Source organism: Chiloscyllium plagiosum, unplaced genomic scaffold, assembly GCF_037043375.1.
Source record: "Chiloscyllium plagiosum isolate Xiang-an unplaced genomic scaffold, Cpla_swu_hap1 HiC_scaffold_47, whole genome shotgun sequence".
Lineage (NCBI taxonomy): Eukaryota > Metazoa > Chordata > Chondrichthyes > Orectolobiformes > Hemiscylliidae > Chiloscyllium > Chiloscyllium plagiosum.
This window is the reverse complement of record NW_028270185.1, coordinates 27,724,941-27,797,029: the sequence shown is the minus strand read 5'-3', so window position 1 is coordinate 27,797,029 and position 72,089 is coordinate 27,724,941. Positions and strand designations below refer to the sequence as shown.

The 72,089-nt window shown below is 42.1% G+C and overlaps 1 long non-coding RNA gene across 1 annotated transcript; it reads right to left on the bottom strand.

The window, feature by feature from the left end:
• Positions 1 to 19,138: 19,138 nt before the first annotated feature.
• LOC148136027 (uncharacterized) lies at positions 19,139 to 51,290 on the bottom strand. The gene is made up of 3 exons (XR_015754698.1): positions 51,241 to 51,290; positions 35,083 to 35,162; positions 19,139 to 19,598 (listed from the first exon to the last, which is right to left on the bottom strand). It is a non-coding gene; the product is annotated as an uncharacterized LOC148136027 (long non-coding RNA).
• Positions 51,291 to 72,089: the final 20,799 nt, after the last annotated feature.

Below are 72,089 nucleotides of genomic sequence, written 5' to 3'. Positions count from 1 at the left end.
ATTACCAGGATGCTGCCTGGAAAAAGGGTATGAGATATAAGTTGAGGCTTGGAAAAACTCCTGTTGTTTTCTCTGAAGTATCAGAGGCTGCGGGGAGACTTGATAGAGGTCTATTGGAGACAGTGAGGAACGTGGATGCTGGAGTCAGCTGAAAGTGTGTGGCACTTGAAAAGGCATAGCAGGTCAGGCAACATGCAACAAGTGATGATGTTTTGAGCGGGATCAAACTTCATGACTGGGGAGGAGGAAGGGGGTTGAGAGATAAATAGGAGAAAGGGGGTTGGGGTTAGGGAAAGGTGGGCAAAGGTAGGAAGCGATAGTGACATGTCGGTGGGAAGGATGGAGTGGATAGGTAGGTAGATCAGGTCAAGAGGGCAGATCCAAGTCACAGGGTTGGATCTGGGATGGGGTGGGGTGTAGGTAGATTTGGAAACAGGTGAATTCAATGTTTATGCCACGTGGTTGTAGGCTCCTGAGGTGGAAGAGAAGGTGTTCCTCCTCCACCTTTACATGTGGCCTTGTGTAGGCAGTGGAGGAGGCCCAGAATGGTGGGGTTGGTTAGTGCTTACAGACCAGAGATGTTCACTGAACCATTCCGCAAGTTTGCGCTTGGCCTTTCTGATGTAGAGACCACATCAAGAGCACCAGATGCAATAAACGAGATTGGAGGATATACAAGTAAATCTCTGCCAGATTTGAAATGATCCTCTGGGGCCTTGGATGAAGGTGAGGTGGGAGGTGAGGTCACAGGTTTTGCACCTCTTTCGGTAGCAGGGGAAGGTGCCAACAGTGGAGAGGGAGTTAGTGGGAGCATGGACCTAACAAGGGAATCACAGAGGGAACGGTTCCTATGGAATGCAAATAGAGGTAACGAGAGAAAGATATTTTTGGTGGCAGGATCTGACAGCAGATGGCAAAAGTGGCGGAGGATGATGCATGAGATTTGGAGATTGGTGCAGTAGACTGAAGCAGCTGAATACAAGGAATAACTGGCATTAAAGGAAACTAAAATATACACCAACCAGAAAAATTTGAAGCTGGCAAATATATCACAGTGTAAAATCACACATTTCTTTCTACTCTCTATCTTTGGATCATTCTCTGTTTTTCTCTGACCCCCTCAATCCTTTGTGCACCTTAATGTCCTTGAAAATATATCTGACAGTCAAGACATTGATAAAGAGAATAAAAGTGAATGGGAACATTGGTTCATTGTGCTTCCAGGCATTAAATTAAAGTAGTAAGGAGTGTTCTTCAAAAGAAAAAAGTACAAATTGTTGCTCGAACACTCATTGCAGTTTTTTCACTGCAATACTTAGTTTTCATCTGATGAGAATAAATGGTGACAAATTTATCAAAAGAAGAAAACAACAGTGAACCAGACAGAACAATTAATTGTTGTGATTCTGTTCGCTGAGCTGGAAATTTTTGTGCAACAGAACCACAACAACGAGCACCCGAGCTACAAATCTTCACCCAACTTTGAAGAACAGTTAATGGTCAAGTGACTGAGAATGTAGATTACACTACAAGCAGGAGTGATGCCCGGAAAACATAATTGATGATAATAATAACATGCAAATCTGTGAAATATAACATAAAAAACAATGAACAATAGATCAGATGGTGACATGGGCAAAACATGGTGAGTGTTGCATGTAGAAAGACCACACTTATCCTGAACCAGGAATATAATCACCACTAGACTAACTGTAAGAGAGAAAAACAAAGAGACTGGAAGTTACTGGCCAAACATTCTCCATGACGTTTAAAGAATCTGAATCACAGAAGCACACTCTCTCTCTAAATGAATTGTTTGCATTTTTAAAAGACATTGGAAAGAACAAGAGCAGCACATTCCTTGTAGAAACATGGTCATGTACTTTTTTTTTGAGGTTGGCAAGTTTCACCTGCTTTATAGGTTACTTAAACTGGCTTAAGTTTCCCATAAGACCACAATATCTAGGCAAAGACATCCCGGATCAATAAAATAATGGAAGCCAGGATGAGTTGGAATGAAAGGTTTGTTTCTGTGCTGTACATCTTTGACTCTATGACCTAATTTGGACATTGATTGTGAAGTTTCTATATTTGATTTTGGAACAACTCAGATTACCTCCAGAATAATATATTCACACTAGATGAACTACAGTACAGGGCACTGAATCACTCCACAGTGTTCACAAATTGACACACTCCACAATATGGATGAGCAAGTGATCAAGCATCGAGTCCCTCCATCGTGTACAGGACTGAACATCCTGACAATCTGAACCATGAATGTATTCGGAAATGAATCCAATCATCATGTCCCAAGTTGGATACCCACCGTAATCAGAAGAACTTCAACATTCTCCCGACCTGTCCAAGACTATATTCCCCAGCGAAATAGAATCTGAATCCATGCACCATTAGTCATTGCAACTGTTCAGTTTAGAAATCAGACACTTTATCTGGGATTAAGCAAAGCTTCTATCCTTGGCCCTCTCCTTGTGAATGGAAAAGATCCTTCTCCTAGATTTGGAACATACACTGGGGCTGGAAGTTGCCATAGTTTCCCCAGCATTCTCCATAGAGATCATTACAGCTTGGAATCAAAGACGAATAAACACATAGCTAAGTTGATAGTCAAAGACAAAATGACTTTCCCAAAGGAAGGCACAATGGAGTATCTTCATACAGACCATAATTGTTCAGGGAACATCAAAGGATAACAGCAACAATGAACAAGGTGGGAAACATCCTGTTGGACAAAATTGTTTGATCCTCTATGGGACAGCTGCTGCCAAAGCACTCCAGACCTCAGTGTTTGTCCTATTAAACCCCACACCACAGTACGATGCACTGTTTTACAAATGGCACAATTGCATGCCTTTTTCATAAAACAATATATGTCCTCATTGGAACCCTGTGCTTAAAACTCCTCCCAGCAATCTGTCCTCACAAATATCATGCTCCCACACATTCACTGACTGACAAAAACACACAAGATGATCAAACCATTCTGTGCTGAGCCTCACATTGTTCCATAACCACTTGCTCAACCCATCCATTGCATCTGGGCTCCCATTTGGAGCAAGCTGCTTATGCAAGATCCACCAAGAAAATACCTTCACATCAAGAAATGAGAAACATCAAATGTTACTAAGAGGTGGGTTGTTACAAAACCTATCTGAACAATAGCCGGCTTTGAACTATGACAAAGAGAGACTGATCTTGCTAAACTGCTTGCTAAACCAGTCAGGGCCAGTGCTCAGCCAAATGTCATCAATGTGGCCTCTGCAAACAAGTTATAGAGAAACAGACAATGCTGCACGTTGCTGAGGAGCCTCTTACTTGACAAACTATTCATTTTTAACCTAGAAAGTGAGGACACCATCGTCTAGCAATGGGATTTGCCTTGCTAAATGGAATAAAATAATTACCAGCCATCAGCAGATATAAATATGATTGAATACAGAAATTTATATCAGTTAAGTTGTTACAAAACTTACCAGGGACACCAACAGTTTCGAGGCTGCATCCATCTTGGACTCTGAGGTATCCTCACACTAGATAGGGCAGAGCTGTTCTGAGGGGCCAGGTATGATTTCTTTTGATGACATTTGGCTGAGCACTGGCCCTGACTGGTCCAGCAGCAGTTTAGCAAGATCAGTCTTTCTCTCTCATAGTTCAAAGCCGGCTGTTGGTCAGATAGGCTTTGTAACGACCCACCTCTTAGTGACCTTTGGTGTTTCACATTCTGTTTGTGAGGTCACAGCTTTCAAGCGTTCCACATGTTTGTTCTGGACTGTCTCACTGACCCAAACTTTGTGAGTGGCAGGACCTGACCTCAAGTTAAACTTGCCTCTTAACCATACAGGGCCATTCCCTTGGTGCAAGCACCAAACTTCATCCCGTTGATTAAATTGTCTCTCTCGCTTAGAGGAAGCATTGCTGTTCCTGCACTCATTTCACCCTGCCCTCAAGGTCTGGAAATATCTGGGTTAACCTGTTGCAGAGTCTTCTCCCCATCAGCAACTCTGTTGAAGCTCTCCCTGTTGTTGTGTGAGAAGTGGACCTATAATCAAACAGGAACAAGGATAGAACATAGAACAATACAGCACAGAACAGGCTCTTCGGCCCTCGATGTTGCGCCGACCTGTGAAATATTCTCAGCTCGTTCCCTACACCATCCCAAAATCATGCATGTGCTTATCTAAGGATTGTTTAAATCTCCCTAATGTGGCTGAGTTGACTACCTTAGCAGGTAGGGCATTCCATGCCCTTACTACTATCTGCGTAAAGAACTTGCCTCTGACATCAGTCTTAAATCTATCACCCCTCAATTTGTAGTCATGCCCTCTTATACAAGCTGACATCGTCGTCCTAGGAAAAAGTATTTCACTGCCTACCCTATCCAATCCTCTGATCATCTTGTATGTCTCTATCAAATCCCCCCTTAGTCATCTTCTTTCCAATGAGAAAAGACCCAAATCTCTCGGCCTTTCCTCATAAGACCTTCCCTCCAGACCAGACAACATCCTGGTAAATCTCCTCTGCACCTTTTCCAATGCTTTGACATCCTTTCTGTAATGGGGCGACCAGAACTGTGCACAATATTCCAAGTGGGGCTGCACCAGCGTTTTGTATAGTTGGTATCAAGAGATGCTGCAGGCCACTTCTTTAAACCTGTCTTCAGCATTTGGACCACTCTTTCTGCTTGACCAGCCATTCTCAATAGAGGCCCTGTTACATTTGAAGGGGGCCACAGTCTGAAAATCCTGAGAAGGGGAGCCCCAAAGGTTTATGGGGAGCCTGGTAACTGAACCGATGAAATACCTAAACAACAACCTTCATTAGAGTCAGTAGTTTCCCTCCTATTTATAATATCGTTCCATCAGACCGTTTGAATTTGGCGCACCTGGTAAATTAATTTCCTTCAGCTCCTCTCATGCAGCCTCACTTCAGAGTCAGTCACAAAGCAACATATTCAATCAAGGGTTCTCTTAGTAACTTTAAAGCATGTGTGTTTGGATATATCATATGCTAAGGTAGGTTGTGAAAAGTGCTTATTACTGTATATCAAGTCACTGAAAATTTTTTAAAACCCAAGATTTAGGTGACAGCAATTTTTGTCGGTAATGTATCTGTGTTTTGTGTGCTCATTCCCAAGTCAAAAACATTTAGGCAGCCTTCCCAAACCATTTCTCAGTCATGTTGTCAATTTAGCTAGAAGAAAAAGCAAAATCATTTTTTATTTTCATTTTTGGCAGATTTTAGTGAATGCGTATGACAAGGAAAATTGAAAAGGGAAAATTATATTATTATGCATGTATGCTATGTCATTTGCTAAATCTAAGTTGAAATATTAAATTTCCACAATAATTTAGTTAATTTGGCAACTAATCATATGTAATGAGTTTTCCCAAGTCACAACATCTCTCGTCTGCTTCACTGAGGTAAGATGTTACGCAATGTTACATCATGACTACTGCTATTCTTTATTACACCTACACCTTAAAAGGATGTCGGGTGTATGCTTATTTCATATATATAATATAAGAAGAAGAAACAAAGCAAACAGAAGAAATTAGTTCCGGGGCAGGAGAGGTGTGCTGGAACCAGAGAAGAGCTCCTTGGGGGTGGGGGGGGCTGTGGCCAAACACAGTTGAGAATCACTGGACTAGACCATTGGACATTAGATGCATAGAGCTGTCGTTATATGCCGAATGCCTTTCAACTATAGGAAATATTCAAATTCCCTGCTGGTAAATGACATTCCATTGTCCGTGACCACTTCCAGGAGACTGTATATCACAAAAGATGCTGACAGCTTCTCAATTGCCATCCCTGAGTTTGCCAAACAGACTTAATGCATTATCCAACCACTTGAATGGGCATTCACACTGACCAAGAACATTATGCTGGTCCTTTCATCAGAACAATCAACTTGTAGGCAAAAGTGAGGACTGCAGATGCTGGAGATTAGAGTCGAGAGTGTGGTGTTGGAAAAGCACAGCTGGCCAGGCAACATCCAAGGAGCAGGAAAATTGATGTTTTGGGCAAAATAATAAGAAAAAGAAACAAAGCAAAAAGACGAAATTAGTTCCAGGAAGGCCATAGAACCTGAGAAGAGCTCCTAGGAGGGCAGTGGCCAAAAACTGGTTGAGAATCACTGGGCGAGACCATTGGACGATGGCTTTTGCCTGAAACGTTGATTTTCCTGCTCCTCGATGCTGCATTTCCAGCACCACACTAACCAACATCTAACTGAATCCAGGGATTTCGCAGTGGGAGCGCTGCTGGTAGCAGTTGTTATCCTTCTTGGCACTCTGGGCATATCCAACCCTGGCCACCAGCCATAGCTTCTTGCTAGTATCTTCATCTTGGAAACCTCTGGATGACCTTAGTCAAGTTTGGTAGCAACCTTTACTCAGGATAATCACCCTTGCTCCCCGTAATAGTATGCCGTTCTCTACGGTGATCTGGTTTCACTAGGCCTTGCTGGGTATGATGGCCCTTCTGTCTCCCCCATTACTACCAGCTGCTTTAGTTTTGCTAGGATAGCATCTTTTTGTGTCCCTGGTTGGATATTGTCAGCAGTGACCAGAAGGGTGTCCAGGAAGTTTAAAACCAAAATGGACAGTTTCAGGAGAGGCACCGCTAGAACATAGAACATTACAGCACAGTAGAGGCTCTTCAGCCCTTAATGTTGAGCCGACCTGTGAAACCAATCTGAAGCCCATCCAACCTACGCTATTCCATTTTTATCCATTATGTCTATCCAATGAACATTTAAATGACCTTAGAGTCGACTACTGTTGCAGGCAGGTCGTACCACACCCCTTTTACTCTCGGAGCAAAGAAGCTACCTCTGACATCTGTTCAATGTACATGGACACCGAGATCGCTCTGTTCATCTGCACTACCAAGAATTTTACCATTAGCCCAGTATTCTTTATTCCTGTTGCTCCTTCCAAAGTGAATCATCTCACACTTTTCTGCATTAAACTCCATTTGCCACCTCTCAGCCTAGCTCTGCAGCTTATTTACGTCCCTCTGTAACCCACAACATCCTTTGGCACTATCCACAAGCTTAGCATCATCCGCAAATTTACTAACCTATCCTTCTACACCCTCATTCAGGTCATTTGTAAAAATGACAAACAGCATAGAATCATAGCCTTGCGGTACACCACTAGTAACTAAACTCCAGAATGAACATTTTGCATCAACCACCACCCTCTGTCTTCTTTCAGCTAGCTAATTTCTGGTCCAAACCACTAAATCACCCTCAATCCCATGCCTCTGTATTTTGTGCAATAGTCTACCATATCAAACACCTTACTGAGATCCATATATACCACATCAACCACTTTACCCTCATCCACCTGTTTGGTCACCTTCTCAAAGAACTCATTTAGGTTTGTCAGCTATGACCTACCCTTCACAAAACCATGTTGACGATCCCTAATCAATTTAGTTCTTTCTCAATGGTTATAAATCCTATCTCTTATAACCTTTTCCAACACAATATCTACAAAGGAAGTAAGGCTCACTGGTCTATAATTACTTGGGTTGTCACTACTCTCCTTTTTGAGCAAGGGAACAGCATTTGCTATCCTCCAGTCTTGTGGCACTATTCCTGTCGACAATGATGACATAAAGATCAAAGCCAAAGGCTCTATAATCTCCTCCCTGGTTTCCCAGAGAATCCTAGGATAAGTCCTATCCACCCCAGGGATCTTTCCTATTTTCACACTTTAGAGAATTGCTAACAACCCCTCCTTGTGCACCTCAATCCCATCTAGTCTAATAGCCCGTATGTCAGTATTCTCCTCGACAACATCGTCTTTTTCCAGTGAGAGTACTGATGAATAATATTCATTTAGTGCTTCCCCTGTCTCCTCTGACTCCACGCATAACTTCCCACGACTATCCTTGATTGGCCCTAATTTTACTCTAGTGAAGTATCTGCTTGTGGGAGGTGGCTCAAGGCATCTGTATTAGTCGATTAGGCATCTGTATAGCTGACAAACCTTAATGAGTTCTTTGAGAAGGTTCCTAGACAGTGAGAAAAAATGAGGACTGCAGATGCTGGAGAGTCAGAGTCAAAAAGGTGGCGCTGGCAAAGCATAGCAGGTCAGGTAGCGTCCGAGGAGAAGGAGAGCCAATGTTTCATGCATATGACCTTCATCAGGAATGGAAAATGTTCTAACTTGTACTTGTACGTGCTGGGAATAAGGGCCCAATCCTGAATTCTACAAGAAGCAGTGGGCAGCACCACCTTGTCTTCCTTCAGTCACCTTAGCAGGGGTTTGTGATCTGTTACTAAGATAAATTCCCAAGCATAAAGGTACTGGTGACTGCCAAACCTTGTTTCTCTATCTGAGCACATTTGTGTTCAGCATCATCCAAGGTCTGGGAAGCACACACATATGGGGTGTTTCTCTTCATTTGGCCACTGTTGAGCCAATATTATCCTGCTAATCCACAGAGAGGCATCGCATGTCAGCACCACTTCTCGCTTGGATTGTGTGGGCCAACACCCTAGATGATGATAGCTGCCTTTTCACTTCCCTAATAAGGGCTACTTCTTTGCTATGTGACTATTTCTAACGTTGATCTTTTCTTGTTGCAGGTGTAAAGGCACAAGAAGGAGGCTAGGTTCATATGAATTTCCTTTAATAATTCATTAACCCAAGGAAAGACGTAAGCTGCAGTCCACATGTGGGAGCTGGGCTCCTTTGATCACCTTCACTTTCTCTACCAACAGGTGTAACCCAGTTTGTCAACTCTTTAACCCATCCAAGATATCTGTTCACCTGGGAAAAACATTAAGCATGATGTCCAAGTTCTCAAAGTGCTCCTTATTGTTCTTTGCTGTTATTAGTATGTCATCCAGATAAATGGTAACCAGGGGTAGTCCTTGTAAAATGCTCTGCTGCCAAAAGGCACAGGCTGATGATACCCCAAAATGGCAGTCTTGTATATAGATATAAATGCTTATGGGTATTAATTATAGCATTCTTCTGGCACTCCTCATCCAGTTACAATTACACGTCAGTGTGGCTCAAGCCGAGCTTTATGAAGAACAGCCCACTCCCCCCAGCTCCGCTCCCTCCAACCTTGTGTACAAGTCCCCTATGAAAGGGATTGGGCATTTATCCAGCTGTGGAAAGGAGTTTACCATTTGCCTAATATCCCCACAAAGACAAACTGTATTGTCAGGTTTCACAATTGGTATGACTGGTAGTGCCCATTCTACAAACTAGTTTGATGATTCCTTGGCTGTCCAACCTCTTTATTTTTACCTTTGCCCGCAATGCAAATGGCGCCCAGCAGACTGTAGAAAATCTCGGAATTGCTTCCTGGTCAGTATGGGGTCATGTGACTTTGGCCCCTTTGAAAATCTCAAGTCCTTCCTGAAATACTCCTTCGTAGTTTACAAGGACTTCATTGTGGCAGCCATGTTCTGATTGAAAATTGTTGAGCCAATCAAGGTGAATCTTTCTCAACCAATTCCATCCCAATAGGTTTGGGCCAGAGTCTTTTACTACCATTAGCGGTAACTGCACCAACTGCTTCTCACAGGAGACAGGAACTGAAGTCATTGCCTTAATCTGCAACATTTCCACAGTGTCTTCTCAGGCTGGCTGAGATCTATGTAAACTTAAGGGTTGTACTCCTGAGTGGACAAAAACAGATTCTGCACCGACAGATACAGCTGCACCATTATCAACCTCCATTGGAACTCGGTGACATTTAACCAAACATTAATTTTAGTTGATTCTGATTTGGATGTCACTAAGCAATTTGAATTGTTCCAAAGCACATATAGAGGGACTTTACAGGATGTGCACTCTCCTGGGTGCAGGCCTGAGATTTCTTAATCTAATCAGGCCTTGGAGCTCTCCATTGCTATCTCAAATCTGCATTCTGACAGCAACTACAATGGCTTGTCAGCCCATTTCCTGGAGAACTTTTGAGCCACGTGGCCGAGACTCAGCTTTGTTGTGAGGTTCTACTGTGGGCTGACCTGGGGACCTCTGCTCAGCATATACCCTTCGTTACACTCGGTGGTTGCCTACACTCGAGTTTTGTTCCCTTAGCTCTGTTGGAGAGGTAAGGGAGTCTATTTCCATCGGAATGCCCTGTAGCTCCCAAGGTCCACTTGGTGCATTTTCTAATGACAACACCATTTGCAGTGTCTGTTTGAAGTCCAGTTGTGCTTCAACTAATAGGCACTTCTGTACGGTTACATCATTAATCCCACATACCAAGCAGTCTCTCAGCATCTCATTCAATGATAACCCAAAATCACATGCCTCTGCCAGTCATCTCAACCTCGTCAAAAATCCCAATACGGATTTCCCCTGTTGTCTGACAATCGAATAAAACTGAAAGTGTCTCAGAATTAGAGGAGGTCTGGGTTGTTATGTTCCTTACTCAGCTCCGTAAACTATTAGAAGGTTTTAGTGTCTGGTGAGAAAGTTAAGCCTCTTAGAACGGAGAATGCTGCATTCTGCAAGCATTCAGAAGGATTACTCATTGCTTTTTATCTGCCCCAATGTCATTTACCTAGAAAAATATTGCATTCTTTCCACATACTAGGTCTAGGCTCAGTCTTTGACAGCAAGACCAAATGACTGAAGCCTCCTAAATAAAGACATGATGCCAGAAATGCTTACGCCAACTCCAAGATGATTGGAGCAAGTGAATGTCCTTCAGGCATGTCATGTTTTCTGTGAAGATTAGAGTGGTGCTGGAAAAGCACAACTGGTCAGGCAGCATCCGAGGAGCAGGACAATCGACGTTTCGGGCAAACCTGCTCCTTGGATGCTGCCTGACCTGCTGCGCTTTTCCAGTACCACTCTAAACTTGACTCTAATCTCCAGCATCTGCAGCACCCACTTCCACCTATGTCATGTTTTCCGTGTCATTGGCACTGAAATAACTGCACGGAGATCAGTGTCCCGTCACCAAGTTACCCTTCATTTACTGTGCCCAGCACACTGACTGTGGCCAGCCAGCTCAGAATTAGTCACATGACTGAGGAGATTCTTATTACCTGGTTATATTTATATTTTAATTCAAAGTCCACATGAAGTTGCAACAGATAACAAGCACTGTACATCAAAGCTCAGCAGAGAAATGGTTAACATTGCACACCCCAAATCTCATTGTAAACAATAACATAAAACATTGTAACAATGCTGCCCCTTTAACAAGGTTATGTTGCCCTTGGTTTTTTTCAAGAGGAGTTATAAAGTCAGTGGTGCTGCAATGATTAACAGACACTGCCTAAGTCAACAATCAGAGGAGACCTTTGTTTTTTTTTTAAAAACACAGTTGTACAGGGGAGCGGCCATTTCTCAAATTCAGGCTTTTTCTAGTTTAATTTAGTTTAGCAGGCAGTCAAAAACTGCCAGCAGACAAAGAAGCAGCTACAGTGAAAAGAGTTCCATACTTCAACAAAAGTCTTGCCTAAAATGAAATCTCTCCTGCCTGTAAGAACCTGTATTTGAATTTACCAAGGGGTGTGTTTATGGGATGTTGCGGGAATTGGAACAGCTTTGTTAAGTTGCGTTTGAGTTGGTTGTGTTTTCAAATAGTTAAGTTATTCTAAATTCTGTTTTACTTTGTTTGTGTTTCAACTGTAATGTGTAAATAAATTCTATTTTCCTTGAAGCCATGTGGTTTGACCAGCTGCATCACTTCTAGAACATCCACTAAACATCTGCCTTTATAAAATAAAAGTTAGGATCAGGGTTACCTTTGTAAAATATTTTGCAATGGTCCAGGCTGGTCCATAACAGATTGGAGACTCTTGGTGGGATTGATTCTACTTGGGTTACAGTTATTGGTCTTTAAGGAGGTGAATGGTGGGTGTTAATGTCTTTTGTTCCAGCTATTGAATTTAGTTAGTTTAAGCAGTGCTTGGTATAGTAAGGGCTATTTCAGTCACTAAGAGTTTTCTGGGGGTGGAAGGAGTGAGTTTGTGGCTTGACAAGAGGTGAACAAGGCAAAGCTGCTGGAAATGGTAGACAAGCTGGCGTTAGGGTCACCTTCATCCCTGAGAAAAGGAGACAATTGCAGCAATACACAATTACAGTTTAATTTGCTGGAAATGCCATCAGAATCTTTAGAAATGGCTAAAATTTAAATTGAAAATAAATCCGCCTGATTTAGAAGCAAAAGATAGAGAGAAAAAGCAATCAAATGGCTTGAATTACGATTTAAGGCAGAGCAAAAAGGTAAGGACGAATTGTTTTAGCAGAACAAAAAGAAATGGAAAGAGAAGGATGCATGCCTTGAAGAAGTGTTCCTCCGCTCTCTACAAGAATCTCAGTGAGTCTCGTTCTCTCACTGCAACCCCCAGGTCACCTCCTCTGCCCTGAAGCTCTTCTCCACTGTAGGCACCCTGCCTCTATTCCCGATGAAGTGTTTTTGGCTGAAACGTCGATTTTCCTGCTCCTCAGATGCTGCCTGACCTGCTGTGCTTTTCCCGCACCACTCTAATCGAGACTCTGGTTTCCAGCATCTGCAGTCCTTGTTTTTACCTAGTAATACAAAATAGTAAAAAAAAACATACAACTGACAGAACTGGCTATTGGTCGGCATATACCAGCCAGCTATTGGTCGGCCTACACACTTTCCAGCTATCGGATGGCTTACTCACCAACTAACAGTCTGCCTACACACGCGCTGATTATTGGTCCACCTTACACACCTTGTAGTTATCGTTCAGATTGCACACAGGCCAGCTATTTGTTGGCCTGCACTCCTCACGGCCACGGGTCAACCTCCAGACCTTGCAACTATCCGTCAGCCTACACTCCTTATGGCTGGGTCGCCCTACACACGGGCCAGCTATCAGTCAGCATACATATCTTCCAGCTATTGGTTAGCCTACACACTTTCTGGCTATCAATTGGCTTACACATCTTCTGGCTATTGGTCCACTTACACACCTTCGAGTTGTCAGTCAGCTTAATTACAGGCCGGTTATCGGTCGGCCTAAACACAGTCTGATTCGGTTGGCCTTCACAACACACAAGGACCCAGCCCATACACACAGGCCTGGTGCACCCACAAAGGCACAATACACACACTAAAACATAGTGCAAACATAAAGGCACAGCCCACCCATGAAGATATGCCCCACTCACAAAGGTCCAGTCTACTCATGAAGGTCCTGTCCACACACAGAGGCCCTGTCCACTCACTGAGGCCTGGTCCATACAAGAAGGGACAGTACACACATGAAGGCATGGTGCACACTCTAAGTCCTGGTCCACGCATAAAAACCCAGTATACACACGAAGGCTCAGTCTGGGGCTCATACACAAAAGTTAAGCCCACAACCCATCCACTTAAATAAAGGCATAAAAGCTGGGTGCCATCACCAAGTTTTCCTTCAATTCTCTCGTTCACACAGTGGGCGGCATGGTGGCACAGTGGTTAGCACTGCTACCTCACAGCGCCAGAGACCCAGGTTCAATTCCCGCCTCAGGCGACTGACTGTGTGGAGTTTGCACATTCTCCCCGTATCTGTATGGGTTTCCTCTGGGTGCTGCGGTTTCCTCCCATAGTCCAAAGATGTACAGGCCAGGTGAATTGGCCATGCTAAATTGCCTGTAGTGTTAGGTGAAGGGGTAAATGTAGGGTTTATGGGCAAGTTGCGCTTTGGCGGGTCGGTGTGGATCTGTTGGGCTGAAGGGCCTGTTTCCACACTATAAGTAATCTAATCTACACTGACTGTGGGCTAGTCAGCTCAGAGTCAGTTGTCTGAGTGAGATTATGTTGGTTGGTAATGTTAGTCTGCCAGGGATGTTCCAATTGGCCCAGGTTAACCCAATTAGGACAAGAGTTGAAAATGTATTGCTAGAAAAGTGCAGCAGGTCAGGCAGCATCCAAGGAGCAGGAGAATCGACGTTTCGGGCATGAGCCCTTCTTCAGGAATGACCTACTGCACTTTTCCAGCAAAACGTTTTCAGCTCTGATCTCCAGCATCTGCAGTCCTCACTTTCTCCTCCAATTAAGACAAGCCCAGTTTGACCTCATAGCCAACAAGGTAAATCTGATTCCAATCACAACAGGTTCTTTCTTTGTTTTGACTTTGTTGAGAAAATATTACCTTACTGAAGTTCCAGCTGTTCTTCTAGTCAGTACTGCCTTCAGATTCTGTATTAGAGTGCTCAATCACAGATTGAATTTCCCAAATGAGTTGTATAACTGAATTAACAAAGACAAAACAACAATCCCAAGCGAATTGCACATGGGAGTACCATCACATAGACCATTATCGTTTGGTGACCCTGGAAAGAGAATAGCAACAACAGGCAAGATGGGAAATATCCAGTTAAACAAAGTTGTTTGATCCTCTGTGGGAGAATAGCTGCCACAACATTCCAGACCTGTGTTTGTCTGAGTGGATTCTGCACCACCGTACTGTGCATCTCTTTACAAATGGCACAATTCACTCATCTTTTGACAATCAATAATTGTGATAAGAATGTGCAATAGAACAACTCTCAAGGAGCTCGACAACACGAGGTATTAAATGACTGAATACCCTCAGCAAAATGAAGGTTATCACTGAAAAAAAAACAGAAGATATTTAGATTTTGATGGGATTGATAGTGAGTGAAATAATACAAATACTGATGTTTGAAGACAAGTTACAATTCACATTTGAGATGTAATAGGATCAGATTAATCCAGTCTTTGGGGTATTCAAACACAGTCTAAAATCTCATTGGTATCACATCATTAATCTGGTATAATCTGTTCAAAATGATTTTTAAAAATTGATGATGTAATCACATTTTCCCAGGGGATATATCACACAACAAAATAAAGTTCCTGGAACTGTGTCAGCTCCAGCTCTAAGAGAATTCTCCAAATCTGACAGTTTGCCAACAGCAGGAAGGGAGTTTGTATGACAAACAATTAAATGCATCTTCTCAGGGAAAAGGTTGAAAAAATATACAACACCATCCTTGCCATTATTGGTATTCCTGGTAATCTTGGAAAATTTTAACTTGTATAAATTTCTGCTTTGAATCATACTTATATCTACCTATGACTGATAATCATTTTCTTTCCATTTAGCAATGCAAATACTGATGCCAGACAATACTGTGCTCACTCACTGAGTTTAAAGCAAAGAGATTGTCAATTTGGAGACTCATCAGTCATGTGCAACATTGTCTGTTTCTTTATACTGGGTTCTGTTTCTCTGGAATGCATTTGCACTGAGGCTACATTAATGAAGTTTGGCTGAGCACCAGCCCTGGCATTTCCTAGAAAGTGTTCGGCAAGACTGCACTCTGTGGTAGTTCAAAACCTGTTATTGGTTGGATGGGTTTTGTAACAATGCACCTATTAGTGGCATTCAGTGTTTCCTATTCCTTGAAGTGAAGATATTTTGTTGGTGGATCTTGTTCAGGCAGCGTGCATCAAATCGGAGTCCAGATACAATGTGGGCAATGGGTGGGTTCAGCAGATCGTTATGGAGTGATAAGTGAGCATCAGTACAAAATGTTGTTTTCATCAGTGAGTGAATGTGTGGAGGCATGATATTTGTGAAGACAGATCATTGGGAGGAGTGTTGAGCTCAGGGTTCTAATTTTGATACATGTTGTTGAATTATTTGGTTGTTAAAAAGACGAGTGAATTGTGCCATTTGTAAAGAGATGCACAGCACTATGGTGCAGAATCCAATCAGACAAACATAGATCTGGAATGTTGTGGCAGCTACTCTCCCACAGAGGATCAAACAACTTTGTCTAACTGGATATTTCCCACCTTGCCTGTTGTTGCTATTCTCTTAGGAGAAAGTGAGGACTGCAAATGCTGGAGATCAGAGCTGAAAACGTGTTGCTGGAAAAGTGCAGCAGGTCAGGCAGCATCCAAGGAGCAGGATTCTCCCGCTCCTTGGTTGCTGTTCTCTTTCCAGGGTCACCAAACGATAATGGTCTATGTGAAGGTACTCCCATGTGTATTCACTTAGGATTGTTGTTTTGTCTTTGGCCATCAGTTTAGATAACTATTTATTTTTTTAGATTAGATTAGATTACTTACAGTGTGGAAACAGGCCCTTCGGCTCAACAAGTCCACACCGACTCACAACCCACCCTCCTATATTTACCCCTTCACCTAACACCACGGGCAATTTAGCATGGCCAATTCACCTGATGTGCACATCTTTGAACTGTGGGAGGAAACCTGAGCACCCGGAGGAAACCCACGCAGACACGGGGAGAATGTGCAAACTCCACACAGTCACCTGAGGTGGGAATTGAACCCAGGTCTCTGGCGCTGTGAGGCAGCAGTGCTAACCACTGTGCCACCATGCCGCCCACCAATTGTGCAAACATATCCATTTTTGACTTCATGATAGAAGGATGGTCATTGATGAAACAGCTGATGATAACTGGGCAATACCATGAGGTACTTTTGCAGTGATGTCCTGGAGCCTGGATAACTGACATCTATCTTCCTTTATGCTCAATATGACTTAAACCCTGACTCCCTTTGACTCCACTTTGCTAGGACTCCTTGATGCCACACTAGGTCAAATGCTGTTGTGAGTCAAGGACTGTTACTCTCACTTTACCTCTGGAGTTCAGCTCTCTTTCTAATGTTTGAACCAGCCAGCAGATGCTGCTTGATAGCATAGTCGATGACATCTTCCATCACTTTACTAATGATCAACAGTAGACTGATGGTGTGGTGACTGGCTAAACTAAGTTTTTTTGTTTTTTGGTACTAGACACTCCTGGGCAAGTTTCCACCATGTCAGGTAGACCCCACCGTAGCAGCTGTACTGGAACAGCTCAACTCAGAATGCAGCAAGTTCTGAATTCTTCACACTTCATCAAAAGCCCAGCCTTACACAGCATAATTGTCAAAGTACTTTTACCTCATTTGTCTTCCACCATCATCTCAATGAACAACATTAATTTTAAGATTGTTCTTTAGCAGTTTTTATTTATATATTTATATCTCAAAAATGATCCAATTAAAACTGAAATCTCAATGTTTCAATTTTAGTACAATCAGCCACGTAATCTCAAACCATACTAGGAAAATTACAATTATCCTGGAGCTTGATGCTTAAGTTTGCAGGTTGCACTCATTACTCTGTTGTTGGTCTTCCCTCAACATAGTGCCATCGGGGAGAAGCTGTCTGTTCATCATACTTTCTGTTGATCCACTTATTTAACTCACATTTATGACATATTGGAGGTTTCCACAAGATTAATGTACATAACAATCTACATAAGAAAAAGGTCAAACTCTTGACCAATGCAAGAGCCCAAATACAACGCACATGGTGACCATTTAGTAAAAGAGCTTCTTTTGATATTGTTCATCCTTGAGCAGCAAGAAGCCTCTGGCCTCCACTCAGATCTCTACTGCAGACGAAGTGACAGCAATTTTATGGGTATCAGATGTAGACGATATTAAGATCGTGAGGACCAAATATTAATCATGGCAAGCCATTTAGCTGTCCAAGAACTTTCCTTAAGAGATAAGGAAAGAAAACTGAGAAGGGGTTAGAGGTGAGGAGATGTGGCAATTGGGGTGGGGGAAGAGAAAAGAGAATTGAGAAAGATGGAGAAGACCAATACAAAAAGCAAGAGCTACAGACTAACTATGCAAGCAAGAAATCAAAAATAAATCAAACAAGTTTCAATTGCCAGATCAACGAATTCAAAAATTGAAGGTTCAAATCAAATTTCACAGTTTGAGAATATTAATTCAGTCTTTAAAAAATTAAATAGCAAAAAAAATGCTGGTAAATGGTGAAGGTTCGCAAAGTTAAAGATTGTCGTAAAAATCCAAGATATTAACCAAATGCCCTTTTGGGAAGGAAAGCTTCATTTGGCCTGTATGTCACAGTGAGTCCCAGGCCAATGAGATTAATATTAAATCCCCTTTAAAAAGTGGCTGACTGAATTTCTCAAGTTTAACCTACACTACTGGCTTTATTCTGAACTGCATTAATCATCTAGACAACTGAGCTAATCAATCCTCACATTAATGCAGTACACATCTCATAAAAAGTAAAGTGTTAGCCAATTATAAAAATATTGAATAAATCAAGTCATTTAACTTTTAAAGTTACTCAGTGAAACTAAAATACATTAATATTTCACAATTATATACATTCTCCATTCTTTTTGCTTTCAATTCATCCCCTTTTATTCCTTCTTCCCCACCTTCAGTCCTTACAATTCCTCTCTGCCCCCCTTTACCATCTCCCACTTCTCAACATCACCTCCCATATCCTTCTCCCTCCCCAAATCTCCTCTTCCATTCTTCTCACACCTCCTTCCCATTACTGTAAATAACTTTCAACACTCTCTTTGTAAACTCACCACTGCACCTCCACCCCCCATTCTCCATCTCTCTCTTCCCTTCCACCTTTTCCATTTCTAAGTGGGAATGGAAATAGTTTTGCAGTGTGTGAGGCACAGGAGGTAGGAGTGATATTTGTTTGGGGAGTAGATATGGAGGAGGTACTGGAGGAAGTATGGATGTTGGTGTGGTATTGGGAGGTTTGTGGGGGTATTGGAGTTATTTTTAGGGGATATTGGAGTTATTTTGGGCATACTGGGGTGATGTTTAGGGGATGTTGGAGTTATTTTGGGGGGTATTGGGTGATTTTTGAGTATGGAGTCACTTTGGAGGACACTAGGATAATTTGGAGGGCATACTGGGGTGATTTGGAGATATTGATGATATTTTGGGAGAGTATTGGGATGATTTGGAGGCTGAGATGATTTTTGGGGATATTGGCTTGATTTTGCCAGAGTGTTGGGGTAATTTGGGGGATATTGGAGGGATCTGAAGTGTTGAGGCAATTTGGAGGGAATATTGGGGCAATTTAGGGTATATTCCAGGGAGTATTGAGCGATTTGGTGAAATATTGGGGTGAGTACTGGCATGAGTCTGGAGAGGATCGGTGTAACTTTGGGCGAGCATTGGGTAAATTGGGGACATTGGAGTGATTTGGGGGAGTATTGGAGCAGTATTGGGATAATGTTTGGGGGATACTGGAGTGATTTGGGGAAAGTTTGGGGTGTGTTGGTGAGATTTTGGGGAGATAGTGAAATGATTTTGAGTGAATATGTGGGGGGGTGGGGTGGTGAAGATCCTCACCTCCTGATTTTCTTTCGACGCCTCCGGCCCGCGCCGCCTCACACTTTGGCGCCTAATGCCGCCACCCACTCCCTCCGCGCTTCCAATATCGTTCCCGCTGCCGACACCCAAACCTCTCCAATCGCATCTGCGTTGAATCTCGAAGTAGCCGGCAGTATATTTCGGGGAGGGGTGGAGAAGTAGGACTGAGGGTGAGACACTTGGGGCGATGGTTGAGTGACGAATTAAAGATGTCGACAAATGGCGGAAGGTTATCGCTTCCTCCTTGTGGGGTGGAAGTATCACGCGGCCAAGCCTCTCCATTATCACATCAAAAGGGGGGAGGGGGATGGAAACGACGTCTTCACATATTGCAGCACGTAATGTGAAGGAGTTAATTCTTTATGAGGTGCCAACGTTGGATCTAACAGTTTCTTCCTCGATTGCAGATGTATTCGAAGCTGTGGGATATAAATGAATTAATGTTATTTCTGCAAGTATAAATTCTGATACAGAACAGAAATGAGAAAATACATATTCAGCAAAAAGAAAGGATATGTTAGCATGAGACATGAATACAGAACAATGGTGGATGTGTGGGCAAACAGGAAGACATCTGTTTTCCCCTACTCGGAGACACAGGAACAAGCCCTAATCAAAGAGTTCAAAGTGGCCTCTGGATGGAAATAGATGCTGATAGAAGAAAAGATATGCCTAATCAATAATCTACAATAGACTGACGTCAAACACCCTTATGGGAGTCAGAGATAAGAGTTTGTCACGGACAAGACAGGATAAATAGAAGTTGTGGGATAAGTCTTAAGGAAATCTGTGACGTAAGTGAAGCAGGGAACAGACAATGGAATAAGGAAAACATATGGGAAAAAAACAGTATAAATTGCAAGGGTTTTTTGGGATATAGTGTGCATTTTGTCATTGCCTTACCTCGTAATTAGACAAAGCACCCAACTATAGCTATACAAATAAACGGCTGATTCAGATATTCGTCTCGGACTGAAATTATTAAAGTGAGTGAGCTTTTGTTTCTCACAATTGGGGGTTCATCCGGGATTTTCTTCCATCACCAGGGGAAGTGGCTGGCCTTGGACACTGGGAAGACCCGTCCCGTTCCCCATTGAGGAGCGGTCTCGTGTCCCCATTTGGTCTGCTCCCTTGGGTGACTGATGTGAATCCTATAAGAGAGACATCTGAATCAGACAGTGATAGGAGCTCGATAGAAGATACGTTGATAAAAGGGGCCAGGCAACTCTGTGCACAGACCAAGGTAAGAAAATTGACTTTTAAGTATTGCCTTGGTAGCTGGGATTGAGTTTTAGTAGTTAATAAGGGACTAACGAAGGAACTCACTATGGCTTGCGCTGTGGGTAAGGAAAAAGCCTCCGGGGAAACAAAGTAAGGAAACGGCAATGGAAATGGAGGTGGGGTCCCTTACAACATTCCTCTGGAAAGTCCTTTGGGCAGGATGTTGTGGAAATTGGCAAAATAATACTTGTACAAGGGAGAAAGATGATTAAATATTGTTGCTTTGTATGGACTAAGGACTCCATTCTTCATCCCGCTGTCTTCTGGCCAAAGTACAGATCGGACGAAGACTGGATTTGTGAATATCTGAGTTTATGTGTCAATGAGCGAGACAGAGAGAGAGAGAGAGAGAGAGAGAACGTACAGATCTGTACAGCTGGTAGGAAGTTTAACCCTTTGTGATTTGGTTTGAGTGAATATTTGTTTGTTGGTGATTGAATGTTTGTGTTTTATTCCCTGGAGCTTGAGATCCAGGACTGTTTTGAATCTGATTTTTGTTATGGAAACTTAACATGATTTCTTTTAAGGTTAAGGATTCTATTGAGATTATGAAGAAAAAAAAAGGAATGATAACTCCTGTTATTTTTACAGATCATGACTGCCTTACTATCAGTTTCAAACTAATCTCTTTTATCTTTACATAATTATGGAGGACAGTTGAAGTTTCAGTTCATAATTAGATTGTAGTAAAAGCAAAATTCTATGGTTAATATCTGTGACCTTGGATTCAGCCATTGTTCATGCATTAGAAGTTTTTTTAAAAAAAAACTTGAGTAGACAAATTCTTTTAAGGCAAGCTCTGATTATTTTACGACATATAGTATTGTAATTGAGCAATGATTGGTCAGGTCTATTTAAGAAAACTAATTTTGGATCTAAATTAAAGGACTAAAACTGGGTAATTACAGTGAATTGCAAAATTGGGAACAGTATGCATTGTGCATTTTGACTATTAAATACTGAAGAAATGAACGTAAATATATATAAATATATTTATAAGTTAGGAACAGGCTTTGAAGGTTAGTCAAGCATGAATTGATGAATTGGTGTTTGAAGTTATGGGGAGCTAGAAATATTGCAATATTTCTTTAAAAAAAAAAGAAAAAGGGGAAAAACGTAATGACTTATCCCCTTTGGGAGGTACCTATAGGGGACAAAGAGATTGGGTTTGTAAGTGCCCCCCTCACCAGTGGGGAGGTCAGAACATTTAAAAAGGAAATGAAGGTCCTGGTTGAGGATCCGGTGGGGTTGTCTGAACAAATTGATCAATTTTTGGGGCCCATTCTGTATACCTGGGCTGAATTAATATCTATTTTGAATATACTATTTACTGGGGAGGAAAGGGGACTTATATGAGGAACTGCCATTAAAATATGGGACAGGGAACACCCGATTGGAGATGGGGATGCTGGACAGGGAGAGGTGAAGTTTCCCCTCAGAGACCCCCAGTGGGAAAACCAAAACCCGGAGCATAGAGAAGAAATGAGGGAATTGAAAGACCTGATTCTAAAAGGAATAACAGAGGCAGTTCCAAGTCGCAGAATTTGATTGAAGCCTTTGAAATTAGACAGGAGAAAGATGAGACTCCCTCAGCTTTCTTGCAAAGATTAAGGGACTCAATGCGGAAATATTCTGGAATGAACCCTGAGGACCCAGTGGCACAGGGTCTTTTGAAAGTACATTTTGTGACAAAAGCATGGCCAGACATACAGAGAAAGATACAGAAGATAGAAGGATGGAGCGGAAAACCATTAGATGAATTGTTGAGAGAGGCACAGAAAGTGTTTGTAAGAAGGGAGGATGAGAGACAAAAACAGAAGGTGAAAATGATGGTAGCTACGGTTGATGGGGTAATTAAGGGGAGAATGGAACCAATAGTGGGCAACCGGAGTGGCAGGAGGCAGCATGTAGAACAGAGAGGAAGAGGAAGAGGGAGAGGACAAGGGGGATCATTTGATAGAGGGTTTGAGCGACAGGGGCAGAGATGGAAGTCGCTGCAGGCAGGATGCTATTATTGTGGAAAGATAGGGCATTTTAAGCGGGAGTGTCCTGATCTACAAAGGGAAGAAAAGGCAATTCCGCTTATGAATTATGATGAAGAATAGGGGTGTCAGGGGTTCCTGCCCTCGGGGGCCCACCAGGAACCCTTAATAAACTTGAAGGTGGGACCGTGTAGGGAGGAGGTAGTCTTCCTAGTAGATACGGGGGCAGCACGGTCATTGCTGAAATTTAAAACAAAGAAAGTAGAAATGTTAACACAGTCAATTATTGTTTCAGGGGTAAAAGGGGAGGGATTTACTGTTCCAGTATTTAAACCTATGATGATAGAAGATCCTAAGGATAGGATCACAGGGGAATTGCTATATATCCCTGATATAGGAAGTAACTTACTGGGGAGAGATTTAATTATCCTTTTAGGACTGGAGATTGGAGTTCAGGAAAAAGAATTAGTTGTACAACTGGCGATGTTGACAGAGGATGCTGAGAGAAAGATCGACCCTATTGTATGGGCTAGAGAAGGGAATTGTGGAAAACTACAGATCCCTCCCCTTACAATAAATTTAAAACGAAAAGGAGACGTTATCTGTGAACGACAATATCCTATACAGAAGGTAAACGAGGACTGCAGCCAGTAATTGAGGGACTAATTAGAGATGGACTATTGGAACCATGTATGTCTCCTTATAATACCCCAATTCTACCAGTGCGGAATTCTGATGGAACTTATCGATTGGTGCAGGATTTGAGAACACTAAATCGGATAGTACAGGTCAGGCACCCAGTGGTGCCAAACCCCTACACGTTATTAAGTAAGATCCCTCATGATCACAAATGGTTTAGTGTGATAGATTTAAAGGATGCCTTTTGGGCTTGTCCCTTGGTGGAGGAAAGATTTGGGACTATCCCCCTATGAAATCTTATTTGAATGACCTTATCTGGGAACGCAGGGAGAATTGCCAATTCCCGAAACTAAAGATTTGTTTTTAAAGAAGTATATACTGGGCTTGTCCTCCTCTTTATCTTTCCTCAGAAAACAGGGTCTATTGGCACACACTCCGCCCCTTGAATTTGCTGTTCATCCCATCTGACCAGGAGATTGGGTCTTAATAAAATCATGGACAGAGACTAAGCTGCAGCCAGACTGGGAAGGGCCGTATCAGACTCTTTTGACTACCGAAATGGCAATAAGGACGGCGGAGAAAGGCTGGACTCATTATACTCGGATCAAAGGGCCTGTGGACCCTCCAGTTGAGGAAGAAGTCTGGACAGCCGAATCAACGCAAGACCCGCTGAAACTCAGACGAAAGAGACTTTGAGTAATTGACTATACAGTGGTGGCGCGAGCGCAGGATTATTTCTGTAAGATTGTATATTAAGCCTTTTTGTGTTTTAGCATAGTGATTAGAATACTGGGAATGCTTAGAGTTATGATGCTAGCCCTCTTGGTATTGGGATTTTGTCACATATCATTTTCATATGTATTATTAATGGTTCCTGAGTCTGATAATCCACAAGTAATAGACACTGATGTATGTAGCTTAGTAAATTGTGGGAATGTAGCTAATCAGAGACAATACCGCAACTCAGAGATACATCTTAAGTCCTATGGGGATGGCCTCGGGGATGGTACCTGGTGTAATGGTCTTGTCACAATACACCGGGCCCCCTTTCAACCAGCACCGATTGTCCCGATAAAGAGTGTAACCCCATATATTTAACGATAAGGAAAACCACATGGCACGAAGCAGTTTTGGGAGGTGGCACTTATGAGTACAATTAAATGAAACATTTGGGATTGAAATGAAAGCAAATGGGAAGGAGTTTGTGGGCTGTTGTTTTCGAATTAGCGTAGGACAGGGAAAACGGGTAGAATTACTGGGTAATGAGATACAACCTTTCACCCCTCCCGATGATCCTAAAGTAGTAAAAATTATAGAGGTAAAGGATTTGAAACAGACTATCGAGTTAGAGACTGGGTACGGGGATGCAAATGCCTGGGTTGAATGGGTAAAGTATACTGTAAAAAGTCTGAACAAAAGCAATTGCTATGGATGTGCTTCCGGTAGGCCAGTGGCCCAGGTGGTTCCCTTTCCGCTCGGGTGGAAGCGAGACAGGAAGGGCATGAAATGTATGATAGCCCTGTACCAGGATGAGACTGTATGGAATGATAGGAATTGTACCTCCCTATCTCTATGTTCCCTCCCTTGGAGGAGAAAGATGCAAAAGTTCTCCCCACATTTTCCGCCGCAGTTGGAAATCGCACGTTATGTGTGCACAGGTCGGTCGAGACATTTGGGGGAGCTGAAGTTATGTACAGAAATTAAGAATGTTACCGAAACAGAGAAGGGAGGGAACTACTCAGCATTAAAGGTTCCTTAGCGGATCTGTGGTGGTACTGTGGAGGAAAAATATTGAGACCCACCCTACCTCCGGATTGGAAAGGGATATGTGCAATTGTACAATTGGCAATTCCATTTACTTTGGCATTTGAGAAGGAAAAGATAGTAGGGAAAAAGGGAAGGGGTAAGAGATTACTGTTAGATACTTCTTTTGAAGACAGGATTTATCTCGATTCGGTAGGAGTCCCTAGGGGAGTACCTGAATTCAACGCTCGTAACCAGATTGCAGCAGGCTTTTAGTCAGCTCTCTTTTGGTGGGTAACAATTAATAAAAATGTAGATTGGATAAATTACATTTTCTATAATCAACAGCGATTTATAAATTATACAAGAGAGGTGGTTAAAGGAATATCAGAATAGCTTGATGGGACGAGTAGGAATGCATGGGAAAATAGAATAGCCCTTGATATGATTTTAGCAGAGAAAGGGGGTGTATGTGTGATGTTAGGAGGAAGCTGTGTACCTTTATTCCTAATAACACTGCACCTGATGGTTCAATTACTCGGGCCTTACGGGGATTGACTACCTTAGCAGAGGAACTGGCTGAGAATTCAGGAGTAGACGCATCTCTCACAGGGTGGCTTGGATCCTAGTTTGGAAAATGGAAGGGGGTGGTGGTTTCTATCCTTACTTCCCTGATGGTAGTAGTCGGGGTATTGGTGGCCATTGGCTGTTGTATCATACCCTGTATACGAGGGCTCACCCAGAGGCTGATTGAAACAGCCTTGATGAAACGAATGCCCCTGAGGGGAATCAGACAGAGGAACTTTATCAACTAAATAATAAGGAGATGAGTGAGACTAAGATGGATGAAATCTCTGAAATGATGCTTGCGAATTTTGGGAACAATGTTTAAAAAAAGACAAGAATGCAGAAGAAAACAGATAGTAATGAAAAGAAAAAAGGGGAAATTGTGAGATATAAATGAATTAATGTTATTTCTGCAAATATAAATTCTGATACAGAACAAGAATGAGAAAATACATATTGAGCAAAAAGAAAGGATATGTTAGCATGAGACGTGAATACAGAACAATGGTGGATGTGTGGGCAAACAGGAAGACATCTGTTTTCCCTTACTCGGAGACACAGGAACAAGCCCTAATCAAAGAGGTCAAAGTGGCCTCTGGATGGAAATAGATGCTGATAGAAGAAAAGATATGCCTAATCAATAATCTACAATAGACTGACGTCAAACACCCTTATGGGAGTCAGAGATAAGAGTTTGTCACGGACAAGACAGGATAAACAGAAGTTGTGGGATAAGTCTTAAGGAAATCTGTGACGTAAGCGAAGCAGGGAACAGACAATGGAATAAGGAAAACATATGGGAAAAAACAGTATAAATTGCAAGGGTTTTTTGGGATATAGTGTGCATTTTGTCATTGCCTTACCCCGTAATTAGACAACACACCCACCTATAGGTGTACAAATAAACGGCTGATTCAGATATTCGTCTCAGACTGAAATTATTAAAGTGAGTGAGCTTTTGTTTCTCACAAAGCGCATGCTGGATTGAACAGCGGGATAATTGAAAAGAGACGTACTTGATTCTCCCCTACTCCTGAGTCCGTGAATGGTCTGAGCCTCCCTGTTATGTTGGCACTGAGTGTTTGGAGATAAATTTCCTGGATATATTTTCAGACCAATTCACTGTGAAGCTGTAGTGTTACACCGTGCACTCCGTCAACTTTGTGAAATCTATGTTGTTGTTATTGTACCTTCTCCAGAAGGCTCAAAAAGGTAGAGAAAATGAGGTCTGCAGATGCTGGAGATCAGAGATGGAAATGTGTTGCTGGAGAAGCACAGCAGGTCAGGCAGCATCTAGGGAACAGGAGAATCGACGTTTCGGGCATTAGCCCGAAGAAGGGCTAATACCCGAAACGTCGATTCTCCTGTTCCCTAGATGCTGCCCCACCTGCTGTGCTTCTCCAGCAACACATTTCCATCTCAAAAAGGTAGAGCTTGGTTAATAAAACAGGATTTTTTTGCTGACGAAAGACAAGTTGGTTTGCATGATTTAGGTTATTTGATACTGTTGTACTGCTCTGAGGCTCCAATCATGACCCAGAACACCCGGCCCTCAGTGAAAGGTAGTCCTGTCATTGTCCCCTCCATTTGACCTGGTGTTCAGATTAGATTACATTACAGTGTGGAAACAGGCCCTTAGGCCCAACAAGCCCACACCGACGCGCAACTCACCCATACCCCTACATTTCCCCCTTACCTAACACTACGGGCAATTTAGCATGGCCAATTCACCTGACCTGCACATCTTTGGACTGTGGGAGGAAACCGGAGCACCCGGAGGAAACCCACGCAGACACGGGGAGAACGTGCAAACTCCACACAGTCAGTCGCCTGAGGCAGGAATTGAACCCAGGTCTCTGGCGCTGTGAGGCAGCAGTGCTAACCACTGTGCCACTGTGTCGTCCACAGATTGAGGGACTGAGTAAATTGGGTCACCATCAGCAGAGAACTGATAAAAGAATATGAATAATCTTTCAACCCTGGTATAGAATAATGGCCTTTGTGTAGGACAGCAATGCAGTGATTATAACACAGGATGTCTGTACAAATAGTGATTGCGGTTTCCAGGCGAGGTGGTTTACTGGAGGTCACATTAAGTTGCTGAGTAACCCCAGACTCTTTTGTGACTATTGAGAGAGAAAAAGTATTTTAAAAGTACGAATAAGGTAATATTGAAGGGACTTACTGTTGCCAGCCAGCACATGGAAGTTTATAAATGTTTGCAGTAACGATTACATGGTGCTGAACATTCCCACAGTACATTGTATATGTCAGAGCGGCTACATCATCACTGATAGCTGGGACATATCTGGCACATCAGGGGAGTAACCCAGTGGATCAAACTCTTTGATGCAATAAAGTACCATTTCTTCAACTCCAAAATAGTTCACTCGAAGGAAAGTGCAGTTGATGTAATGCTGGGTGGCAAGATATCCAATGAATTCCATGTGGTACCTGATAAGGCTGTGTAGGATTCTGAGAATGTTTATTCCTGCCATGATACCAGACGTTAGTACAATACAAAAGACTGAGTCTTCTGGGGCACTAGCATTTTATCATGGGCTCTCTTGGATTTTTTTATTCTTTCAAGTTTAGGCTTTACTTCCCCAGATGAACCACTTGATATCAGGTGCTGCCTGAACACTGACCCATTTCTGTGCATGACAGTTACATTTAACCATTGACTTACTGGGCATTCGTTGGGAGCAGTATCATTTCTTGATGTGTGATATCAATGTATGTAGTTAACATTTCCAAACAAACTCTGTGGTAGAATTCCTCAAGTGAGGTAAAAGAGAACTTTTTCTCAGTAGCTCACAGGCACTCTGCATTTTCCAGTGCTTTACTGGAAAGTTGTGTACTGTTGATCTGAATCTCCAGGAATTACTCTGAGTGAAGGTATTACTGATTACAGAATTATACTGAATGGGGATCACGAACCTTAAGCTGGACCCATGATTGCTGTGGACTAATGTTGTTGGGAGGATGTGTCCTTGTAGTTTTATACGGAGTATGGGTAATTGCTTGAATAGAAACTTCTGACCCAGTACTCTTGCTTTTCTGTGGTTTCTGTCAGTGCAGCATTGTAGTAAGTGTGGAGCACTAACAGGATACCATCCATAACTCCACTTGCAAGTTTTGTTTTTCTGTGATACCTTTTATTGTAGAGCTCTATTGCATGTGGGTCAATAGCCTGAAGAGAATACTCTGTTCCACTGGCAATGTGATTCAGTCAGCATCTTTCAATTAGAATGTTACTGAGTGTGGGTTCCTGGCCAAAGAGGAACAACTAACTCCAGTGTCCAAGTGTTACTGCGGGCTTCTCTCAAAGTAAAATTATGCTGAATGGAGGTTACGAATTGGAGAAGAGCAACTTAATCCAATGGCCCTGTGCAAGGAGGAGTATCTCTGACTATAGAATTTAACTGCTTTTGGAAATCTAAATGAATCTGACCACAGTGATATCTAGAACCGTGAGGGTTTGAACCATGCAGTGCTTCATTTATATTACACTCCTGTTCTGTCCACTCATGGAGCTGTCAGTTTAGTGTGTAATTACACAATGGAATGCAACTGTGAAAATCTTTGCAGTGGGTTGAATGTGTTTCGTGCTAGGTTTACATAATGTCCCATTGGAGATGAACTGATGTGATGATTTTCATAAAAGGAAAATGGCAAAGTAACAATGTTAACTTGATCAAATGCCCCACAAACATATTGTTTGCTGAAATAGTTGGGGTTGGTTAATCTTCCAGCATGATTAGGCCAAGTTGTGGGACATGTCTACACTAATTTATTATCTGTATATGAATCAGGATGAATATCGAACAGGAAATGTTGACACAATTTCACATCTGTATCTGATTAGATTAGGATTAATACTTTTTATATCTGTAATATATAATTTTTCCACAGTTAACATTCCAGAGATTGCTGCCCTTCACTTTGTGATGTGTGTCCTCCTTGTGAGGAAGAGATTTTGGTGAAGAACATGCATCAATCAATTGTAAGGCAATATCTATAATTTAATAAAAAAAGAAATAAAAATGTTTGTTTCAATGAATTACTAACTTCAGTATTTACAATATGAGTATGGTTAATAATTGAGTTGGAGAGCATTACATAGAATTAACAGGACAGAATACAGAACAGTTAACATGGTGCTTTAATATACCAAGCTAGCATCTCCCATTCCCAGTTGTTCAAGCCCTGAGTCAGTATGCTATGTTAATGTTCTCCAGTTGTAGTCTCTCCCAATAGTGGAAATATCATTTCCATATTTGCATTGAAAACTCTTTTAAAGTTTCATGCCCCACATTTGGGCTTTACTCAGCTCTCTTCAAGTCAAATTCAAGAGTCAGAGATACATACCTCTTTTTGGATGTGGTAAGTTAAATATAGAAAAGCATAGTTATTTTGTCTTTAGTATAATGATGATTTGATTCTGGCTACCATCTATGTACTCTATGTCACTAACTCAGCTCACATATCCAATTTCTAGAATTATGAGCATTTCTCTTCTTTTTGCGTGATAATACCAAATATTCCGACTCTGCTGGGAGCCGAAAGTCTATCACACATTTCTCGTTTTTGTTTCACAGCCTCTGACGTTCCAACGCACGACAAATTAACTCTTAATTGTGACAAACTCAGGATTGTTTGACTTACATTTACAGAAGGATTGATTATTTGTTCCCCAATTATTTGCACCATTTATACAGTTACATTTAATTCTTGAGAAGAAATGTTTGGCTCTTAAAAATATAAATTACAAACACTTAGTCCACAATAAGGATCTCTGAAAAAAAAAGTTGACTCAGTGAGATTACAACTCTCTTTGGTGTCATCCTGATTACAGACGAAGGTGGTTTTGGCTCTTGGAGGTCAATCATCTCAGCCATCTCTGCAAGACTTTTTCCAGGGTCATATTCTAGGCCCCAAAATCTGCAGCTTCCTCATTACTGCCCTTCCCTTATCATCATTTCATTAATAGAGATGTTTGCTCATGATTGCACAATGTTCAGCACCAATTACTCCTGAGATAATGAAAACATATGTGTCTATATACAGTGAGATAACATCTAGCTTGGGCTGATCATTGACAAATAACATTCAGATTCGACCAGTTAATGACCATCTCAAAAAGAGAGGGTCTACCAATCTCCCATTGGCTCATTATGACATGAACATCACAAAATCAATATTATTAACAACCTGGACCAACAATTGACAAGAAAATGCCCTAGTTTAGCCATACAAGCGCTGTGGCTACAGAAGTATGTCAGACACTCTTATTACTGTGACAAGCTCCCTACCTGCCTCTCCAATCCATGTCAACCGTCCAGAATGCATAGCTCAGCAGTGGGATAGAATGTTCTCCATATATCTAGTTGAGTGTCTCTCAATTGCAACACTGATTGCAACACTCATGAAGCTCCACATTGTGTAGGACAAACAGCTGATTGATTGCCATGCCAATCATCACATTTAGTACTCACTCCCTTCACCATTGACCAAAATTTAATACCAAAAATGTTACACTCCAAGTCGCTTTAACAGCAAACCCATGATCTTCAGCACCTGGAAGAATGTGAACAAAAGATACATAGAAAGGTCATCACATACAAGTTCCTTCTCAAGCCAGATTTTATGCTGACCTGGAAATACATCGTCATTCCATCACTGTTGCTGTGTAAAAGTTCTGCAACTCTCCTTCAAAAGCATGTATGTTTCCTGCAACCCAGAGAATACAGGTCTTCAAAAAGGCAGATCTCCAACACCATCACAAAGGTGAATATGGATAGGCAATGAATGGTGGCTAGCCACTAAAACTCACATTGCACGTGTACGTTTTTTAAAAATGACTATTACCAAATCTTCAGAAGGATAACTTTGAACCCAACAGGTGGTAAGTGTCTGGAGGAATGTGCATCTGGCATACAGCAGGTGGAACGTCCAAAGTAAAAGAGTGACCGCTTTGTGCTGATGTCTTGCTGAATTTGGGGCATCAGCGATCCTAGCGGATAGTCCATGTCATATCTTATTTTGCTGAGTCTAATAAATTTCCCAAGTCTTGCTGGTCACAAAACTAGGAGACAGATCCATTTGTCTTGGTTGTCTGTGCTGGGTAATGGATTAAGTGTTGGTGTTCTCCACTCTAGTGTACGACCCTGAATCAAGTGGAGGTTCCCTTATCTTTGAAAGTGGATCAATTCTGGAGTGATCATTGCATATTTGTGGCAATAGATCCAGTGTGGCGATATCCAATCCCAAGGACTGGTCTAAAAAGAAAGCAGTCTTCTGTACTGGGGATGGAGAGTTCCATTTTCTTTTATTCATTGAAGGGATATGGGTGTTGCTGGTTAGGCCAACACTTAACAACCATCCATAATTGCACAGAGGGCAGGTAAGAGTCAACCAGATTGTCGTATGTCTGAAATCACATGTGGCCAGACCAGTTACGGATAACAGATTATCTTCCCTAAAGGACATTCGTGAACAAGACGCTTTTTATCCCCCCAGGCAATTGACAGCCATTTCATCATCATCATTAGATTTTTAAGTCCAGATTTTAAATGAAATGAAATTCCACCATCTGCCATTGTGAATGTCGAACCCAGCTCCCCAGAGAATTACCAAGGTCTCTGAATTAACAGTCTAATGATAATACCATTAGGCATTGTTTTCCCAAATCGGTAGCATTGGCCTGAATCCATAAGGATTTATGATGGCACAGTAACAAGGTAGTTAGCACTGCTGCCTCACTGCATCAGGGACTTGGATTCCATTCCAACCTTGGATGAATGTCAGTGTAGCGTTTGAACATTCTCCCCATTTCTCCAGAGGTTTCTCCATAATGCAAAGATGTGGCCATTTTAAATTGTCCAATAGTGTCCAGTGCTATTCCGATCAGGTGGGTTAGCCATGATAAAAAACACATCCATTGGGTTGGGGAGAAGGTCCAGGTGGGATGCTTTTTGAAGGGTCACTGTAGACACAATGGGTTGAATGACTTCTTTCTGCACTGTAGGGTATCTATAATCCTACCACAGAAGCAATTCTGGTGATCTCCATGGGAAATGCTGGTTAAACTACAGGGATTCCTAGCTCCAGATAGCTCTGAATCTGGGGTGGGGGCTGGTCTCTATTCACAAGGAGAGGGCCTATGAGAGGAGCTTGGGAGCATGAGCCTGAACATAGGTAGGAAGTTTTGCTTAATCTCAGATAAACAGCCTGATTTCTAAACTGGACAGCTGTTATGGGCAATGCTGCTTGGATTCAGATTTTATTTGGATGGGGGCAATAGTGTACAGTCTTGGACCGTTACTGGGATTCTTTATCAAATGATGAAGTTCTTTTGATTGTGGTGGGTATCCAACCTGGGACATGGTGGTTGGATTCACTGCTGAGTACCTTCATAGTTAAGATTGACAGGATGTTCAATCCAATGCAAGAGGGAGGGACTCAATGCACGATTATTTGTTCATCCATACTGTGATGGACCAGGCCAGACCCCATCAAGACATTTCAAGAAGGTAACCCAGACCTGAACTTTTCTGGTTGTTTTCAGTAGATATTCCCGAAGTGATGCAGCTGGTCAAAACTCTTTGGTTTTAAACAAAACAGAATCTATTTACAGAATATCACATGAAACTTAACAAGTTTAACAGAATACCTTAACCTATCTGAAAACCTAACAGACTATCACAACTCAACTTATGCCCGAAACATCGATTCTCATGCTCCTTGGATGCTGCCTGACCTGCTGCGTTTTTCCAGTAACACATTTTTCAGCTCTGATCTCCAGCATCTGCAGTCCTCACTTTCTCCAAAACAAACCAGATAAAAGCTAAGCAGGGAGAACTGGCCATTCCCCTTTCATTGTACAAGTGTGTTTTTTTAAACTTAAAAGCTTCTTCAAATAGATAAATGCAGACAAAAATGGAGCCTCTGAGAAACAACCAAGGACAACCTAATCTTGTTCAAGGAGCATCATCATCACAGTATTGTGGAGGACATCCATTCCTAGACACTGTGGAGTGATTCAATGCCCTGTACTATCTTTTAAGCATGGATATACAATTCTGGAGACAATCTGAGCTGTGGAGGCTCCAAAACTGAATACAGAAATTTTTCAATCAATGTTTGTGTCAGGTGTCTTTGTGTGGATGTTGTGGCCTTATGGGAAACTTCAGCTAATCTAAATAACCAACAAAGCACATGAAATCAATCGGTGCCAATACCAAAACAAATTGAGTGCATGACCATATTTCTATGAGCAATCTGCTGCTCATGTTCTTCTCTGCCTTTTAAAAGTACTATTGATTCATTTAGAGAGAGTTTGCTGCTGTAGTTCAGATTCTTTAAACTTCATATAACATGGAATGACAATTATCTTTGTGGGATTATTTACAGTCTGGTCTTGGATATGGAGAATATTTCATCAGCAACTTTGTCTTTTTTTTTCCTTCCTCTTACAGTTAGTCTAGTGGTGATTACATTCTTGACTCGGGGCAAGTCTAGTTTTTCTACATGCACCACTCGCTATCTGGTGGCCATGTCAATGTCTGATCTACTGTTCATTGTTGTTTATGTTATACTTTGTCAATTTCCATATTATTATTATCCACAGTGTTTCCTGAACATCACTCCTGTTTGTAGTGTTCTCTTTGTCATTTGCTGCTTGACCATTGATTGTTCTGCCTGGTTCACTGTTGCTTTTTCTTTTGATCGATTTGCCACCATTTGGTTTGCATCAGATGAAAACTAAGTACTGCACAGAGAAAACTGCAATGTGAGCTCTAGCAATAATCGGCATTTTGTTTTCTTTAAAGAACATTCCCAACTACTTTCGATATAAACCTGGAATGATCAGTAACAATGTTCCATGGTACTCTCAACCAGGCCCGGTTATTTTTATGACCATCAGTGGATAGGTTTTAAATATTTTGAACATTTTTTAAACACCTTTTTTCCCATTTGCATTTATTCTCTTTATCAATGTTCTGAATGTCAGACAGATCTTCGAAGCCAGTAAGATGCATAAAGGACTGAGGGGTCAAAGAAAAATAGAGCATGACCCAGAGATAGAGAGCAGAAAGCAATCTGTAATTTTACTCTTTGCCATATCTGCTAGCTTCATACTTCTCTGGTTGGTGTACATTTTATATTTCTTTCAAGCTGGTTATTCTCTGAATTCCAATGCTTATCACCTCTTTATAAAAATTGCATATTTGCTGCGGAACCTTAGTTGCTGCACAAATGCATTTATTTATGTGGTGACCCAGAAAAACTTCAGAGATAAGTTAATGCGTGTAGTGAAATATCCAGTTATAAATATAATTCAATTGATGAATAAATCCAACTAACTGACAGCCAACATGAGATGCACAGATAATGGATGAGGAGCCCACAAAGGATGGAATGAAAGACGAAGGAGGAATAGCATCATGATAACATTCCTCTTGTAATGGGCAAGTGATGACTTGATCTGAGGAGCAAAATAAAAGAGAATGGAGGAGCAAAGCAGTGTAAAAGCGCTGACAGCAACGAGCAACAGTTAGTAGAAAGCTGAACAATAAAAGCAAAACTGAAACAGGAATTAGATATGCACAAAAGATACATTCATCGCAAACAATTGTATTGTCAGTGAGTGAAGCAAATGAAAAAAAGGACTTGAGGCAAGGGTTACCATTTACTGCAGGCCAGAGGGGGAAATGCAAACACAGGCTCATCTCCATTCTTCTATACTGACTTCTTTGATCCATTTATCTGGACAAAAGGGAGAAAAAAAAAGTTTCTATTATAAAGAATAAATAATATCCTGTAAAAATTGTCTTCTGATTATTTTCAGCAATAATTTACATTATTTCCATTCAAATAACTGATCTCATTTATTTCTTTCCTTAAAACAGCTGATGCATTGGTTGGGGAATCTAACACAACCAGAGCGACTTCTGGACTCCCTGTCTGGATTTCACCTCACCTTCTCCTATTTAAGATGCTCCTTAAAATCCATGTCTTCATATATGATTAAAAAAAATCACTTTGGTAGATCATGCTATCTAAGTTATCAGGATAAAGATCTTTTTAAGTGTGTTTAGGCATTGTGTTGTGTGTTGAAGTCTACAGTAATATTAGTATTGTGATTTGGAGATGCCGGTGTTGGACTGGGGTGTACAAAGTTAAAAATCACACAACACCAGGTTATAGTCCAACAGGTTTAATTGGAAGCACACTAGCTTTCGGAGCGACGCTCATTCATCAGGTGATAGTTACCTGGATCGTCAGGTGATCAGGACTATCACCTGATGAAGGAGCGTCGCTCCGAAAGCTGGTGTGCTTCCAATTAGTATTGTGGTGAGTGTAGCTGTATGAGAAGTAGGTGACCTGGGTTGACTCCTGGCAATCGCAAATTGAGGATTTTACATTGGGTTTTTCTATTGATCAAAGGCAAAAGGAATTTGATCAGTTTTCAAATACATATGGTTTTCATTCCAAAACTGTAAAATGCAAAGCAGCAGTAGACAAAGGCAGTCTGGATTAAACTATTTATCTACTGTTTGTCTCACAATTCTTCCCTCCCCCCTCTAATCCCACAGAGATGACTGCGGCTGTGCGGCTCAGGTACAGAAAGCTGGGAGTGGTTGAACGGGGATTTGGGCAGAGAGGCACTTTGAGTGACAGAACTGGGGCTATTTCAGATAGGTTCTGGCAGCCATTATCCCTTTCACCATGTACACTGACCAAGGGGTGTGTGTGTGTGTGGTTAGTGTTTCAATCCCATCTCTAAATCAGCCATCCTGAAGCAAACCACTGGAGCAGGGACTGTCCCAAATGAGAGAGAGGGAGTATGAGAAACCACCGAGATCTGGGATCAGCCGGAATGGTGACTATCACCTCTTTAATCTCGCCATGCCTCTCCCTGCCTCCTAGTTGTACTTCTCTGATTTTTCCTTTCTGTCACATTATCACTCTCTCTCGGTTTTCTCTCTTTGCCTCTTAGAGTCATAAAGATGTACAGCACAGAAACAGACTCTTTGGTCAAACACATCTGTGCCCACCAGATATCTTAAATAAATCTGGTCCCATTTGCCAGTATTTGGCCCATATCACTCTAAACCTTCCTATCCAGATGCCTTTTAAATACTGTCATTGTATCAGCCACCACCATTTCGTCTTGCAGCTCATTCCATACATGCACCAGCCTTTGCATTAAAAATTTGCCCCTTTGGTCCCTATTACCTTAAACCTATGCCCTCTAGTTTTGGATTCCCCAACCCAGTGAAAAGACCACGTCTATTTACCCTATCCAAGTCCGTCATGATTTTATAAACCTCCATAAGGTCATCCCTCAGCTTCTGATGCTCCAGAAAAAATAGCTCCAATGTATTCAGCCACTCCCTATAGTTCAAAAACCCTACAACACTAACACCATCCTTGTGAAACTTGAAAGGGTTCAGGAAAGATTTACAACATCTTTCCTACAGCAGGGAGACCAGAATTACACAAGTAATTCAAAAGTGGCCTAACCAGTGTCCTGTAAAGCCACAATATGACCTCCCAACTCTGATACTCAATGTTCTTATCAATAAAGACAAACATACCAAATGCCGTCACTATCCTGTCTACCTGCGACTCCACTTTCGAGGAACTGTGAACCTACATTCCAAGGTCTCTTTGTTCAGCAAAACTTCTCAGGACCTTACCATCCAGTGTATATGTCCTGCTCTGATTTGCCTTTCCGAAATGCAAAATTCCGAAATTTAAAATTGAAAGCCGTCTGCTATTCCTCAGTCCATTGGCCCACCTAATCACGATCCAATTGTACTCTGACATAACCTTTTCTGCTGTCTATGAAGTATCCAATTTTGGTATCATCTACAAACTTACTATCCACACCTCTTATGTTTACACCCAAATCATTTATATAAATGACAAAAAACAGTGGACCCAGCACTGATCCATGTGGCACACTGCTGGTCATAGGTCTAGTCTGAAAAGAACCCTCTACCACCACCCTCAATCTTCTTTGAGCCAGTTCTGTATCTAAATAGCTGGTCTTCCCTTTCTTCTTTCTACCTTTGTCTATGTTCTATTCCACGCTCTTCCTTTCTTCTTTCACTTTCTCTCCTCTTTTTCTTTTGTTTCATGTTTCAGTCTTTCAGTCATGAAACTGTCCCTCCTTCCAATTTTGCACCCCCTTCCAAAGTTTGAAGTCTTCCAAATTTAGCACCTCCTTCTCCATGATCCCTGCTTAATTGTCCTCTCCTGTTTAGCTTCAACTTCCCTGAACGGTCCCCTCTGTAGTTCATCCATTACACAGCCCACTGCATGTAAAAACCCCTCTGCATCTCCATCTGTTCACAATATCGTTCCCCCATGCTGTGTCCCAGCCCCTGAGCTGGAGGACAAAGCGAGCTTGTGCATGGACTAGATGGATTTTCTTTCTCTGTGGCAGCTGTAAAGTCAGGAATGTTTCTAACAACAGAAATTCTTAAATGTTACAACATGAGTTTACAGGGAAATAGAATCTTTTGACTTGAATACCTCTTAAACTGGGTCCACATTTCAGTTGGCCTGATATTTTGTGAGGCCCTCCCAGAGCGAAGACTCACACACAACATGTGGATTATTGGAAATTCTTACGTTCATTGCTGTAGGTTTACTCAGGAGACCGAGCTGGTGTATTTCTGCACAACATTGAGAATACCAAATAGTCTATTAAACCAGAATCTTTATCCCAGATGATTTTAGCTTCCAAGTTAATTTAAGTATCGATGGTGATCACAACAAAGGCACCCACTGCCAACACTTTTTTTTTTTAACACAGCAGCAAGTGAGAAGTCTCTGAGTTTGCTGTCACTGATGCAGTGAGCTAACCTAATTCCACACTGTGGGACAAGCTAAGGTCCCTCATTTACAGATCATCGTCCAATGGCTGCTCTTTGCTTCCTCTTACTGAATATTTAGTGTTCATGCTCCAATTGACACATCAGCCAGAGGTTAGGATGCTCTGACAAAAGGACTGCAGTAATTGCTGCTCGTCTAGTGAATGTAACAGCGAAAAGCAAGAAGCTTTTTTCCTAGAATGTGGGACTCAACTGCAAGGGGTAACAAGTTCAAAGTGGGAGGAGTAAAGTTTAGGAGGATCTGCATAGAAAGTTTTTTTAAACAGAGGGTGGTGTGTGCCTGGAAAGCATTGCTAGTTGAGGAGGTAGACACAGACAGGATAGCATCTTTTAAGATGAATCTAGACAGATAACAGTGACAAAATGGAAAAGTACCTCAAATTAACCATCTCACTCACCGAGATAGCTCCTGAGGACACTCTGCAGTCAGGAATTATGTGTGAGTGCAGTTATAAACTCTTGGCTGGTGACTTGTGGGAATGTGTAATGATGATTATGTGCAGATAGAATCATCTCTCTACATAGTTCCAACATGAATCCAGACAGGAACTGGGGGTGGGGGGTTGCAGAATATACTGGATCAAATCTCCATTGCTAAACACAATCTTCTTCACGGAGGCCTGAGAAGGTTGTCTCACCAAGCTTCAATAACACATCACAGGGGTTTTCAATTTCTCAGCAATGGTTTTGCAGAGTGGCTCTGCGTGAGGGACCCAGTGACAGACCAAGGATCCAGCAGGGTTGGAGCACATAGTGTAAAGGATCTCCTCCACCATGTATTTAAAAACAACTGTTGCCACCATCTGATATTCAAAGCACTTGCTGAAATATTCCTCTGTGCATCACCAATAGATCCCAGAAATTCAACCCAGCCAATGATCTCAGCCTTTTCAAATAAGTGGACTGTACGGGAATAGCTGGTCACCTGTACTGAACATCCTGCGAGTAGCTGGTGCTGGATTAAACTGGACACAATGTCAGACACTTCACACCAGCATTCAGGATCAGTGCACACAAACTGAAGTTCTGCATTTCTCCAGTTTTCAGAAAAATCAAATCTCTCCTTCAATTCATCCAAGCCATTGCAAATAAACAGCAAATCCTCTGGGTTTTTCCAGACCTCGCTGAGAACATTCCTAAAGTGAGGATACTGATCCAGCATCAGGTTCTTCAGGTTTATTTTACAGCTAATATTCAATCTGAGAGTATATTTTCCCACTTACCAAATCAGAAAAAGTTTTTTTTGCACCATTAGTTGAAATTAGTGGAGTTGAAATGCCCATCAGCCATGATTGAATGGCGGAGTGGACTCAATGGGCCGAATGACCTTACTTCCACTCCTATGTCTCATGGTCTTATTATTTTCCCACTCCCTGGGTCTCCAATCATTGCTACTGTGCTTCCAGATGTGGAATTTGTTTGGGAAAAGAAAGCAGTTCATCTTCTACAGCTTTTCAATTTAGAGATGAGTGTTAACTCAATTCAGCAAGCAACAGTCGAGAAACTTTGCAACTTCTCCTTTATTGGGATAGTGTTCACCTATGGTATTTCACTTTGTACCTGGAATATCTCCTGGTCTTTCTGAACACCTTCGACTGAAACAGAACGGAAGTTTAGCTGAACTGTCATTACAACATTTTCATTTGAACAAAATCTGCAGCAATCAACTTGTGTGCAGCATTTGAATTTGTTATCAGGAAATACTTGAAAGTATATAGAATAGAGCAGCCCAGGGATGCAGGTATATAATTCTTTGAAATTTGTATCACATATGGACAAGGTGGATAAAAAGACAATTGGCACGCTTGCCTTCATTGCTCAGTCCATTGGGTATAGGAATTGGGAAGTCTGTTGAGGCTGAACAGGACATTGGTGAATCCTCTTCTGGAGTGTTGTGTTGAGTTCTGGTCACTCAGTTATTGGAAGGATATTATTAAGCTGGAGAGGGCTCAGAAGAGACTCACCAAGTTATTGGTGGGTATAGAAGGTTTGAGTTATGAAGAATGGTTGGTTAGGCTGACACTATTTTTCACTGGAGTGCAGAAGGTTGAAAGATGATCTGATGGAACTTTATAAGATAGTGAGAGATTTAGATAGAGGTAATGGTAGTTGTCTTTTCCCGAGGATAGGGGATTTCAAAACTTGGAGGCACATTTTTAAGGTGAGAGGAGAGAGATTTAAAAGGCAGAGGTACAATTACAACATTTAAAAGATGTTTGAATAGATACATGAATAGGAAAAAGTTAAAAACCACACAACACAGCTTTCGGAGCTGGTGCTTCCAAACAAACTTGTTGGACTATAACCTGTATGATTTTTAACTTTGTCCACCCCAGTCCAACAATGGCACCTCCAAGTCATGAATAGGAAAGATTTGGAGAGAAAAGAGCCACGATCAGGCAGGTTGGACTCGTTTAGTTTGGGATTATGTTCAGAATGGACTGATGGATTGAAGGGTCTCTTTCTATGCTGTATGACTCTGTTTCAATAATGAACTGATTTTAATCTGTACTCAATGTGAAGACTTCAATGTTGGTGATACTTTCCCTCAGATTATTCATACTAAACACTCACCCCATATTCCAGACATTTCATTGTAAATCTACACATGGTCTGGCAACTGATAGTAGATATGAAGAAGGAGAAGGAGCAGGCATTCAGTGCCTCAACCAGAGCCATCCATCGTTTACTTAGATCAGGTCGGGGTTATTCTCAGATTGTCAAGTGGGAGTCCTGAAGAGGGCCCTGCCCAAAACGTTCACTCTCTTGCTCCTCGGATGCTGCCTGACCTGCTGTGCCTTTTCCAGTGCCACGCTTTATCTTAAGTATGAGCAGAGATTCATACTTGGACCCTTACTGTTTACAATGATTTGGATGTGGGGACCGATTGTAATATTTCCAAATTTGCAGATGACATAAAACTTAGTGGGATTGCAAGTATTGAAGATGGTACAAAGAGGGTTCAGATGGACACAGATAAGCTGAGTGATTAGACAAGAGCATGATCGATGGAATACAATGTGGGTAAGAATGAGGTTATCCCTTTGGTTGGAGGCAAAGCATTTTATAAACAGTATGTGCTGAGGTCCAAAAGGACGTAGGTATTCCAGTTCACTAGTCAACGAATGTTAGCATGTAGGTGTAAAAAGCAATTCGGAAGACAAATCCTATGTTAACTGTCCATCATGTCAGTCATGTTTTCTTTATATAGGTGAGATGTCAACTGGAGTATTGTATGCATTTCTGGTTCTCTGGCCTAAGGAAGGGCAATTTTTTCAAAGATGGACTGTAGCAAGTTTCACTAAACTGATTGCTGGCTTGGCAGGACTGTGCTATGAATGAGTTATTGAGGAGACTGGGCCTGCTTTCCCTGGAGATTAGAAAAATGAGCAACATTCTCAGAAAGTTACAACATCCTGAAAGGGATAGACAGAGTGGATATGGAAAGTATCCACAATCTACAATGCACAAGTCAGGAATGCGATGAAATAATCTCAAACTTACTTGGATCAGCAACACTTAAAAAGCCTGACATCTGATAGTTCAAATCAGCATTTCATTTTGTATCCCATCCACCACCTTCAAAATTCACTTCCTTCACCACCAACCAGTGTGTGCCATCGACAAGAATCACTCCAATGACTCATCAAGGCTCCTTAGATAGCACCTTCCAAACCAGCATCCTCTATCATTGCGAAGGACAAGAGCTTAAGATACATGGAAGCACCTGCAAGATCCCATCCAAGTCACACACATGGAAGATTTGGAACAAGATTGTTCTGTCTTCATTGTGGCTCAGTCAAATTAGTGTTTAGCGATCAGGAGTCCTCATTAAGCAGCTGTTTTCTTTACAGGTTAAGAAGTTAAGAAGATGGAGAAACACCAAGACTTAGAGCTACCCAACACCTGAACAGAAGATTGTTGCCCCAAACTACACAGATCAATACATTCTACACCATATGGCTGTTTGGTCTCAGAGATCAGTAAACCACTCTGAACTATCACACATTTTTCCTCTCTATTCATCCTTACTGAACAGTAGATTTGTCATAAATATAAAAAGCTAACTTAGAATGACTGGAGTTCTCAATTGTTACCCTGTCACTCCTAAACTTTCCTTTCACCCATCACTCTCACTCCTATTCCTATACTGCCATATGCCTCCGATTTCTCCCCTAATCAAGGTGCCCTCCTTCTCCGGTGACTCAGGAAGTCCACTCTACCATATCAACAATTGTCCTTCAGAGGGCTAGCACCTGTACGTGGAGAATCACACTCGACCACTCACTGCCTCACAGCCACCCTTGTCCCTGCTCGCCAAATCCCAACTTCTTCCCTTCATCCACCCAGATGGCATCTTGGCCCTTAAAATCTTCCACCACCTCTCACACCCTGCAGCCTCAACGACTGCTGATCCTAGTACCTTGGCCTCAGGCTGAATAAAGCAAGGGAAGTTCATATAGGCTTGAAGCTTTTACAATTAGAGTTCTTTTCTCTCCCATAGTTGCTGCAGTTGCTCGTCTCACAGGTGAGAAATTGCTCTGAGTGAAGGAGCATCTCCTGACAGAATGTTTCACCTGTGTTTGGAATGACTGTCATAGGCTGTTTAGGATATCTTGGAATTGGGCTGGACAATTTCGTCCTGGGGTTTAGTGGCAGAGGACAGTTTCTCTACTTATGGGTCAGAAAGCCAACATTGCTATCTCACTTCAGAATGTGATGGCTACAGCAGTTTGCAATATCATTTTCAACCAGGTTCTTAACAACTTCTTGTGAAGCCTCAATCTGTCCATTGGGCCACATGATGAACAAGCCTTTTCTAAATGGTCACTTTCCTGTCGCATTCTGCTCAGCGCCAAGCCTGTTGCCTCTTCCAATAAGTTCTGAAGCCTTTTTATAGACAATAGACAACAGGTGCAGGAGTAGGCCATTCGGCCCTTCGAGCCAGAACTACCATTCATTATGATCATGGCTGATCATCCACAGTCAGTATCCTGTTCCTGTCTTATCCCTATAACCCTTGATTCCACCGTCTTTAAGAGCTCTATCCATCTCTTTCTTGAAGAAAGTCTTGGCCTCCATTGCTTTCTGGGACAGAGCATTCCATATATCCACCACTCTCTGGGTGAAGAAGTTTTTCCTCAACTTTGTTCTAAATGGCCTACCCTTTATTTTTAAACTGTGTCCTCTGGTTCTGGACTCACCCATCAGTGTAAACATGCTTCCTGCCTCCATAGTGCCCAATCCTTTAATAATCTTATACATCTCAATCAGATCCTCTCTCATCCTTCTAAACTCAAGTGTATACAAGTCCAGTCGCTCCAATCTTTCAACAAACGATAGTCCCGCCATTCTGGGAATTGACCTTGTGAACCTACGCTGCACTTCCTCAATACCCAGAATGTCCTTCCTCAAATTTGGAGACCAAAACTGCACACAGTACTCCAGGTGTAAAACCTCCTGGGAAAGACTATTTCTTTCCCAGACAGAAATGATAGTTCAAAGGATTCTGTGAAAATACCTCTGCCATTATCATTATTGTTGAAGATATCAAATTGCCTATCCTGTTCAAACCTATAGCCATGGTAATGTTACACCTTCGCAAATGATGATGTTCTGTAATAAAAAATATTGGAGGGTTTTTGAAAACATTAACTTATTAAACCTTCCTCCAGGTCAATGCAACTATTGTTAGCTTTAAATTCTAATATTTCCCACATGTTACAATCAGACATCAGATGTCAGGGTTGGAGTATTTGAGCTGTAGTGAATGGTTGCATAGGCTGGGACTGTTTTCCCTTGAGTGTCGGAGGCTGAGGGCTTTATAGAGGTTTATAAAGTCATAAAGAGCATGACTGAGGTAAACAGACAAGGCCTTTTCCCTGGGTGAGGGAGTTCAGAACTAGAAGCCAAAGGTTTAGGATGAGAGATAAAAAATTTAAGAAGGAACCTAAGGGTCAACTTTTTCACACAGAGGGTGGAATGAGCTGCCAGAGGAAGTGATGGAACTGGTACAATCACAACATTTAAAAGGCATCTGAGTGGGTAGCAGAATAGGAAGGGTTTAGAATGATAGGGGCCAAGTGCTGGCAAATGGGACTAAATTGGGTTTCGAATATCTGGTTGGCACGGACAAGTTGGACCAGAGAGTCTGTTTCCATGCTGTACATCGCGATGACTCTATGACAAAAACATTGAAACCCAGTGGGTTGTGTTCTCCCACTCAGGTCACACACTGTCTGATCTCACCATCACATAGCACAGAAACAGACCCACTTTATCGAATCTGACCAGGTATCCTTGTTGACTCAAACATTCCCGGACCACACGGACGTTACAAATTCAACAGCTTTATTTTTGATTAAGCAGGCAAAGGATCAATAGTCTGTAAGCCAGAGTGTCAATCAAGGTATCCCTGAATGTACTAATGATAGATCTCTGATTTCTAGCAAAAAAGCAGCATATTTTATAGCTCTTGGGCATGTTAACAATTTCATGTCTCAGATCCCACACAATGTAATGTTTCTAACTTTCCTAGTTGCAACCAACAGGGTTATGCAATACTTCCCAGGAGCTGAAAAACTACGCCACACTCTTCGCAACCTACCAAGACGTTCCCCATGCCTCCACTTCTCGCCTTTAAACAACCAACAAACCTAAAACAGATCATTGTTCACAGCAAACTGCTTGGCTTTCTTGACAACACCATACAACCTTATCGTGGTAGATGATACAAGACATGTCAGAGTGTCAACACAATGCCTCCATCATGTACATTGCAGGTACTCATGTGACTCAGCCAATGTTGTCTAACTCATATGCTGCAGGCAAGGATGCCCTGAGGCATGACACATTGGTGAGACTGAACAGAGGCCATGGCAATGCATGAATGGACACCACGCAACAATCAACAGACAGGAGTGTTCCCTCCCAGTCGGAGAACACTTCAGTGGTCCAGGACATTCGACCTCGGGCCGTCGGATGACCATCATCCAAGGCAACAACGCAAAGTAGCCGAGCAGAGGCTGATAGCTAATTTCAGTACCCATGGGATGGCCTCAACCTCCACTAATCTTCGTGTCATCTGGGTTCATGTCACAATGCAGGTAACCCCATACACTACCTACACACACACACACACACACAGATAGTCACATACTCACATGCCTCCAGACCGTCTCTCATACACTCACGCATACACTCCATACTCACACGCAACCTCTCACAGACTAATACCCCTTTGCACTCACACACATACATACTTTCTCTCACACCCTCCCCCCACTACCCCAACACACACACAAAAGTTTGTGGGGTGAATTTATATTTGCAGAATTACATTTTATTTTGCTCAAAAACTGCATGAATCCACTTAAAATTCTGTAATTCTCTTTTTAGATTAGAATCAGTCTGAACATTGGGGCACAAACGGCATCACACAGGGCACCTCACACCTTCAATGTATTAGCTGGGTCAACATGGCACCTATTGTTGAAGCTCACTTGAGAATGTAACTTTCAGGAAGTTCTGGGATTTACATATGAAAGAACTGAAACCAACATGCCTATTCTAAAAGATGAGAGATAATCCAGGTCTTTTTCATAATATAATTTCAGTTACATCACGCTGTAAACTTTTGCTATAAATTCGGTGACCTACAATCTTATACTCCACAACCACTTGATGAAGGAGCAGCACTCCAAAAGCTACGCTTGCAAATAAACCTGTTGGACTATAACTTGGTGTTGTGAGATTTTTACCTTTGCACACTCCAGTCCAACACCAGCAGCTACAGATCATGACCCTGGGAAAAAGCTTCTTGCTATCCACACTGTCTATACCTCAATTTGTAGACCTCAATCAGATCTCCCCCTCCCCAACCCAACCTCCATCTCATGAAAATAATCCTAATCTACTCAAACTCTTCATAGCTACTGCCCTCCATACCAGGCAACATCCTGATGAGCTGGAAATGTGTTGCTGGAAAAGCGCAGCAGGTCAGGCAGCATCCAGGGAACAGGAGAATCGACGTTTCAGGCATTAGCCCTTCTCCTGTTCCCTGGATGCTGCCTGACCTGCTACGCTTTTCCAGCAACACATTTCCAGCTCTGATCTCCAGCATCTGCAAACCTCACTTTCTCCCCAACATCCTGATGAACCTCCTCTACATCCTCGCTAAAGCATCCACATCCTTCGGATAATGTGGCGAACAAACTGTATGCAGTATTCCAAATGCGGCTGCACCAAAGTCTTATACAACTGTAACACGACCATCCAATGAAGGAAAACAAGTTGCCTTCTTGACCACGCTATTGATCTGTGTTGCCACCTTCAGGAAAGAATGGACCTGTGTTGCCACCTTCAGGACTTTTCCATATACTCTATAGTTCACTCTTGAATTGGATCTTCCAAGATGCATCACTCGCATTTGCCCAGATTGAATTCCACCTGCCATTTTTCTGCCCAACTCTCCAATCTATCTCTCTGTATTCTGCTGTATTCTCTGAGAGTCCCCTTCATTATCTGCTCCTCCACTAATCTTCGTGTCATCTGCAAGCTTGCTAATCAGACCACCTATATCTTCCTCAAAATCATTTATGTATATCACATACAACAGTGGTCCCAGCACTGATCCCTGTGGAACACCACTGGTCACAGTTCTCCATTTTGAGAAACTTTTGTCCACTACTACTCTCTGTCTCTTGTTGACTAGCCAGTTCTTTATCCATCTGGGTAGAACACCCTGGACCTCATGCAACTTCACTTTCTCCATCATCCTACCATGGGCAACCTTTGAAAAATGTTCCCTATGTTGGGAAAAGAGTCATGGCCCCAAAAGTGTTGACTCAAACATTCTCAGACCATAAAAGTTACAAATTCAACAAACTTTATTTTGGATTAGGCCAGCGAGAGATCAATAGTCTATAATCCAGAGTATTAATCAAGATATCCTTGAACATACTAATGATAGATCTGAGTTCTTGCAAAAAGGCAGTATATCTTATAGCCCTTATGGGTGTAACAATTTCATACATTTCAGTTTCCCACACAAATGTTTCTAGCTTTAATTAAGTTCTCACAATTCAAACTAAATAATTAATACATTTAGTGTTGTTCACATAGATTAAAATAAAGTTATTGATTTAAATTTTTCCATATCTGATGCTATTCTCTTGTGTCAATGCAGTTAAAGCTAAACTACTATCAGTGTTCTACTCATTAGAGGTGACCAAAAATCTCTGTCTGGGGAAACACAGCTAGAAGGATATGCCAAGAATCGTACATTCCTTAATTCATTCTCATTGTCACTGTGACTAGCCATCTTATGAAGCAAGTTAGTATTGCAAAATGGGCACTTAGAAAACAGAAGCTTTTAACTATTGATTCCCCAATACTCTATGGTTCTAAAGTAAAGTAGTCCCATTTGCCAGCATTTGGCCACTGATCTATGTCCCTTTCCAAATGACTTTTAAATGTTTCTCCTTATAGCTTAAACCTTCTATTTCGGTGCCATTCTGGTAAATGTATTTGCAACCTTCCAATTTAATAGCTTCTTTCCTATCGTAGAATGACCCGATTTGTATGCAGTACTTCACATGTGACCTTACCATTGTCTTGTACAAGTGTACCAAGATGTCCCAACTTCTGTACTCAATGCGCTGAACAATGAAGGCAAGCATGCAAAATGTTTTCTTCACTAGCCAGCCTACCACTTCCAAGGAAATATATATTTGCAGCCCAATGTCTCTCCAATTGAAAGCAAGCCACAGGGCCCTCCTATTAACAATCTTGTTCTTTTCCGTGTTAAGTGAAAGAGGCAGTACCACTGTGCTACAACTGTGCTACATTAGCAGCTGCAATTAAGTCACACACATTAAACTGCACGAGACATATCATGGAAATTGGCTTCCCAAGTCTCACATGGTCTGATCATCGAAATTGGAACAGTACAACACAGGAACAGGCCCTTTGGCCCACAACATTGTACCAAACATGACAAATTAAAGTAATCCCTTTTGTCTTCCCTTAGTCCATATCCAACGATCCATTCCTTGCATATTCATGTGCTTATCTTAAAGCTCCTATCATATCTGCCTTCACCACTACCACCAGCAGCACATTCCAGACTCCTACCACTTTTTAAAAAAAGACTTGCACCTCACATCTCCTTAGAACCTAACCCCTCTCACATTAAATGCATGCCCCCTAATGTTAGACATTTGACCCTGGGAAAAAGATTCTCACTGCCAACCCACACATCTCAGTTCTGGATATCTAATAAGTCTCCTATTGTACTCTGCTGCTCCAGAGAAAACAACCCAAGTTTTTCAAGCCTCTTATCATACACACCTTCTAATCTAGGCAGCATCCTGGTAAACCTCTTCTGCATCCTCTCCAAAACCTCCACATTCTTCCCATCATGTGGTGACCAGAATTGAACTCAATACTCGAAGTGTGTACTAACTAAAATCTTATATAGGTTCAACATGCAATCCTGAGTCTTGTACTCAATTCCCTGACCAATAAAGGTAAGGATACCATACACCTTCTTAACACCCTGTCTACTTTCATGGCCACTTTCAAGAAGCTATGGACTTGAACTGCAAGATCCCTTTATACATCGATGTGTTCAGAGTTCTGCCATTAACTTATATTTTTCCTTAACATTTGATTTCCCAAGCAGAGCATCTCGCAATTACCTGGATTAAACTCCATCTGCTATTTCTCTGTCCATATATGCAACTGACCTATATCCCACTGTATTTTTTGACAAACGCCTAACTACCTACAACTCTACCATTTTTTGTGTCATCTGCAAACATACTAATCCACCCACCTACTTTTTCATTCAAGCCATTTATCCACATCACAAAATAGCACAGGTCGCAGTCTGGATCACTGCGGAACTCCAATAACCATGGATCTCCAGCCAGAAAAACACCCTTCCAACATTACCCTCTGCCCTCTAAGGGCCAGCCAATTCTGAATGTGAGTGACCAAGTCACTGTGGATCCTATGTATCATACTCTTCAGGATAAGCCTACCATGAGGGACTTTGTTGAAAGCCTTATTAAAATCCATGGTAGAACAGTGGATACTGTCTACCTCATCGATCACCTTTGTCATCTCCTACACAAAACCGTATGGACTGTCCCCAGTTAGGCCACACTTTCCTACTGCACATATATCCTAACCCTAAGAACACTCTTAAATACCTTCCCAACCACTGATGAGAGACTCACCGGTCTGTAGTTTCCTGGATTGTCATTCTTGAGTAGAGGAACAACATTAGCTGCTTGCCAGTTATCCAGGATCTCTCCAGTGGCCAGTAAGGATGCAAAGATCTTTGTCAAGGCCCCAGCAATCTACTTTCTTGCCTCTCTCAATAACCTGCGGTAGATATCATTGGGCCTGGGGACTTATCCATCTTAAGGCTCTTCAGAGACATAGCACCTCTTCTTTCTTGATCTCAAAATGCCCGACTTTATTAGCATTTTCCACATTAATTTCACTCTCCTCCATATCCTTCTCCTTGGTAAAGACCAATCCAAAGTGCTCATATCCTCTGCCTCCAAGCCCAGGTTCCCTCCTTTTTCCTTGAATGGTCCGACCTTCTCCCTAGACAGCTTTTGGTTTTTAATGTATGCATAGTCTGCCTTGGGATTCCCTTTAACTCAACTTGTCAAGGTCATTTCACGGCTCTTTCATGCTCTCCTCCCTGCTTGAGTACTTTCCTGCTTTCTTTATAGTCCTCACAGGTGCTGGCCGGTTTAATTTCCTAAACCTTACGTATGGTTTTTTTTCCCCCTTTTGACCAAATTCATCACCTCACTCACCATGCAAGGGTCCCTTACCTTGTCATCCTTGTCCTTCCTGGAACATGGTAGTCCCAATATTGATCCCTGGGAACTCCACTCAGGAAACTTTATTCTAGCTAGAAAAAATGTCTATTGAGTTCAGGAGTTGGGAGGTCATGTTGCAGCTGTACAGCACATTGGTTAAGCCACTGTTGGAATAGTGTGTGCAATTCTGGTCTCCTTCCTATCGGAAAGATATTGTGAAACTTGAAAGGGTTCAGAAAAGATTTACAAGGAATTTTTCAGGGTTGGAGGACTTGAGCTACAGGAAGAGGTTGAGTAGGCTGGGGCTGTTTTCCCAGAACGTTAGAGCTGAGGGATGACCTTATTGAGGTTCATAAAATCATGAAGGACATGGATAGGATAAATAGACAAAGTCTTATTGCTGTGGAGGGGGTTGTCCAGAACTAGAGGACGTAGGTATAGGGTGAGAGGGGAAAGATATAAAAGAGACCTAAGAGGCAATTTTTTCATTCATAGGGTCTGTTTCTGTGTTGTACATCTCAATGACTTTATGTTTCTCTTTCCTATCACTCAGTTAATGTTGTATTCTTGTTACACTGCTTCTTTTACCATGACCTATAACATTTCACACAAATCTGCTGTGTGGTTCCTTCTGGAAATCCATGCATATCACATGGATTTCCAGAATCATATCAGCAGTATTGCCCTTACCGATCCTTTCAGTTAATTTATCAAAAACAAACTTCAGCAAATTGGTTATGTACTGCTAGCTTTATACCAAATAATCATTGCCAGACACTTCCTCACTTCCAGTGTTCAACAGACAAAGCTACAAATGGCTGGATTACACTTAAAACCCTTTACAAAACAAAGCCATAATGTTGATAACCCTCCAGCCTCCTGACACCTCCTCTCAGTCCAGAGGAGACTGTAATGTTGGGGCCAGTGCCCCTCTCACTTCAATCAGAATCCTTGGATGTATCTCATCCTGATCTGGTGTCCTGTTAACCCCGAGCGCCAACATCATTTGGACAGGTAATTAGATAGAAAAACTTTCCTCCTCAGTGTATCCGCACATTAACAGTTTACTGATTAGTACCATAGCTGTTTTCTCACCTTCACTGGAAACATTTGAAAATAAACTCTCCAAATTCCTAACCGCCCGCCCACCGCGAGCTCGCGCAGAGTCGGTTAAACGGCCGCGCCTCGAGACCCCGCATGGGCCCAGGGCGGGCCTTAGTCTCTATCCAGCTCCGATTGGTCCAAGCGTCTATCAATCCCGTGGTTGCAGCCAATAGAAAATGAGGTGCGGTCTAGGGATTTGACGTTTAGGAATGAATGTGGAGGAGACGGTGCTCAGTGTCAATGATGGAGAGTCAGAGTAAAAAAGTGTGGTCACGTATTTATTGGGTGTGGGCATTTGCACTCCCTTTTTGATTTCCCGAAAAACCTTCTCCTCTGTTTTTGGCTGCACTTCAGTCCCACGCTCCTGATCTTTGGGCATCCGGTGCGGAGGAAGGAGGGCAGGTGTGAAGATCTCCTCGTGGGTCTGCTCCTGGGCCTGGCCAAACTGGCCATCAACAGGTCCAGGCAGCGGGCCGTGGAGGGGGTCGTTAGGGCCGACTGTCTGCCCCTCTTCCGCGGTTACGTTAGAGCGCGGGTGTCCTTGGAGAAGGAGCACGCGGTGTCGATCAACACCCTGGAGTTGTTCAGGGAGAGGTGTGCGTCGCAGGGAGTGGAGTGCATCATTTATTATACGTACTTGCAAGAACGGGTGCCTTACGAGTAAGCGCCCCGATCTGAGGGTTACATTCTGATTTATGCTGTTCAGCTGCGTCTCTCGGTCCTCCACTTTCACCCCATTGGTTACTTTTGCTGTAGCGCGTAGCCTATCACAAGCTCCAGCTTCACTCCACCTTTGTCTAGCTTTTCTTCACCTCTGTTTACTTCTCCCATTACTCTCAGCCTGTCGCCCTTTACTCTTATTTATCTCACTCCTTATATGTGACTATCCTGGCATCGTTTGCTGTCTTCGTGCGATCATCCTGCCAAACTAAATTCCATCTGTTGGCCACTCCCCTCCTGAGACTGGCACACTATTCTCCTGTTACTGGTACATCCTGCGACACGGTCACTCTGCCCTATTAGTCACAGATAATTCTACCTGTTTTCGCTTCTCACTGTTTAGTATTTGCATGCGCAGCCTAATTGTATAATGTAAACTTTTGCAGAAGCAACACCTGTTCCCTTATTCTGAACAATTTTAACCCTATACCTTACAATCCCCCCTTTTCTTTTTGGTTACTAATTGTTATCTTCCGCATTTTTCTCATATGTCGCCTTAGCATCATTCCTGAGACTTCATTTATAGTGGCTAATTCCTGAAGGTCACCCATCCCCTCATTATTCAAGAGGTTAGGTCCCTCTGCCTGATTACCTTTTAGAGGCATTTGTTTTGCCAAGACCGTCTCAATTTGCCGCTGGGTTAACCCCCGTACACAAGGTATGATACAACAGCCAATTGCTGCCAGTACCCCTGCTACCACTATCAGGGAGGTGAGGATGGAGACTATCACGCCTTTCCACTTCCCAAACCATGATTCCAGCCATCTCGTGAGTGATTTGTCCACTCCTGAATTTTCAGCCAATTCTTCCGCCAAAGTGGTCAATCCTCGCAAGGCACGAGAGATTGACCCATCAGGTGCTGTATTATTTGGAATAAAGGTATAACAGCTCCCTCCTGACATCACACATACACCCCCTTTTTCGGCTAGGATCATATCTAAGGCCAGTCTGTTTTCCCAGGCCATTCTGCTGGTTGCATCAAGTTGCTCCCAAATACCCTTGACCGCATCTCTAGTATAACTGAAGAAAATTTGCTGGTTGTAAAAAAATATATAGTTTATCCAATCCACATTCTTGTTGACCGTTACCCACCAAAATAGGGCCAATTGAAAACATGCTGCAATCTGGTTGCGGGCCTTGAACTCATCGGGGAGCCCTCTAGCTACTCCTATAGAGTCGAGATAAATCCTATCACCAAAGGAAGGATCTAATAACGACCTTTAACTCCTCTCATTCTTTGTTACTACAACCTTCTCCTTCTCAAATGCCAAGGTGAATGGGATTGCCAATTGTACAATTGCACATTTCCCTCTCCAGTCAGGAGATAGGGTAGGTCGCAATATTCTGCCTCCACAGTCCCACCAGAGATCCGCTCGGGGAACCCGGAGTGCTAAGTAGTTCCCTCCTTTGTCTGTTTCAGTGTCATTCTGAGTTTCTATACATAACCTCAGCTCCCTCAAGTTTCTAGACCGATTTGTACCCTGTCGGCTTATTCACAATGTGTGATTACTGACCATGGTCAAAACCGGATGTGGGGGGGGGGAGCTTTCAAATCTGTCTTCTCCAAGGGAGGGAACATTAGAGATAGGGATATACAATTCCTATCATTCCATGCAGTCTTATCCTGATACAGGGCTATCATACATTCCATGCCCTTCCTGTTTCGGTTCCACCCGAGCGGAAAGGGGACTATGTAGGTAACTGGCCCTACCGAAGGCACATGCATAGCAATTGCTTTCATTCAGAGTTTTAACAGTGTACTTTACCCATTCAACCCAGGCATTTGCATCCCTGTATCCAGTTTCTATTTCAGTAGTCTGCTTCAAGTCATTGACCTCTGTAATTTTTACCAGCTTTGGGTTGTTGGGAGGAGCAAAAGGATGTATCTTACTATCAAGTTGCTTGGCTCGTTTTCCGTTTCCTACGACTATTCGGATACAGCAGCCCTAAAAACACTTCCCAGTGGCAGCCATTACTATCTTTAAATTATTACTAAGGAGTCGAGACCCATTTTTACGGGGAAAGGAGTCTTCAGAGGAGGTATTTTTAATGGTGAGATATGTTGGATGGCACTTTCTGTCAGGACAGTCTAGGGCTGTGTGAAAGGGGGCTCTATGGATAGTGATGCCAGGTGGTGGTTTTTGCGAACCATACCCTGTGTCCGGTTGGGTCTTAAGAAGGATTTCAGAGGAAATATACTCCCTCTGATACTTTACATCTGCTCATTTTACTCGGCTGCAAGCATCGACCTCTATTACTTGCGGATATTCAGACTCAGGGACCGTTAATAACAAATATGGAGATGACAGCATTGTTTGACAAAATCCCATTACTAAGAAAGCTAATATGGTAACCCTAAGCGTCCCCAGCATCCTACAATAGTATTGAAGGACCAAGAGATTTAACATGCAATACAATATATAGATATCAAAAAGAAACTATCCCGCGTCCGCATAAAAATCAGTTCTTTAAAGTCTTTTGAGTCTGAGTTTCAGTGGTTCTCCCGTCGACCCGGCCGTCCAGGCTTCTTTCTTAACCAGGGATTCCACCGGTCCTTTAATCCTGGTATAGTGATTCCAGCCTTTCCCCGCCGTGTGTATCGCTGTTTCAGTAGGCAAAAGAGTCTGGTACGGTCCCTCCCAATCCAGTTGCAATTTAGTTTCTGTCCATGACTTAATTAGGACCCAATCTCCCAGTCAGATGGGATGAACGGCGAATTCAGGGGGCGCAGTCTGTGTCAGTAATCCGTATCTGCTAAGAAAGGACAAAGAGGAGGACAAGCCCAGTATATACTTCTTTAAGAACAGATCACTAGTCTCCAGGGCTGGCAGTTCTCCTTTCATTCCCAGATAGAGCAGACCAAAAAAAATCTCATAATGGGACAACCCCATATCTTTCCTTGGGGCTATTCGCACCCGCAAAAGGGCTATAGGTAAACACTTAGTCCAAAGGAGTCTGCTATCTATGACTAATTTAGATAACTGCTTCTTGAGTGTCTGGTTCATTCTCTCACCTTCCAGGAGTTCCCTGGAATTAAAATGAGTTCCCTGATCAGAATCTATACATTCCATTATCCCGTATCTAGGAATTATGTATTATCTTGGACACCCCACTTGCAGTGGCAGTGTCTAAAGATACGCCTCCACCCATCCAGATCGGTGATCAACCATTACCAGCATATACCTCAGTCTTCCTACTCGGGGTAATTTGGTATAATCTACCTGAATGCTCTGAAATGGTCTTAGCCCAGGTTCTCTCCCTCCAGGACTTGTTTCCTCAATACCTTCTTGTTGATTTTCTTGCATGTTATAATCCCTCATATATCTGTTTGGCTAGTGTATAGATCCCTGTGCATCCATATTTCCTTAAGACCAAATCACACATTGCTTGCACTCCCAGTGACTCCCCTGGTGTAAGACAGCCAGAATTTCTCACATCATCATGTTATTTAGCATCTCCTGGCCATCAGGTAACATCCAGCACCTCTCTATTGTCTGTGTAGCTCCCAGTTCTTCAACTCTCTCTCTTCCTTAGCGCGAAATATCGGTCTCCTCTCAGGTTCCTGCACCATAGGTACCAAAATATATACATTGTAGCGGGCTGAGGGTTCAGAGCTGCCTCCTTAGCGACTTCATTCACCAGTCTATTTCCCTTTGCTTCAGGATCATTTCCCTGCTGATTTCCATTGATGTGGACTATTGCTATTTCCTTTGGCAACAAAAGGGATTCCAACACTTGCTTTACCAATTCCTCATGAGCTAGTTCTTTACCCATGTTGTTTATCAGTCCCCTCTCCTGCCATATCTTCCCAAATGTATGTGCCACCCCGAAGGCAGACTTAGAATCAGGGGATTCTGTTCCTTCTTTGCCTTCCAAGGTCTTAAGGGCCCTCCCTAATGAATAAAGTTTACAAGTCTAAGCCAACCAATCATGAGTAGTCTACTAGCCTCAATAACACTCCCTTCTATTCCATCCACTACTGCATATCCATTGTGTCTTCTACCTTCAATCAGTTTGGAGGACCCGTCAATGAACAGCCTGGCCCCTGCATGTAGAGGGATATCGCTAAGGTCCATTCTTACTTTAGTCTGATATTCTATAATGTCAAGGCAGTCATGTTCTGGGTCTGAGGGAGCTTCATCTTCCCCTTTCCAGAGAAATGTAGCTGGATTCAGACAAATGTCTGTGATCAATGTAAGGTCATCTCTCTCTCTATTAGAATTGCTTCATATTTTAGAATTCTAGAGTCCGTAAGCCACCGCTTTCTGATTTAATATGGTCCGTACCTGATGTGGGGTGCTGACTATTAAGGCTTCCCCTAAAAGTAAGTTTCTGACTCTCCTCTACCAATGAGGCTGTTGCTGCCACTGCCTGTACACACTCTGGCCAGGAATGTAGCTATCCATTCTTTAATTAACAATGAATTAATGCTGTCATGTTTTAAATCAATATGACAGGTCACTGAGAAGGTGTGAAGGAATCCTGCCAATTAATATTGAGTCAGGCTAATATAATTTATTTATTATAAATATTAATTCTTAATTATATATTATATAAATAAAATAATCATTATCTGTAATTCAGCAACAAGTGACTAAAACATTTTAAAAACTGTAATTGCACAGTTCTGTTTGTTTACCGGTCACTTGTGACTTCTCATTCTGTTTCTGTAATTGTTTTGCTGAGCACATTCATTTTTAAGACCCTCAACAGATTCCATAGCACCATTTGCAGTTAATTCAATCCCCAATTTGGTGGCAGTATCTTGTCATGAGCGCAAAACTGATTCTTTGTGCTTCTCATCACAAACTGTTGCCATAGTCCAATTAACCCTTTCGTTCCCGCTCCCAGGTTACATTGCCAGATCAATTGCTGAGCCGATTTAACCATTGAACAGCTTTAGGGCCACGTGATGACCAATCTTCATCACCCAATGTTTTGTTTAGACCTTGACTTTTTTTTTAAAGAAATATTGCAATAGCTTCAAATACCAATTTATCAATTTATGCTTGTCTATCTTTAAAGCCTGTTTCTAACTATACATTTTAGAATCCTACTTTTAATATATATTTATATATTATAAATTCATTAATTCAGTATTTAATATTTAAAATGTAAAATGCATACAGTTCCTAACTTTGAAATCCATTATTTTTACCCGGTTTTAGTCCCTTAATTTAAACCCAAAATTAGTTTTCTTAAGTAGCCCTGACCAGTCATTGCTCAATTACAATGCTATAGGTCGTGAAATAACTAGAATAATGGCCGAATCCAAGGTCACAGATATTAACCATGGGATTGATTTATTACAATCTAATGTTGAACTGAAACTGAAAAGGAGTTAACATTTTATTTAATGATCACTGTAAAATCCTTAACCTTAAAAGAAATCATGTTAAATTCCCAAAAGAAATCAGATTCAAAACAGTCCCGAATCTCAAGTTCCAGGGAACAAAGTACAAACATTCAATCACCAACAAACAAATGTGCATTCAAACCGAATCACAAAGGGTTAAACTTTCAATTAGCTGTACAGCTTTTCTCTCTCTCTCTCTCTCTCTCTCTCTCTCACGCACACACACACACACACACCGGATCTCACAGACACTTTTTGAGCTTCCCACAACAACAACTCTAGAGGTTTCTCTTCCTCTCTCTTTACAAACACTCTCTGTGCCTCTCTTAATAATTCATCAAGTGATTTCTCACTCCACCCATCTATTTTCTGAATTTTCTGGATGTCTGGCCATGATTTAGTTACGAAGTGTATCCTCAGTAGCCTTTCAGCTACTAGCCCTTCCAACACAAAGCTTAATCTGATCCCTCCTGACTGAAAGGCTGTTTTCTGTTGACATATAAATTCAAATATTTACAAACGCAGTCTTCGTCTGATCCATACTTGGGCCAGAAGACGGCGGGACGAAGAATGGATTCCTTAGTCCATACAAAGCAACAATATTTAATCATCTTTTTCCTATCTTCTTCCCTTGTGCAAATATTATTTTTCCAATTTCACAACATCTTGCCCAACAAACCTTCTGGAGGTATGTTGTCAGGGACCCCGCCTCCATTTCCTTTTTTTTCCCCCAGAGGCTTTTACTTTACCCCCGGCACAGCCCATATTGAGGTCCTTCATTAGACACTTATTAACTACTAGAACTCAATCCCAGCCACCAAGGCAGCACTGAAAAATCTCTTTGGTCCATGCTTGGATTTGCCTGGCTCCCTGTGCCTACTTACAACCTTTCGCCTGGTTCAGATAGACTCTCATCAGATCTCAATCAGTCAACCAGAAGGGGAAACCCACCGCCGAGGAACTCAGGACCATTCCAAAAGGAATGGGATGCGTCTTCCTAACCATCGATGTTGCCTACCCCACTGGTGATGATGGACATCCCAGATGAGCCCCCAAATTGTAAGAAACAAAACTCACATAATAATAAATTTCAGTCCAAGTCAAATTCTGAAGCAGCGAATTTTAGTGATACGCACTTGCAAGAACAGGTACCTAACAAGTAAGCACCCCGATCTGAGGGTTACATTCTGATTTATGCTGTTCAGCTGTGTCTCTCGGTCTCCCCTTTCACTCCATTGGTTACTTTTACTGTAGTGTGTAGCCTATCACAAGCTCTAGCTTCACTCCACCTTTGTCTAACTTCTTCCATTACTCTAAGCCTGTAGCCCCTTACTCTAAGTTATCTCATTCCTTATATGTGACTATCCTGGCATCGTTTGCTGTCTTCGTGCAATCATCCTGCCAAACCAAATTCTATCCGTTGGCCACATCCCTCCTGAGACTGGCACACTATTCTCCTGTTACTGGTACATCCTGCTACACGGTCGCTCTGCCTTATTAGTCACAGATAATTCTACCTGTTTTCGCTTCTTCTTTTTTCCTATGCCTGATACATCCTGCTACACGGTCGCTCTGCCCTATTAGTCACAGATAATTCTACCTGTTTTCACTACTCACTGTTTAGTATTTGCATGCACAGCCTAATTGTATAATGTAAACTTTTGCAGAACAACACCTGTTCCTTATTCTGCACAATTTAACCCTATACCTTACACTTCCCATTGAATTTGTTTTGTTTTTTTTAAACAAAGGACTTGCAACTGTCACCTGAAACAGACCTGAAGCTACTCAATTTTATTTCCACCATTAAAAAAAAACTTCCAAAGAAGCAATTCAGCAAAACAAATATCCCAAGATGTGTATATGCTTGTGTTTAAGCATAACCTCATAATGCCATGTGTTCGGGCTGTGCAAGCTGATACCAGGATCCGATCTCAGCCTCCAGCAGGACACCAACGGGCAGAAGGTGTAAACCTGCTCCTTCCGATGGTCATATAAATAGACAATAGACAATAGACAATAGGTGCAGGAGTAGGCCATTCAGCCCTTCGAGCCTGCACCGCCATTCAATATAATCATGGCTGATCATTCCTAATCAGTATCCTGTTCCTGCCTTATCTCCATAACCCTTGATTCCACTATCTTTAAGAGCTCTATCCAACTCTTTCTTAAATGAATCCAGAGAGTGGGCCTCCACTGCCCTCTGGGGCAGAGCATTCTACACAGCCACCACTCTCTGGGTAAAGAAGTTTCTCCTGAGCTCTGTCCTAAATGGTCTACCCCGTATTTTTAAGCTATGTCCTCTGGTTCGGCACTCACCCATCAGTGGAAATATGTTTCCTACTGCCAGAGTGTCCAATCCTTTCATAATCTTATACGTCTCAATCAGATCCTCTCTCAATCTTCGAAACTCAAGAGTATACAAGCACAGTCGCTTCAGTCTTTCAGTGTAAGGTAATCCTGCCATTCCAGGAAATAACCAAGTGAACCTACGCTGCACTCCCTCAATAGCCAGAATGTCTTTTCTCAAATTTGGAGACCAGAACTGTACACAGTACTCCAGGTGTGGTCTCACCAGGGCCCTGAACAGCTGCGGAAGCACCTCTTTGCTTCTATACTCAATTCCTCTTGTTATGAAGGCCAGCATGCTATTAGCCTTCTTCACTACCTGCTGTACCTGCATGCTTGCCTTCATTGACTGGTGTACAAGAACACCCAGATCTCTCTGTACTGCCCCTTTACATAAATTGATTCCATTGAGGTAGTAGTCTGCCTTCCTGTTCTTGCTACCAAAGGGGATAACCATACATTTATCCACATTACACTGCATCTGCCATGCATCTGCCCACTCACCTAACTTGTCCAGGTCACCCTGTAATCTCCTAACATCCTCATCACATTTGTATCATCAGCAAATTTGCTAATGTTATTGCTGATACCATCTTCTATATCATTAACATATATTGAAAAAAGCTGTGGTCCCAGCACGGATCCCTGCGGTACCCCACTGGTCACTGCCTGCCATTCCGAAATGGAGCCGTTTATCACTACCCTTTGTTTCCTATCAGCCAACCAATTTTCAATCCAATCTAGTACTTTGCCCCATACCATGCGCCCTAATTTTACTCACTAACCTCCTGTGTGGGACTTTATCAAAAGCTTTCTGAAAGTACAGGTACACTACATCTACTGGATTTCCCTCGTCCAACTTCATAGTTACATCCTCAAAAAATTCAAGAAGATTAGTCAAGCATGATTTCCCCTTCATAAATCCATGCTGACTCTGTCCTATCATGTTATTACTATCCAGATGTGCCATAATTTCATCCTTTATAATAGACTCCAGCATCTTTCCCACCACTGAGGTCAGACTAACTGTCTATAATTTCCTGCTTTCTCTCTCCCACCTTTCTTAAAAAGTGGTATAACATTAGCCACCCTCCAATCCTCAGGAACCGACCCGAAATCTATTGAACTCTGGAAAATAATCACCAACGCATCCACGATTTCCCGAGCCACCTCCTTCAGTATCTTGGGATGTAGACCATCAGGCCCCGGAGACTTATCAACCTTCAGACCTAAGAGTCTCTCTAACACCAAATCCTGGCAAATATAAATTCCCTTAAGTTCAGGTCCTTCAGCCACTGTTACCTCAGGGAGATTGCTTGTGTCTTCCCCAGTGAACGCAGATCTGAAGTATCCATTTAATTCCTCTGCCATTTAGATTAGATTAGATTAGATTACTTACAGTGTGGAAACAGGCCCTTCGGCCCAACAAGTCCACACCGACCCGCCGAAGCGTAACCCACCCATACCCCTACATTTACCCCTTTACCTAACACTACGGGCAATTTAGCATGGCCAATTCACCTGACTTGCACATCTTTGGACTGTGGGAGGAAACCGGAGCCCCCGGAGGAAACCCACGCAGACACGGGGAGAACGTGCAAACTCCACACAGTCAGTCGCCTGAGTCGGGAATTGAACCCGGGTCTCTGGCGCTGCGAGGCAGCAGTGCTAACCACTGTGCCACCGTGCCGCCCCACGTTTCTAGTAATATATTCCCCTGTTTCTGTCTTCAAGGGCCCAATTTTTGTCCTAACCATTTTTTTGCCTTGCACATACCTAAAAAAGCTTTTACTATCCTCCTTAATATTCTTGGCCAGTTTACCTTCGTACCTCATTTTTCCTCTGCGTATTTCCTTCTTATTAAACTTCTGTGGCTCTTTAAAAGCTTCCCAGTCCTCAGTTTTCCCACTTATCTTAGCTATATTATACTTTTTCTCTTTTAACTTTATATGTTTCTTTACTTCCCTCATCAGCCACGGCCGCCCATGCCTCCTCCTGGGATCTTTCTTCCTTTTAGGAATGAATTGATCCTGCAACTTCTGCATTATACACAGAAATATCTGCCATTGTTCCTCCACGGTCATCCCTGCTAAGGTATTGCACCATTGAACTTTGGCCAGCTCCTCCCTCATAGCTCCATAGTTCCCTTTATTCAACAGAAGTACTGTCACTTCTGACTGTACCCTCTCCCTCTCAAATTGCAGATTGAAGCTTATTGTATTATGGTCACTACTTTCCAAAGGCTCCTTCACTTCGAGGTCTCTGACCAATTCTGGTTCGTTACACAATATCAGATCCAGAATTGCCTTCTCCCTGGTCGGCTCCAGCACCAGCTGCTCTAAGAATCCATCTCTGAGGCACTCCACAAAGTCTCTTTCTTGAGGTCCAATACCATCATTATTAATTTCTTGAATATATTCCCCGTATACATAATGTTCTTACCATGATTATATTTTGTTGTTTATTTGGTTAATTTTGTTGTTGACAAGCAGGTTAGAAACTGTCATAAAATGTTCTTGCGGTGCTATATTTCATTCTGATGATTACATTCTGAGTGTGTTTTATTTGATTCGGTTGACCTGAGTTGATTGGATTCTGACTTTGTTTTTACTTGATTTTGTTGAATTGCACTGATTGGCTTTTGAATTTGTTTTATTTGATTCTGTTGAATCGAATTGGTTGGATTCTGATTATCATTCATTTAAATCTGTTGCTCTGAGTTGATTCCATTCTGATTTTATTTTCCTTGATTCTGTTGCATTAAGTTGATTGGATTCTTATTTAGTTTGTGGAATTGAACAGCGTTTTCATGCTTTCAGAAATTGGTGTTTTCTTTCTGGTGAGGAGGTGGTCTTTCTGGGTTACTTTTAAATACCAATATTTGTGAAGTTATTTGTTTTTCCTGAATCGTTTCTGCATTTGTTAAACTCGTATGGAAATTTTTTTCTCTGCTTGATTGAAAACATTACATCCGTTTGAAAACCAACTTAAGGCAGAAACACGGAAATGTGAGAAATGAAAATAACATTTTAGTGCATTGACGTTTTTTTAAATTCTCAGTTCTGATTGTAAACTAAGTAAAAATTTGTTTTGAGTAGCTTCATTCAAAATAAAATTTGGGACTCAGATCTGAAACTGCAGAATTGATCAGATTACGTAATTGAAACTAAACTTACTATAACACACAATTATAATGTGATAATGTTTGTCCATTGAACTAATTTTGTTTTGACCTTAAAGTGATTAATCAATATATGCCTTCAACTCTCTACTGTGCACTGCACAAGATTGTCATGCTCAGAAAAGGTGTACAGGTTGGAACTAAATTGAACTGTTGCTGGAAACATTAAAGTTTTACATGTTGTTAAGTAAGTTCCCTCACAAGCAAGACTGCTGTTATGACTTCTTATTTCTATTCAATTTAATCATTAGTTTGCATGATACTGAGCGGTTTTGTCAGACTTCAATGTGAGATTTTTTTGTGAGGTTATATCATGTTCTTGGTTCTGTTGAAAATGTTTGCAGAGCCAGTTCTGCTGCAAACACATCGGTGTTCCTCAGTGTTGTGGTTTGGTGATCTTTGTTCTGTTGAGGAGGAAATGTGCTTGGGTAACATTAAATTTGTTATATTTGGGAAACTGTTTCTGGTTTCTACATTGTTATCACACTGTTTATATGGTTGGTAACAAGTCAACCCCTCCAGTTTCCTTATTCAATGCAATCAGCATGTGAGTTGAAATTTCATAAAGCTTAATGTTAAGTTAAAAGCAGATCACAAAGGTTTTTGGAAATGGAGGGAAAGCAGATACCTTAGGGTGTGATTTTCACTTAGAATCAATAATTAAGGATTAATCTAATCCACTCTTTCCATTCCAAATTCAGAGCTCAAGTCAGGGCGGTACAGTGGCCCAGTGGTTAGCATTGCTGCCTCACAGCGCCAGGGGCCTCTGTTTGATTTCACACTCGGGTGACTGTCTGTGTGGAGTTTGCACATTCTCCCTGTGTCTGTGTGGGTTTCCTCTGCGTGCTCCGGTTTCCTCCCACAATCAATAAGATGTGCAGGTTAGGTGAATTGGCCATGCTAAATTGCCCATTATGTTAGGTGCATTACTCAGGGGTAAACGTAGGGAAATGGGTCAAGGTGGGTTACTCTTCAGAGGGTCGGTGTGGACTTGTTGGGCTGAAGGGTCTGTTTCCACACTGTCGGGGATCTAATCTAACTGTCTAGCTCAATCACAAGGTCTGTCTTCAAATAATTTACAAGTCATAGAGGAAAAATAAATAGAATTTCAAAAGTATAATGTTCTAATAGTTCTTGCTGTATGCCTATGTTATAATTAACCAAGAAACATATTTCAATTCCACGGTACACTACACCCAAGCTTTTTGGCTGGAAAGATCATTGGCAAAGACCATTTGGAAATTCTACTCAAAATATTTCGATGAAGAACAGATCAGTTGCACTGCTTTGATCAGTTTCACAATTCATTTGAAATAATAAATTGTTATATCCCTGATTAAATTGGATTTGCAGGGAAAAAGAATAAAGGTTAACTGAATGAATAATTTAATCTGCATAGTGCTTTAGGTGTTCCCAATCCGTGCGTTTTAAATAAAAAGTTACATTTTACAACAAAATATCAACTGAAGAATCATTCTTTCAGAAACAATTGCTATTGTGAATTATGTGACCAAGGCCAAATTCCGAATTAAATAAAATAATCCGCTCATTAACTCACAGGGCAGCGCAGCGGCTCAGTGGTTAGCATTGCTGCCTCACAGCGCCAGGGGCCTCTGTTTGATTTCACCCTCGGGTGACAGTCTGTGTGGAGTTTGCACATTCTCCCTGTGTCTGTGTGGGTTTCCTCTGGGTGCTCCAGTTTCCTCCCACTGTGCGGGTTAGGTGAATTGGCTGTGCTAAAGTGAACACTGTTCAGGGATGGGTAGGTTAGGGTGCATTAGTCAGGGGTAAGTATAGGGTAGGGGGAATGGCTCTGGGTGGGTTACATACTGTTCGGAGGGTCAGTGTGGAATTGTTGGGCCAAATGGCCTGTTTCCATACTGTTGGAAATCTACTCTAAAACTATAGGAAAATTTGCTGCAAAAGCAGAGAATGTATTTTACATCGATGTGTTCAGACATATGCAGAGTTTATAAATTTGCAGAAGACATGAACTCGAGGATAACAGAGCACATTGCTTATTCAAACTGAAAATGGAGTAATATTTATTTTAATTAATATACTTGCCTGATTATAGCAATGTACCAATCTGCTCGCACTAGTTAAGTGTGACAATCATTTAGATGAGATTTCCTGCACTATGGAAATGGGCCATTTGGCCGAACAAGTCCACACCACTCCTCTGTAGAGTAACCCACCCAGACCCATTCCCCATACCCTATATTTACCCCTGGGTAATGCACCTAACATTATGGACAATTTAGCATGACCAATTCACCTAACCTGCACATCTTTGGGCTGTGGGGGGACACCAGAGCACCCGGAAGAAGCCCTCACAGACTGTCGCCCGAGACGGGAATCAAACCTGGGTCCATGGTGCTGTGTGGCAGCAGTACTAACCACTGAGCTACCCCGTGCCACCCACATTTATTTAGACATCAGTTAAAGCGGGCACCGCTGGGCAGAAACATGTTTTCAATTCATACCTTTGCTAACATTTTCGTTCATTACAAAGCAGCGAACAAGAAAATGAACTTGCCATTGTAAAGCAAACCTGACAGGAAATACTTGCCCTAATTTCTTCAACAGAAATGCATTTCCACACTGGATTGCAGTCTTGGCTTTATGCTGTGCATGCAAAATCTCCAAAGTTCAAGACATGTTTTAAGAATATGCAAAGATAATTTAGAGAATAATCCATTTCCTCCAGAGTTGTGCTTAAATTGGCAATATGTCCCATCTCAATAATTTTGTTGATTACAGTGACTTATTCAGTTTATTAAGTCAGTGGTTATCTATGTTCATTGTGAACACATTCTCGTTCACATTAATGGCTATCCTCTGGTTAGTTCCTATGATAATGTTAAATTACAGTGAATATATTTGACGTGAGGAATTGAGCAGATGTATCTGCTAGGATCAAGACTGTTGTACAGTTTGTTTCAGTGCTATCTCCGACGAACTTGTCAACCGGTCCTGACCATTTTCACATTGTCCGGTTCAGATACCTGAATCTCAGGCAGTTCAATTTCATCTCATGCTTCAAAACCACTTATATCTGCCAGAAATGCAATATTTGATTAGATGCCTCAGAATTGAGAGCCCTGACTAAGTTGTTCCAATCAGAACGAACACTTCAGTAACAAAAGGCAGATTGCAAGAGTTTTGAAATTGCTTGCTGGCAACAAGAGATATGTGATTGAGCGAGGCAGAGGGAAATATGCTGCTTATTTTCTTTGTGCCTGGGATGTGTTTAGTGGCACAGTGTAGAATCAGAAATTATTTTGCATCTTATTATTTGAAAACCTACCGTGAGCTTTTAATGTCACTGGCAACGGTCATTATACACTTCAAAACATTTTAATCTATTTTAAACTAAGTAGACCATCTGGTGCAGCAACATTCACAGGGGTAAGAGGTAGAGAGTGCTAGGTTGAAATCCAGTGACAGTGAATTTATGGTAACACAATTCCTAGTTTTATTCCTCCGTAGTTCCCAGAGACTTTGAACAGTTCAGAGATGCTGCCAAAGTATTCTTGGATAATTGTTGCAGTGCTACTTTGATTATGTAATCATTCTGGAACAATCTCGGTTGTTGGAAGGTGTTAATGATTAACATGGTTTATGCACTGTCAAGCAGGTGGGCTGTGTTCTCCAAGATAGTGTGGAGCTCATTGTGTTCAGATCTGTTGTGATGTTATAGTAATGTCCCTCACTCTGAGCCAGGTGGCCTGTATTCATTTACAACCTGTTAGAGAGATATGTAATACCATCTCTTATCAGGTTAATTCATGAAAAAAAGAATATTGAGTTATGTTGGGTGTTATTAGAATTCTACTCACAGAGGCTGGTGAAATCTATTCAATCACTGTTCTGACTTGTGTCTCTTAGATATTAAACAGAATTTTGGCGGTTAGCAGCTTTTTCCAAATCAATATTTGTTCACAAGCTTTTGGGCATCGCTAGCTGGGGTTAATGGAGTAAGTCCTCAAAAAAATCCCAGCTTTTTGACTTGCTGTTCAAACAATATAATTTATAACTAATCCACAATGAATTGTTTTCGAAGCATATTTGACGAGATTAGTCCTAGGCTGTGTTGCATTATATTAAACCAGTGCTGTGGCTGAATGTGATTGTTCAGTACGGTGGGGTTTCCGCTGAATCCAACACTTGCAGCAGATGGTGATAGCGTTTCAAATGGTCTTCAATCGCTATCTCAGATCATCTTGTACCTCTGCTAAGAATCCTTTTCCAACAGGAGTCAAGCAAATGCAATCGCTGTCTAACTCAACAGGTGTGAGTTCTTGTGCCAAAAACATGAAAACAATTTGCTGAAGAGGGGGTCTCTAGGTGTGAAACGTTAACCTTGCTTTCTCTCCACAGGAGCCGCCAGACATGCTGAGTTTCTTCAGAAAATTCTGTCTTTATTTTCAGTTTTCTAGCATTCAAAGTTTATTGTTTCATTTTTAAAAAATGTTCTGTTCAATGAAACAAGTTGTTCAGAGAGAAAATGCATTTGAATAAATTGAGAATGTTCAGAGATATTTAATATCAGAGAATCATTGAATGTGAGCGCACAGATCTCAAGCTGTAGTTTTACAAGAAACGAGCATGAAGTAACAACACACTCCAGAGAGCAGTGGCTGCTGTAATTGGGTGGGAGTTATTATGATCACTCAAGTAGAGAATGTCAATACTCCCATTCCAAATACCTGTAATCAACAGAAGTTTTTTAAAGAATGTGTGAAACAATTAATTTGCTAAAATATTTTAAGAAAAAGTGTTCACTGCCAGTGCTAGCCTAACAAATGACACAATGATAGAAAGGGGCAGGAGAAGGGCACTCAGTCCCTTGAGCTGTTCCACCACTTACTGAGATCATGGTGCCTCTGCGCGCTAACTCCACAGGCCTCCCTTTGGCTAAAACTCTTTACCACCTTTGATTAACAAGCAAAAACTATCCCAGATTTAATGATTCAACTGCCCATAACAAAGGGAGACACCGTTTTTGAAAGACATTTCAGTGAGAAGCTAAAGTGACACAATGAGGCTGAAATTAATTGGTCATGAAAATAAGCTTTAAATTTCTGATAATTTCCCATTTAAACATCCCAGTCATCATATTCCAATAATTTAACATTATACCTGCCTGGAATAAAGAAATATAATTTGTGGTTGCCGTGCTAAAAATGAGGGAAGCTTCATTCCCATTATATGATTAAGAATTCCTGCCTCAGGCGACTTTCTGTGTGGAGTTTGCACATTCTTCCCGTGTCTGCGTGGGTTTCCTCTGGGTGCTCTGGTTTCCTCCCACAGTCCAAAAATGTGGGTGAATTGGCCATGCTAAATTGCCCGTAGTGTTAGGTGAAGAGGTGAATATGGGGAATGGGTCTGGGTGGGTTGCGCTTTGGCGAGTCGGTGTGGACTTGTTGGGACGAAGGGCCTGTTTCCACACTGGAAGTAGTCTAATCAAGTAGCACTGTTTGTTCAGTGAAAACACAGTCAAACCACACAGAAGGAAACCATTCACAAGTCCCTCAAATAATTTTCAATTCTTCCAGTGATTATCTGCATCTCTAAACAGGTGTGGAAGTGCCGGACTTTTTATATCTCCTTGAGAAACCAGTCGTCATCAGCCGACTTGAATTGCTGAAGTTTGTGTGGTATGAGGACATTCACAGTGCTGTTAGAAAGTGAGTCCCATGGCTGTGAGCAAGGAAGAGCAAAGGGGAAGGGAAATAGTTGCAAGTCAAGATGGAGTCTAATTTGGAGGAAAGCTCTCATTTACATGCATGCACATCCTTATCCTCAAAGATCACAGTTTTGGAACATGCTGCCGAAGGGACATGTCAGCATACAAATTAGAAGCTGAAGAAGGCACCTCAGTCCCTCCAGAATGCTATTCCATTCATGGGACCATCCTAAATCTTGCTGCTCACCAGTCTTTCCAACACCTGATAAAATTGAATACGATTGTTCAACGAAAGAATGGTGAACGTTTGGAGTTCTCCGCCACAGAAATTGATTGAGGTCAAAACATTAAATGATTTCAAGAAGGAGATAGATTCCTTCAATCCTTAAAAAAAAATGTTACAGGTATGTGGGGAAAAAGGCAAGCAGGGTACAATATTGGTTAAAAGTCTTGAAAACATTGAATGGGGCATGATTTGTAAGTTTGCACATGACACCAAAATTGGTGGTATAATTGGCAGTGAAAGTTATCTAAAAGTACAACGAGATCTTGATCTGCTGGGCCAGTGGGTTGAGGAGTGGCAGATGAAGTTTAATTTAAATGAATATGATGTGTTGCTTTTTTAGAAGATAAATCAGGTCACAACTTACAGAATTAATGGTAGGGCACTGGGTAGTTTTGTCGAACAGAGACCTGGGGGTTCAGATACACGATTCTTACAGAGTTAATGGTAGGGCACTGGGTAGTGATGTCGAACAGAGGGAAGTGGGGGATCAGACTCATAGATTCATGAAAGCATTGTCTCAAGTAGCTAGCATATTGAAGGTGTTTGGCACATGTGCCTTCATTGGTCAGAGCATTGAGTGAAGCAGTTAGGGCTTCATGTTGTAACTGTACCAGACATTGGAATGAACTGCCAGGAGAAGTGGTAAATGCAGAGATAGGTACAACATGTAGAAGGCATTTGGACAGGTGCAGGAGCTGGATAGGTTTGGATGGATATGGGCCAAAGGGAGACAAATGGAATTAGTTTAATTTGGGAACTCTGGTCAGCATGAATGGGCTGGACCCAAAGTAGGCTCAAAGTTGGAAGCTGGTGAGCTAGTGAGGGGATAGATTGGGAATGTGGGAGGGTTTGGGCTGGTAGGTTGTGAGATGTTGGGTGGCTGCTGGGTAGGCTTGCATGCACCCTGTCTGGCAGGGTGGCATCAAGGCAAATGGTAATGGTCACAAAGATAATTTGGTCGCATTGTGCTTGGTAGGTGAGGGATATTTGAGCTGAAATGTAGGAGGTCTGTCTTTGCAAAGCTTGTTAGTGGTGAGATTGGCAGGGTGCCAGGCTGGTTAATGGAGAGATTGGCAGGGTACCAGGCTGGTTAGTGGAGGGATTGGCTGGGTGCCAGGCTGGTTAGTGGAGAGATGGGCAGGGTGCCAGGCTGGTTAATGGTGAGATGGCAGGGTGCCAGGCTGGTTAGTGGAGGGATTGGCAGGGTGCCAGGCTGGTTAGTGGAGAGATGGGCAGGGTGCCAGGCTGGTTAGTGGAGAGATTGGCAGGGTGCCAGGCTGGTTAGTGGAGGGATTGGCAGGGTGCCAGGCTGGTTAGTGGAGAGATGGGCAGGGTGCCAGGCTGTTTCAGGGGTTAGAAGGTCACTGTAATGAAGTAGTAGGTGGACGTGATTTCAAAATGCAAGCTCAGAGTCTGGCAAAATGGCAGGTGGTAAAGGACAGATGTGAAAGGAGCTAAGATGCAAAGTGCTCAGGTTGACTTGGGTAAGTTGAGATGTCAGTGACCAAGGGCTGAGGTCATGTCTGGGGGAGTGGGGTTCTGTCAGAAGTTGTGAAAATAATGGTGCCAGGTCCAGTAAGGGCCAGATTCAACATGGACCAGGTGCAGGGTGGCAGGAGTGGAATTGAGTGAAAGGAATTGAGATTATATGTCCACCTGGATTATAGAACGTAGAATTGTTCCAGTGCAGTATAGGCCCTTCGGCCCTCGATGTTGTGCCGACCTGTGGAACCAAACTGAAGCCTATCGATCCTGCACTATTCCATTTTCATCCATATGTTTATCCAATGATATTTTAAATGCCCTTAAAGTTGCGAGGATACTATTGTTGCAGGCAGTGTATTCCACGTCCCTACTGCTCTGAGTAAAGAAACAACTTCTGACATTTATCTATCAGCCCTCAATTTAAAGTTATGTCCTCTCCTGATAACCATCACCATCCAAGGAAAAAGAGCCTCACTGTTCTCCCCATCTCACCCTCTGATTATCTTATATGTCTCAATTAAGTCACCTCTCAACCTTCTTCTCTCAAACAAAAACAGCCTCAAGTCCCTCATCCTTTCCTCATAAGACCTTCCCGCCATACCAGGCAACATCCTGGTAAACCTCCTCTGAACTCTTTCCAAAGCTTCCACATTCTTCCTATAATGTGGTGACCAGAAGGGTACTCAAGACTCCAACTGCGGCCACACCAGAGTTTTGTACAGCTGCAGCATGACCTCATGGTTTTGAAACTCAGTCCTTCTACCAATGAAAGCCAACTCAAAGTATGCCTTCTTAACAACCCTATCAACCTGACTGGCAACCTTTAGGGATCTATGTACAGGGACACCAGGATCTCTCTGCTCATCTACACTACCAATATGGATTGCCTTGGATGTGTTTCTTGTGATAGGGATGGTGTATTCAGGGCATGAATGGGTGACTAACAGGGTAGGGTTTGTCAATGTGGGTGGGAATTTAGGTTAAGACAAAGAGGGAGTGGTTAGTCTGAGAGATGAGAGTTTTGGTGGTGAACTGCGTGTCAGTTTGATAGTTATTAAAGTTAAAGAGTACTTGTTAATTTCTGAAATCATATTGACGTAAATAGTCAGCTCAGTGAGCTGTAATGCTTCAAAGTCTCTGACCTTAATGGTCCTCCATTTTTCAGAGGCCTCCAGAATCAAGATAATTATAAATTAGAAGTTTCAACTTCCAGCCAATTGGCATGAGGTCAGTTGTGAGAGCCATCCTCCCAGTCCCAGTGCCCAGCTCCTGCCTGTGCTGCTGCTGCTGCTGCTGCTGCTGCTGCAGTGACCTTCCTCCCAGAGAGAACATTCTGCCTTGTATTGATACATGAGGAAGGCTCACTGGATCTGAACTGTTCACTCTGATTTCTGTCCAGAGATACTGCCAGCTGTTGGGGTTTTCCAGCAATTTCTGTTTTTGTTTCTGATTTCCAGCAGCACGGTGCCTAGTGGGGCGGCACGCTGGTTCCATGGTTAGCAATGCTGCCTCACAGCGCCAGGGACTCTGGTTCGATTCCAGCCTCGGGTGACTATCTGTATCGAGTTTGCACATTCTCCCCATGTCTGTGTGGGTTTCCTCCCAAAGTCCAAAGATATGCAATCTGGGTGAATTGGCCATGTTGTGTTCAGGGATTGGGAGGTTAGGTCCATTAGTCAGGGTTAAATGTAGAGTAATAGGGTAGGGGAATGGGTCTGGATGGGTTACTTTTCAGAGAGTGGGTGTGGATTTGTTGGGCCAAATGGCCTGT